This window comes from Cryptomeria japonica, chromosome 1, assembly GCF_030272615.1.
Source record: "Cryptomeria japonica chromosome 1, Sugi_1.0, whole genome shotgun sequence".
NCBI classification, from domain to species: domain Eukaryota; kingdom Viridiplantae; phylum Streptophyta; class Pinopsida; order Cupressales; family Cupressaceae; genus Cryptomeria; species Cryptomeria japonica.
The window spans coordinates 678,196,356-678,268,444 of NC_081405.1; the positions used below are offsets into that span (position 1 = coordinate 678,196,356).

At 37.1% G+C, this 72,089-nt stretch overlaps 1 protein-coding gene across 5 annotated transcripts; it reads right to left on the reverse strand.

Moving 5' to 3' along the window:
- Positions 1-24,211: 24,211 nt before the first annotated feature.
- Positions 24,212-59,836, reverse strand: LOC131030329 (putative glucose-6-phosphate 1-epimerase). 5 transcript variants are annotated; one of them, XM_057961068.2, is made up of 9 exons: positions 59,512-59,831; positions 58,493-58,634; positions 37,103-37,177; positions 26,752-26,808; positions 26,492-26,649; positions 26,150-26,281; positions 25,697-25,799; positions 25,451-25,550; positions 24,212-24,972 (listed from the first exon to the last, which is right to left on the reverse strand). In XM_057961068.2, the coding sequence occupies exons 2-9, from the start codon at positions 58,568-58,570 to the stop codon at positions 24,761-24,763; spliced, it is 915 nt and encodes a 304-aa protein (XP_057817051.1). In that variant the 5' UTR covers positions 58,571-58,634; positions 59,512-59,831; the 3' UTR covers positions 24,212-24,760. The 5 variants fall into 5 exon arrangements, with proteins under 5 accessions (XP_057817051.1, XP_057817052.1, XP_057817050.1 ...); XM_057961069.2 differs by having other exon boundaries at positions 58,493-58,728; XM_057961067.2 differs by having other exon boundaries at positions 58,493-58,639; positions 59,512-59,830.
- Positions 59,837-72,089: the final 12,253 nt, after the last annotated feature.

The following is a 72,089-nucleotide window of genomic DNA, read 5'->3' on the forward strand; positions in this document are numbered from 1 at the left end:
GGCTTCCCCTGCTACTACATATTTCGAATGCATCATTGTAACACATCTTTCTTTGGGGTCCATAAGCAATTTCCAGACTAATTTAGCTCCTAGTACCTTATTTTGAATCTGAAGATTACAAACACCAAGTCCATCTGAGGCTTTACGTTTGCAATTTTTTTTCCAAGCTATTAGGGCAATTCTATGCTTTTCCTCTGTGTTCTGCCAGAAGAAGTTTCTCATTTTGTGGATAATAAAGGAGTTCATTCCTGCAGAGAGAGCTAAAAAAGACATAAGATAGATGGGGATAACTGAGATAATTGCTTGAAGCATTATCAATCTTCCCACCCAAGAAAGCCACTTCCCCTTCCAAGAATTGATCCTTTGGTCCAATTTTATCTTGAGAGGATTCTACAAGTACGAATTCCTCAAGCCCCTATCTATGGGGATTCCCAAGTAAGTGCAGGGTAGGGAACCCTTTTTATAGTTAAAGATACTTAGAATTCTATTCTCCATTGGCACTGAAGTGGAAAAGAAAAAGATTTTTGATTTATCCCTATTAATCACTTGGCCTAAGGCCTTACCATATGAATTAGAAGCACTTGAAAATGGGAAGCTTCGAGGGGATTTGCAAATCCAAGCAGAAGATTATCATCCGCAAACTGTTGATGTGTGGCAATGAAATCAGTAGTAATCTTGATACCTTCCAATTCCTTAGAGGAGTGCTTACATTTTATAGCCCTACCCAAAGCTTCAGCCATTATAATAAAGAGAAATGGGGAAATTCGATCACCTTGATGAATGCCTTTGGAAGAGGAAAAGAAACCCTCCGGTTTACCATTAAGCAAAATAGAGAATCTGGCGTGGAAATGCATTCAAAGACCCAGTTAATCCACTGTTTACTAAAACCAAAGGCATGCATAATTTTGCATAAAAAGCGTCAGTCCACATTGTCATGTGCTTTAGAAATGTCTAATTTCACTATCATGTTTGGCCTTTTTGTGTTTTGAAGGGTGTGGATTGCCTCTTGAGCCACAATAACCTGATCGAACGCCCTGGTACAAAATCAGTCAGCTCTTCTGAAATGATGCTATCCATCAAAGGTTTTAGGCTATTCGTCATTGTCTTGGAAAGGATTTTGTAGATAGTGTTGCAGAGAGAAATCGGTCTAAAATCCTCTAAGGGAATTGCTTTATCCTTCTTGGGAATAAGGGCTATGAAAGCATTATTTATTTCTCTTAGAAGGTTTCCTAATCTTTTGGCATTGTTCAGAGCCTCTACTAGATCATTCCCAAGAATCTCCCAGCACTTCTTTTAAAAATCAATTAGAAATCCATCAGGCCCCGGAGCTTTGTTAGAGGGAAGTTAGTTGAGAGCAACTGGAACTTCCTCCACTGTGAAGCTGGCATTTAGCACTCTGTTTTGGTCTCCTGTGATCACTTTTGGAATCAAAGATAGCAACTTCCTTTGCTCAATTAGATCCGAGCCTGCTTCATAGTTGAGCAGTGAGGAGAAAAACCAGATAGTTTCATTTTTTATGATCATTGGATCAACAATAGAGCAGTTACCTTGAATTTCCAATCTAGAAAAAAAATTATTTGCCTTCGAATCCTCGTGACATTATGAAAGTATTTGGTGTTCCTATCCCCAGCTTGAAGCCATCCTTCTCTAGATTTTTGTTTCCAGAAAATTTCCTCTTTGGAAAGAATATCCTCATATTCAACCAACAGTTGCTTTTCCTCTAGAAATAGATTTTGTGTCATTCCATCATTAATGACCTTTTCATTCAAATCTTCAAGTTGGGCTTCCAAATTCTTTTTGGCAACAAAGGTATTCTTAAAGTGTGAGGCGTTCCAATTTAGCAGTTGTTTTTTAACATATTATAGCTTGGACACAAAACAAAACAGCTTAGATCCCTCAAAGTTAACTACTTTCCACCATTGATTATTCAACTTTAGAAAATTGGCATCCTTCATCCACATATTTTCAAATCTAAAAGGTGGCTTTGAGAAAGTGGAATCGCTATGAAAGGAAAGGAGCAGATAGTGGTCCGAACCAGAACAGGGGAGGACATAGCACTCCAAAGAGAATGGGAAGGAAGAGGTATTACCCAACCAAAAAAATTTGTCAATTTTCTCTGCTATGTTACTAAAACCTTGCCTCTGATTATTCCATGTAAAGGCACTTTCTCCTGATTCTATCTCAAAGAGACCATTTATGTCAATCCAATCATTGAAATCATGTTGGGATCTACCAAGTCTAGAGATACCTCCTCTTTTATCCTTAAAGCTTCTGATAGCGCTGAAGTCCCCTACATTGAGAAGATTTTCATCTTGGAGTTGAGAGATCACTCTATCTAGGTCTAACCATAGAGCTCGCCTAAGAACAGGGGATGGAGGCCCATAAACATTAAGCAATAGAAAAGAAACATTTGAATGTTGGAGCAAGACCTTCAGAAGCAACCAGTTTCTATTGGAAGCTACTCCCTCAATGTGGACACTGGAAGGTTTCCAAACTATCATCAAACCCCCAGACGCACCCTCTACAGACACTGCCACTTGTTTCCTAGTGGAGTATTGGTGGCCAAATCCTAAACCAAAGGATTCTGCTTGTAGACAATCTAATTTTGTTTCCTGAATCATTATTACTTTTGCGCTGGACAAAAGAATTCTTCTTTTGACCAAGCGTCGCTTGTTAGGAGCGTTGAGGCCCCTGACATTCCATGATAATATTTTCATCTTTGTTCAGGAAGGGGGGAACCCTTCCCTACTTTCCAAAGATTAGTGATTTTAGCCTATCCTTCAAGTTTTCCTTCCCTGGCTAGTTGCTCATTAGTGGATTTCCTTCATCTTTTAGGCGACAGAATACCAAACTCAGGCAAAGCTTTCCCATCAAACAGTTGTTTAAGACCTAGCTTCCTCGTTTCCTTGATTTTAGAATATAGGGCAGCAAGAGGAGTCTACATGATTTGCTCATGATCATCTTCTTCATCCAAAATTTGTGAAAGATGTTGAGTGTTAGAATCAAGATTCGGGTCAAGACAGGGAGCCTGCATGAGAGGGGAGTCCATGTAAGGGATAGGAAATTCTAAGGAGAGATTGAATACATTTTGATGCATAGGAGAAGTTGGGAAAGAGGAGACATTGGGGACTTCAGAGGCCAAACTCTAGGATTTCTAAGGAAGAGACATGGCAGGCCTCTTGAAAGCCTCGAAATTTTGAAAAGAAGAATCCTTGACACCATTCAACTCTTGGATAATATCTTCCTTGAGGATCTCTGCCTCTGAAAGGAGATTGCATAAAGCGACATCTTTGCTCTTATGAGAAACTGCAATCGAGTAGTTCCCTTCAGCCTTCATCCTTCTAATTCGGTTCCTTTTTTTTTTAGGCTTTCTTAGATTTGGGAATAAAAACATTGAAAGCTCCCAGATTTAAGATGGGTTTCTTACTTAAACCATGGAATCTCCTTGAGACGATTCTGTCATTCAGCTTTGACTTTGGAGAAAGAATGAGAGGAGGACCCGTTTCTAATGAATACTAAGAGGGGGGGGTGAATTAGTATACAAAAAAATACTAAACTCAAACCCTTAAAGAGTTTAGCAGTTGACCGGTACAACAGATTTACTAACAAACTGGTTAAGATAAAAGCAAACCAAACAACAAATAAAGCATTCACCCACAAGAGCACAATCACCGTAACACAAGAGGTTTTGACGTGGAAACCCAAATGGGAAAAACCACGGTGAGCTGAAACTCACAAGTAACTGTCTGCAGAATAGTAACCAGACCAGTTAAGGTCAAACCGGTTAAGGTCATACAATGTTCTTCACCAGAACAGATCCTGTTAGGAATCTAGATCTCTGTTAGGAGATAAGTCATGTTAGAGACTACCTTGTGAGAGGATTTCAAATTCACAGTTGTGAACCACCTTGTTAGAGGATTTACAAAGGCTATGCCAGGCCTACTCGGTTAAGGGTTTCAGACTTGTCGAAGATGTGAGTAATCAACAAGTGAGTGATCTATATACTAGCACAATATGCTTGGTTAGATCCTTGATAGCTCATTGTTAATGCACATTTAGCATTACTTCAGCCTTCAGTATCTCCACACTCTGTTTCTTTACATAGACCTAATCTTCTCTTCTATGATCGCACATACAACCTCATGCACTGCTAAAACCCTATCAACTTCTAAAACCCTAGACATGATGTCCTTATAAAGGAATCTGATTTCATGTCAGTCCAATAGGATTACATTGCAAGTTCCTAAGTTCGGTGCATCTAGACACATTTGGTAACACGACACAAAATCACCGCCAAAGTGTCGGTGGATGATAACTCATCATAGAAATACCGGTTGGTAACTCATCACAAAGTAATACCGGTTCATTACCGATTACTAATTACCGGTTTGTCAAAGTGAAGACTGGAAAAACGTTAACAACCACTTTGGGATCCTCGAACCGCTTGAGGTCTTCATACCGCTTTGTCACCGGTAAACATTTTCTACAAAACACCGATAGTCTAAAGACTCTAATTCATAATACCAGTTGGAACAATTATCGGTTGAGCATAACTCATACATAGGGAAGTGATCATAAAACAAGTGTGTGTCCATCAATGACAATCACAACATCATCAAAAATGCCAACAATCTCCCCCTTTGGCATTGATGGCAACACTTAGGAAAATTTTGACATCTAAGTGTTTTACAACAAAAATTGTCATAATCAAAATTACTCCCCCTAAGCATATACACTATCACATGAAAATACAATGTATACTACTCCCTTAAAGAAATAACATGAAAGTATACATAACATCCACCAAAATTTTAGATACTACTCCCCCTTTGCCAACAGCGACAAAGTACTACAAAATAACCCCTATTTCTCATTATCATTAAAATAAATAAATGTTTATGACAATAATGAGTGAAACTTATCAAAAACTGATTTAAAATCTTGCATAAAAGTCTTCATGGATAATGACCATGAATCAGGTAATGAGGTAGCCGCCTCACTTTTCGTCTACATCTATGATATCTGTTCTTCCATGGCATCAATTGTGCTCATCTCTTGAGTGATTGTTAATGCTTCCAGATTAAGAAAACACTTCTGAAGAATTTACAATCTAGGTAATAAAACTAGTTGAAGCTCCTGCAAATCTCTTGTTGGGTTGCTAATCTCCACTTCTATTCTGGCAGACTGAAGTTGATACCGGTGAACAGTTTGCCAATATGTTGTAAAAGAATCATAGGGCGTCTTAAAGGTGCTTATGTATGTCTGCAAATCAGATTGCAGTTTATCCTTTTGTGCAAGCACATCATCACAAAATAGATGGGGTTGGCTGATTTTGCTTAACAGTAGCTTGCCCTCATCCATAGCATCTCTTATGTTCTTCTGTTGTTTCAGAAGTTCAGACCAGAGCTCGTTCAGTTTCTTCACTAAGTCAGTGTTTAGTGCCTTTTGATGCTTCTTCAGTGCATTAGCTTCAGCAACCTCTTCTAGACATTGTACCTGGTCCTCCACAATTGTACATAGAAGTTTCAGTTTGCCCAGAGAGGAATCGGTACCAAGGAGGTTGGTACTAAGAATTAAACTGGTAAGAGTGTCAATCGCAGTTTGAATGACATCTTGTTCATTTTTCCTCCTTAATGTTTCCAGTCTCTTCTAAGCTAGCTTTATGCTTTGCAGCAGCTCCGATTCATCTGCAGATTGGAGGTCAATAGGACTGGTGATGTCACCCGGTTTGGCTTGACCACCGGTTGCCTTTGGGGTTTCCACTTGTGTGCTCTTTGCTGCTTCCTTCTTCTCTTCGGCTCTTTGCTTTTCCTCTTCTTCTTTCTTTTTCTTCTCTTCTTCCTTCTTCCTTTCTTCTTCCTTCTGCTTCTCCTCGTTTTGTTTCCTCTTCTCCTCTTCTTTCCGCTTCTCCTCTTTCTTCTTCTCCTCTTCCTTCCTTTTCTCTTCTTCTTTCCTTTTCTCTTCCTCTTTCTTCTTCTCCTCCTCTTTCTTCTTTTCTTCTTCTTTCCTCTTTTCCTCTTCTTTTCTCTTCTCTTCTGCTTGTTTCCTCTTCTCTTCCTCTTTCTCTTTGTCAGCTTTATCCTTCTCTTGTTTCTCCTTGTTTGTGTCTGGAGTGATATCATCACCATCCAGTGCATCCACATCAATAGTGTTCACCTGTTCTGTAGCTTGTTCTTCCTCATCATCAAATGCCTCAACCGGGTTTAAGGTTTCTGGTTCCTGTTCAGCCTTTCTATTGGCTTCAGCTACTTGGTGCATTTTCAGAGCGGCTTTGGCATGGAAGTGTGTATCTTTCACCACTTCAGAGACTTTGCCTTCCAGTAACAATAGTCTTCTTCTTCTCATGAAGAAGAGGCCTTTGTACCGGTTCACAATTTCAAACAATTCAGAGTTAGAAGCATCGGGGAAGTATTCTGCAAAACTCTTCTCTCTGATCTCCTGTTCTTTCTTGATGGCAATGCGCCATTTATTATCTAAAGAATTGTATAAAGAATCAAGTGTCTCAGATCTAATGTCTGATGGCGACCGGTCATAAACACATAAATAATTGATGATTTCCCGCTCTACTTCTTCTCTCTCACTATCGCTAAAATCATCAAAATATTCTTTCAAATCACTAAGCAATTTTTTTTTAATGTTCTTAATAGTCCTCTGACAGTGTGTCATCGGCCTATAAGAAGACATATCAATATTTACCAGTGCTGATGAGGCAAGTGTATTACCAGTAGTTTTTGCTTTCTTGCTTGTCTGCCTCGTCTTTTTAGGCTGTACTTCTGGTTCTGTATCCTCAGATTCAAGTGAGTTGCTCTTGGTCTTCCGCTTTCTTTCAAAAACTTTAGCAGGAGCAACTTCCAGTTTCTTTTTGGCTGGTGACCGCTTGGTCACTTTAGGGCTAGCTGAGGTAATCAGTGTCGATACCGCCGGTGCTGCCTTGCCCTTTTTCTCTTTAGGGTTCTCAACCAGAGGTGTTATCCTCTCTAAGTAGGTACCAGTGCGCTTTGCCTTAGCATCAAGCGGCGAGGCAAGCAGGGTAGAGGCATACCCGTCTAACATGTCATACATGACCTCATATCCCATAGGTTCTACTTCTTCCTATCTCGGCTCTACTACCTCCATTATGCACTCATCTACTTTAATGGTAAAGCAAATGTCCTCTTCATATTTCTTAACAATGTCTCCAAATATCCTCATCCTTTGGCTCATCTTCCGCCTAAATTCATCAAAATATTTATTCAAGACCTCAGGATATCTGGTTCCCACCGCTTGGAGACTTTCCCTAATTTGTTTGGTGACCAGTTGGTCAGCAGACCATTGAATATCACCGACTCCCGGGAAATAGCCTTAGAAGTAGAAAAATAGGCCGACCAACAGGTTTCCAAATTTGAACCTTAGGGCACTGTCCTGTTTGATGGACTTCAAGTTTTGTAGAAGTTGCTTCTGCATACAGATGCATAGATCAAATGAAGCATCTTCCTTGATCATTTTGTAGGCAACATTCACCGCAGCAGCAGAGACAGAGGTTATCCTGCTGGCATAAAATGTTCGGTATCCAATCACCATGCAAGCATACTTGACCAAGTGGTCTTTGATGGTGTTGACGGTCATTCCCCGTTGGTCGCTTAGAGAACCGGTGAGCTTAGTCATTTCATTCTTGATGATCTTCCTTAGGGCTGGTACCTCACCTCTGTTGCAGAAACCGGTGACGGCATGAACTGCTTCAGGAGTAATGTCATGCATCCTTTCGAGATACATCTTGTCGCCATGCACTCTGCTCGGAATGATGCAGATGTGCTCTTCAGTGAATTCTTCAAGGAAATAAACCGCATTGTGAAGTTTCTTTCTCTCCAAGATGTTGTATTCTGGTTTGATCTTCTTGTCATCCCCACAGAATAGACCTAGTTGAGAGTGAATCGCCAGAGATCCTAGGTCTTCCAGTTTGCAGTCAATGTACCCTGAAATATCCCCTTCAACAATGACTCCGGCGGGTATTTGAGACAGGGCATTGTATTTCATTTTTCTTTGGATAAATTCAGCAGAATCCATAGGTGCACTAGAACTGGAGTGCGATGCAAAAGCCATGATTAACTAATAAACAAGAATTTCAAGAAATACCTTCACAATTTCGAAATTTAGGGTTTGACAAATGCAACTCTCACCACACCACTTCGGTTGCTTGATTACCGCTTGGTGTTCTTCACTTGATTGATTGTAAATGTCTTCGAATACTTCTGCAAGATTTGAAGTCTCTATGGATCGCGAGTCGAATCGTCTTTTGTCGCTCTGCTCTTGAAAAATTCTTCGCTCGAAAATTGATAAGTGAAAATGACTTGAAAATCTCTTTTAAACGAATTCTTCACCTACCATAATAAATGCTCCATCGCTAGGGCATAAACCCTAATTTGTCTTTTACCGCTTCACGATCTTTTGTTGATTGATAGGTAACGTATATTGGTTAAGGTCTTTTACCGGTGTAAACCGGGGGTCAAAACATTTCACCGATTTGTTCCCCCTAAGCTTTTCTGAAGCTCAGTTTGTCAGTTCAACGACTTCCACACTAGGTGCACAAACCGGTTCATCTTGTGACATTTCTTCAGGTTTCTTTTTCCATGTTTTATTCATTCCTGCTTGAACGGTTTCAACATCAATCTTCCCTTCTGGAGTGACCGGAATGTCATCTGATAGGTTATTTCTCATTCTGCAGGTTCTGTCAGGGTGTCCCGATTTGTTGCAATGATAGCATACCATTCCAGGTGTTCTCCATGGTCCATTGTTCATTCTACCATTCTTCCTCCTGCATGTTGCAGTAGTGTGACCGCTACCATGGCAAATCAAACCGGTTGCCCTCCAACCGGTTGTCGCTTGATAGCCACCACCACCTGACTGATGGTCATACGCATTATACTAGTTTGGATTCCGGTTCACAAAGGATTCGGGAAAAAATCTTTGAGTCCTTTGAGGATATCTCCCGGTGTTGTGTATAATAGACCTGCATTCAAATGCTTTATGCCCAAACTTGCTGCATGCATAACAGTTACCATTGAATCTATTGTATCTAGGCTTATTGTTTAGAAAATAAGGAAAATTATTGTAGGCCTTATTTCTACACACATTAGCAGTATGTCCTTCCTTGAGACAATTAAAGCAAACAGGTTTAAACTTTTGCTTACATTTATCCTTTGGTGTCGGTTGTTTCTTTGATGCTCCATCTTTTGTTCCAGAGGTCTCACCTTCCTCATAATCAGAAAAACCAAGTCTAGTGGTATTCTTTACTGGTTTTGCTGATTCAAGCTTTTGTTCTAGCTTAACAGTGCTCTTATTGAATTTGGCAAGTATTTCCTTTGACTCAGTGAGTTCCCTGAAAATAGTAGCATTGGATTCCTTCAAGGTTGCATTTTCAGAAATAGCCATGTTTAGTTCACCTTGCATTTCTTCTTTTTCCACTTTACTCTCTTGGAGATGAGCAGTAAGGGCACTAATTTCTTGCTTCAACTTGGAGATCTCATGATCTTTGTCTTTTACCAGGTCTTCAGCTTTCCTCCGGTTCTCAAGCTCTTGACACATTCTGATAGTCAGTCCTTCCAGTTCCCTTCTCAAGTTAGCATTAGATTCATTCAGTTTTTCAACTTCTTCAACTAGGGCTTCCATGTCTGCTTCATTAGAAGAACTATTTTTAGTAAGCTCCATCAGTTTCTCAGCATGCTCTCTTCTCTTTGCTAGATAGGCTTTTATATTTGACTTTAAGTTCATCAAAGGCTTTCTCAGTCTGAGTGAGACGATGAGTAAGCTCCCTCACAGTGTATTCCCCCATATCTCCTTCCAAGTGGTTAAACTTATAGAAAAGTTGGCTCTGATACCAATTGATGAATACTAAGAGAGGGGGGGGTGAATTAGTATACCAAAAAATACTGAACTCAAACCCTTAAACAGTTTAGCAGTTAACCGGTACAACAAATTTACTAACAAACCGGTTAAGATAAAAGCAAACCAAACAACAAATAAAGCATTCACCCACAAGAGCACAATCACCATAACACAAGAGGTTTTGACGTGGAAACCCAAATGGGAAAAACCACGGTGAGCTGAAACTCACAAGTAACTATCTGCAGAATAGTAACCAGACCGGTTAAGGTCATACAATGTTCTTCACCAGAACAAATCATGTTAGGAATCTAGATCTTTGTTAGGAGATAAGTCATGTTAAAGACTACCTTGTGAAAGGATTTTAGATTCACAGTTGTGAACCACCTTGTTAGAGGATTTACAAAGGCTATGCCAGGCCTACCCGGTTAAGGGTTTCAGACCTGTCGAAGATGTGAGTAATCAACAAGTGAGTGATCTATGTACTAGCACAGTATGTTTGGTTAGATCCTTGATAGCTCATTGTTAATGCACATTTAGCATTACTTCAGTCTTCAGTATCTCCACACTTTGTTTCTTCACACAGACCTAATCTTCTCTTCTATGATCGCACATACAAAAACCTCATGCACTGCTAAAACCCTATCAACTTCTAAAACCCTAGACATGATGTCCTTATAAAGGAATCTGATTTCATGTCGGTCCAATAGGATTACATTGCAAGTTCCTAGGTTCAGTGCATCTAGACACATTTGGTAACACGACACAAAATCACCGCCAAAGTGTCGGTGGATGATAACTCATCACAGAGTAATACCGGTTCATTACCGATTACCGATTCATACATTTTACTAATTACCGGTTTGTCAAAATGAAGACTGGAAAAACGTTAACAACCGCTTTGGGATCCTCGAACCGCTTGAGGTCTTCATACCGCTTTGGGTCTTCATACCACTTTGTGACCGGTAAACATCTTCTGCAAAACACCGATAGTCTAAAGACTATAATTCATAATACCGGTTGGAACAATTACCGGTTGAGCATAACTCATACATAGGGAAGTGATCATAAAACAAGTGTGTGTCCATCAATGACAATCACAACATCATCAAAAATGCCAACAGTTTCTTCTGTTTTCCTTTCTAAATACTGGTTATCCTCATTTCTGTCATTCAACTTTGGCTTAGGAGAGAGAATTTGAGGAGCCACCTCTTCTGATTTCCCTACTAGATTTTGAGTGTCTCCAATAAGTTCTTGAGGAGTGATGCCATTTGAAACAAGATCAACTGTATTCTGGTTCTCCCCATTAAGCTTCAGAAGAGGAGTGCCATCTGAATCTATTTGCTCTCGTTGTTCCTGTATGGCCAAGTTTGGGACTTTAAGGGGTGTATCTGTTGATGTGTCTTTTGTACACGACCAAACACAGAATAAAATACCTAAAGGTACCTTATCCTCTCTTGAATAAAGCTTCTCTGAATGCTGAAGATCTCGCCGAAGGATAAATCAAAGTAGCTCCAAGTAACTGATTGTAGGTTCTCTACATGTGGATAAGCTCTTTGCGGTACAATGTGATTTTGTTGGAATCACAAGGGGACTTACTTTCGACGACCTAAACGTTTGATTTGCTTTGGATATTATTAGAACGTGGAATTTCACCGACACTTGATTTTGAAAAAAAGAAAAAAGGATAAGGGTTGGAATGGGATCTGTTTCTAACACTAAGAACGTAAGAGCAATGAATGACCTTTGATAAAATTCTAACTAAGTCTTGCTTTGACATCCTAGGATCATCTCCACAAGATTAGTGTGATCTTCTAAGGAAAGCTTTATGATGTTTAGATCACTGCTACAAGCATGGACACCATCAGGTTGATGCATATCAATGAAGAAACGATAATTGAAGTTAAGCTTAAGCTGAATGATTCCAGTTGACTACGCAAGGCAAGTTTGCAATCAACAAACCGCTAGTAGTATGGATATACGAATTTCATTGTTGATCATACAAATTTCTTTCATTCACCTAACAACATGAAATCAAATTTGAGAAGTATAGAGACCATGCAAATTGTTGAATCGACCCATAGAATTCACCATTTCTTGAATGAAGTTTACAAGTCTTTTGCAACAATATCTTGGCAACAATCTTTGCCTTATCTTTCTACTCTAACTATTTCCTATGCTCTGACTATTCACTATTAACCTTTACAAATGAGGAGCCACGGCTTTACATAGAGAACCCTTTATAGATTGGCGGCTCTGATTGACTTAGAATCAATGGCTAGTATTACAAGATAGAAACCCTAATCAGGGTTTGTTACAACAAACTCCTTTAGCCAATGAGAAAATTACATTCAATGAGTGTGGACCAATAGGAAGCAGGGGTAGGTACATCGAAGTTTGTGCCGCCTGCGATAAATTAGGTACATTGAATCTGATCATGCTGAGGTGGACCAATCCAACCGGAGGAATGATGACTGGGATGCCACCTCGTCTAACGCTTGTGACTTGGTTGATCTTTTTCTGTCTCTTGTGTGATGAATGATGTACTTCCTTTGCTTGATTAGGCTTCCTTATTGTCAAGTCTTCTTTCTCCAGTGGCATATCTCGCCCTGAAGTGTTGGCAAAGCCTCTCTTTGTCATCATGTGGTTCCTTAGTGTGGCGAAGTGAAGGTTTTGGCAACTTCTTGAACACCTGTAGTTTTCCAATGTTTCAAAACACCTTGAGTCCATCTTTGTGCTTTTGGAGTGTCCTTGATGAGGATGGACTGAAATAGGTCATCCTTGTCCAGGCTTGATCTTCATTTATCTGCAAAATAAACCAAAGGATGATTAACCACATATGACATATTCATTTCAACATAGCATTTTCCACCTTAAATCATTAATGAGAAGACATCAAAATGGAATTTCGCTCAATATCCTCTCCAGGGACAGGCCCTATAAAAATTTTGCAAAAGGGTCAGGAGCGAATTTTGCATTTTAGCTCAAATTTCATAATCTCCTTGCCTTGAACTTCTCTTGACCTTTGAATTGCTTTCTCCTGAAGATATCATTGATTTGACCCCCAAAAAGACCATAAAAAGGATTTCACTTTGGACCTGGGCCAAGGACATGACCTATTTAGAATTTCGCTCTAGACCCTTTGGAAGGGTCAGGAGCGAAATTTGCATTCTTAGCTCAAATTCTTCTCACTTTGTAACCATACTTGCTCAGATACATGTCTATGGATGCCCTCAGTCTCAACCAACACCAAGTTTGATGCAAAATTGGAGCAAAATGGAGTTTTTTAAGGATTTCGCTCTGGACCCTTTGGAAGGGTCGGGAGCGAAATTTGCATTTTAGGACAAATTCTATCATGTCTCTACTCCAAAATGCCTTCCAAGGCAAGCATACGCTATCCTTCTCTTCACCAAAGCCTAGGAATCCACAACTTGACCTTCATCATGAGCAAATTAGGTGAAATTGAGAATTTCGCTCTGGACCCTTTGGAAGGGTCAGGAGCGAAATTCTTGACTTGCTTGTTTTCCTTCACCAAGGTCTATTCTTTTCACTCTCTATACTTGGACTCTCATCTTTGGATCCCTCTCCCATACATGCAATACTTGCTTGACCCTCAAAATGGCTAGAAAAGAGAATTTCGCTAAAAATCATGGCCAGGACATGACCTATTTAAAATTTAGCCCTAGACCCTTTGGAAGGCTCAGCAGCGAAAACCTTGTCCTAGCTCAAAATCTTGGTCATTGGTGGCCACAATCCATTCCAAGGCATGCCTAGGGGTCCCTCCAAGCTCAATCTACCTTGATCCACACTTAGCTTGACACAAAAATGAAAGGAAAGGTGGATTTTAGGAATTTCACTCTGGACCCTTTGGAAGGGTCAGGAGCGAAATTCTACTTTTGAGCACATTTCTTCATTCTTTCAACTCCAAACCACCTCAAAAGGCAAGGACACATCACTCCACACCTATCTATGCCATAAAAACCAAGAACTTGACTTGTTTTGAAAGGGAAATAGGCGTCCTTCAAGAATTTCGCTCTAGACCCTTTGGAAGGGTCAGGTGCGAAATTTTAGTTTTAGCTCAATTCCTTCACGTTTGGTGATCACAAGCAACTCAAAGCCATGCCTAAGGACATCTCCAATCCTAATTCACCCTGACCCACACTTGGCTTGGCACAAAATTGAGAGAAAAGGGAGGTTTTGGGGAATTTCGCTCTGGACCCTTTGGAAGGGTCAGGAGTGAAATCCACACTCTAGGCTTGACTCTTCATCTTTTCAACTCCAATCTTCCTTGCAAGGCAAAAATACACCACTCCACTTGCATCCATACCATAAGAATCAATGTCTTGACCTCATCCAAGATGAAAATAAGAGTTTTCAAGAATTTCGCTCTAGACCCTTTGGAAGGGTTAGGAGCGAAATTTCTATTTTAGGCCAAAATCCTTCACTCCTTCACTTTTAGTCACTCCCTAAGGCAAAAACATGTCAATCCACTTCCCAACATGCCTTAGAAACTAAGAACTTGGTTTAAACAAGGAAAAAATTGAGGTCTATGGGGATTTTCGCTCTGGACCCTTTGAAGGGTCAGGAGCGAAATCCATGTTCTTGGTTGGTTTCCCACTTCCTTCATCCAATTCTCCTTCAAACTTGATAAAATTCAAGCTCCTTTCTTCTCACTTAAGTGAATCTACCATCAAATTAGCTCAAGACAAGGTCATTTTCATCATTTTAGGCAAGATAGGGGGTCAAACTGAGGATTTCGCTCTGGACCCTTTGAAAGGGTCAAGAGCGAAATTCTCCTTTTAGGTTGATTTCTACCACTTCATCGCCTCAAACCTCTTCTCAAAGGCAAATATACATCAAAGCCTCCTCAACCATGCCTCAAAAATCCAAAACTTGGCCATATCAAAGAGCAAAATAGAGGAAAAGTGAATTTCGCTGTGGACCCTTTGGAAGGGTCTGGAGCGAAATTTTCATTTTAGGCTCATTTTCACTTTGTTTCTCCCTTCTTTGGCTTGGATATAACTTATTAAGCCTCTCTTGATCATCCTCCAGTCCAAGTTAGCATTCACTTCAAGGTTTTGTGAAGAAAAAAGGGGCTCATATGAATTTCACTTTGGACCCTTTGGAAGGGTCAAGAGCGAAATTCCTCCTTATGCTCAAATTCTGACTTCATTTTCATATTTCTTCACTCCAAATAAGTGTTTTGCCCTCAATAATGCCTAGGAATGAGTTAGTTCTAAGTTTGGATCAAAGTAGAATGTCCTATAGAGGAATTCGCTCTGGACCTTTGGAAGGGTCAGGAGCGAAATTTGACATTTTGGTCTCTCCGTCAGGATTCATATATGGAATATTATATTCCATATATACTGTCGGGATGTTTGAGAGTGGTTTCGGACCTCCAAGAGTTTAAATGCAAAATCTAGTTTTTGGAGGATTCTTCAATTTTCCAAACACAGTCAAATTTCAAGATCAAGATGACATTCCAGACTTAGCCAAATTTTAGGACATTTGAAGATCAGGATGACATTCCAAACTTCGTCACTCCCCAATTTGACCTAACTCAGATCTTCAAAGATGATATTCACTCACCAAGCTTCATTGACCTCCTGAAACTTAAACAAGACATTGTTAGCAACAAGAGCAAAACTAGGCCTAAGGGAGACTTTCAAAGAAACCCTAACCTACAGCACATGCTGACTCCCCCTGGCTCAAGCAAAGCCTGCCATCCTAATGATCCCCCTGGCGACATTCAAAATGCAAAGGCTAACAGACAAAACCCTAAAAACCAAGAAAGCATAAAAAAGTAGGGGTCCCCATTTGCAATGGGACGATGTGTGAATACGTCACAACAGTAACCTGCAAACCACTACGATAGAAAAGCTCCTTTGGATGAAGAACCGAGCCCCTTGATCCTTGTATAGAGCTTCCATTTACTATCAGGTTTCTAAGAATATAGTTGCCAGGGACTACATCACCCAATCTTTTGACTGGTTGCTTCCATTTACTATCAGGTTTCTAAGAATATAGTTGCCAGGGACTACATCGCCCAATTTTTTGACTGGTTGCTTCCATCTTCCCACCTCAAAGACTATCTCCAGCTCTCCATAAGGCCCAACTCAAGGTCTATTTCTACATATATGTTGGCATTATCCCCTTTTTTCACATTTAAGAAATCCTCTTCAATACCCAGTAGATGTCCAAGAGCATCTCCAATCTTCAAAAGAGCCTCCGCACACCAGAATTCTGACAGGAGCCCAACGAGAGAAAGCTAGACCGAGAATTTTTTGATTCTATGATTAAGAGGATCACAACCAGGTGTCCATTAAATATAATGGAAGGTTGACCCGTGGAAAATAGAGGGCTACCATGGATGATACTTTCTTTTAGGGTAGAGTTTATGCATTCAATAAGAAAATAGTTATTTTGCAGGAGACGAATAGAGACCATACCAGAGAAGGTGCAAAGCCTCCAATCCATGATTTCTTGGCTCACCCCCACAAAGCCGCACCATATTGCAAAGAAGGCATTATCCTTAAGACGCCCAATCTTAGGGTTCAACGCAGTCGAGGGCAAAACAAAATGTTTACTACAAGGGCCTTTCCTCTTCCACTCTGTATTTGCAATTTTAAGGCCAAGGTTTGATGCAGGCAAAGGAGTCAAGGTCTTCCAACCCACCTTACCATTCTTTCTGAAGTCTCGCAAACCTTGCTTTCCAGAAAGTGTATTTTGACTGTTACCATTCTGCTGCCTTGCAGCTGCAAAGCTAGAAGAACCCAGTTTAGTTTGGATATCCGTCTGATGAAGATTGGTTGAGTCCTTCGGCTTTATTCTTTGAGCCCTGAAAGAATCCTTGCTCACCAGCGAAGAAACCCCCATTATCTCCAATGGATTTTCTATAATGCCAAAAATTACCTTGTGGCTGAAGAGGAATTATGTTCACCCCAGTAGCCACCCTACGGGCCCAAGAGGAAAAGTCATTCAAGCTCTTTTGACCTATTTGAGGAAAAGACCATCTGCGTTGAGTCTTGGGAAAGGAATTCTGGAAGCGGAAACCAGAGCCAAAACGTTCAACTTCAGCTCCCCAGCTGGGGATGATGGGAGAAGAACGAACAAAGCGAGAAAATTTAGGCCCAGCATTGGATCGGAGGCCATGAACAGGGGGAGGGCGTGAACGATCCATGGGCGGTGAAATTTATAAATGGCACAGAATGTTGCTGAAGCTAAAATGAACTACTACTGAGAAACTACAGCACTCTATTATTCCAATATATTATCCATAAATTCCAATACCATTTTTAAATTCCAATATATTATCCATAATTGTGTATCGAAATCGGACAACATAGTCTGTCATTTTGACATTGACACAATTTTGCTTATATTCAACCAGTTTAGCTTCGAGTGATTGCAAAAAAAAATTTAGTAAATGCTAATGCCCTACAAGGTACATTATATAATCTTCATTGGTGTTTGGTAGTTTATAATGGTGACTACCCAATAGTACCTCTACTTCTAAAGTCATTATGGCTGCATAAGTTGATGTGACGATAGTCTGCTCAAACTATTGTGAGCGGAAGCTGAAAAGGATCTAGTCATCAGGTTTAGCTGAGTTGATGTTTGTAAGAAAGTTAGTTAATTGTGTCAAATGTCACTGTGATTTAACAATCAAGCTGTCTTCTTGCAGCCTGCTGTGTTGTATTACTTTGTATTTTATTATTAGTATTTTAAATTAATAAAACTTTCTTCAATTGAAAAAAAAAGGAGGTTTTAAGGACTTACAATTGAAAGATACAAAACCTCAAATTAACACTAACAGAAAATCAAATGTGAAGTATAATTAAAAACAAGAAATCACCACAGCATCCATGGTATAGATTGTCAAGGAGTTGAGGATGGCTGAAATATTTGTTTGGTTGCAGTCAGAAAAACAAATTCCACCCCCTTCAATCTACAAATAAAATTCCACCTATCATCATTTTCCTTCCAATTTGTGTATGACATTATTCCTTAGCTCGTCTTCCTTTGCGCAGGGTCATTCTGGTAGTGACCTACATTTCTAACAAATTTTATGAGATTTGTAAAGATTTGTGTTAGTCTACTAGATCTAATACGATCACATCAAAGCAAAAACATTTAATTACGACTGAATGTTTTATCATAGATTAACTTGGTATGGAACAACTATAAATACGAGCACTAGTTGTTCCAACAACTTCAAGACTAAGGCACAAGCAAGCATAAAGGTTGACTGCAGGAGGAGGAAGAAGTCCTAAGTTACACATTTAAACAAAAGGCAACCATGAAAACTGAACAAGGAATTGATATTTTCCAAGAGGAAAAAGTCCTAAGTTTCATATTTTAACAGAAGGCGACCATGAAAACTGCACAAGGAATTGATATTTGCCAAGAGGAGGAAAAAGTCCTAGGTTCCACATTTTAACAAAAGGCAACCATGAAAACCAAGCAAGGAATTGACATTGATATTTGCCAACCTGTCAACCTAGAAGAAGATGAACCTCGAACTCATGTTACTCAAGTAACCAGTTGATGTGCGGTTTGGAATTTGGGTTCAACAGTTCAAAACAAAATTCCCGGGCTTGGTAAAGTCATACAACAAAATAAATAATGTTCAAATATACAAAATTGTCACAATTTGCAGAAAATATACAAATATAATCAAATTGCAATCAATAATATGTTGTTGATGTATTTTCAAGTTATACAACTCGCACAAAATATACAAAATTAATCACAGCATGCAATTGATAATATGTAGAATACGCTAGCATTTATCAACTGCTTCTTGTGATTAGTTTTGTACATTTTCTGCAAATTGCATATTTTACATCAACGTATTATCGATTGCATGTTATGATTAATTTTGTATATTTTCTATAATTTGTAAAATTTGTTCTTACCCAAAAAGCAAATACACTTAACAACATATTATGAATTCCATGTGGTTAATTTTGTATTTTTTTGCAAATTCTAGCAAATTTTAATATTTTTGAATATTTAAACATTATTTATTTATTTTATTACTATACCAGACCCAGGCAAAAAGATTGTCAACTGTTGTAATCAAATCCCAAACCCATATGTATAGTGTTTTTTCCTTATATTTCTTAAAGATGGACTATGGAGCTCCAGCTATGGCCAGGGCACATGGTGCCTCAACTAGGTTCATCTGGGTTGTACCCTAGATGGATGTGCTCTAGGTTCTCAGGCTGACCTAGGATTGAGATCAGGCACAAAGTGGTCAAAGGCTCCAAATACACACTATCATGTTTTTTCATAATATTTTTAAGAGGGGCTATGGCTCTCCAACTATGGTCAGGGTACAAGGTACCTTAACTGGCTCATCTTGGGTGTGTCTTAAATGGATGTGCTCTAGGTCTGTGGACTGAAATGGGATTTGAACCTGTTGATGTGTTTTTTATGCACATGCGAACACAGAATAAAATACCAAGGTATCTTATCCTCTCTTGAACAAAGTTATTCGAATGCTGAAGATTTGCCTAAGGATCAATCGAAATAACTCCAAGGTCTGATATGTAGGGTCTCTATGTGTGGATAAGCTCAATTTGGTCTGATGTGATTATGCTGGAATCACAAGGGGACTTACATTCGAATGCCTGAATGCTTGATTTGCTGGAACTTGATCATCTGATATTTCAATTGGGCAATGCTCTTTGTCCTAGACTAGCTTGAATTGAAAAAATGGCAAAAGACGAAGGGTTGAGAGAATCTATTCTAATCCTACGAATGTAGGAAGATGAGTGAATGATTAGATGAAATCCTACTGATTGGTGAATGGTGATTGGGATGCCACCTTAATTCGCTTGTAGATTTGGAAGATTTGATACTCGACATTACAAGCCTGCTCAAAATAGTGGTGATAGGAAGTATTCATCGTGGTCAACCTCCAATCCTTGCTTGTCTATCTTGCCTTAAGATAGTTGTATGATCTCCCCTTTTATATCTGCAAAACAAAGCAAGTAGAGTATCAAACTTATATGATATACAGCTTATATAATCTCTTAATATTGACATAATCTCTGATTTTGTACGATTTCTATCTAAATGCAATCAATAAGTTCACTGGGTAATTTGAATGTCCTAGGGCAAATATGGGTTGTCTAAAGATGAAGTCACTGGTTGATAGGCCTCTAAGCTGAGCAAATTCACTTTTCCTCAATACATCAGACCTGCATCCTCAATAATGAATTTTGCCTATATGCTGGATGAAATTCGCAAATATGCTGATGAAATTCTTTGTCCTGCTGGAGTAATTCGCTGACCTGCCACTTGAACTTCTCTTCTTTGGAATTTGAATAGGTTTTGGCATCAAGCATTTGTATTAAAGAAGTTCGCTTAGGAAAGGGAGGCAAGGTGTATGTCTCGAAGAAATTCACTCCCATCCTTAAGCAAGGTACCCTATTTGATGAAATTCGCTCTAGAAGGTGTGTGAGGTACATGGACTTGGAAATTCGCTCTAGACAGGCTGGCAAGGTACATGGACTTCAAATCAATTCATTTCATGTCTTTTGGGCGATTAAGGTAGGTGTTTCGCTCTATGTCCCTGCCAAGGACAAGACCTATATGCCAAAGTCGCTGTCTGTCCTTCCCAAGGACATGACCTAAAATAAAGTTCGCTCACTGACCTTTAAGAGGACAAGACCTAAATGAGATTTTTCACTCTCTGTCCTAGCAAGGACAGGGCCTATATTGAAATTTGCTGGCTGACCGGCCTAAGGATAGGCTCAAAATGTTCAAAATGTAGACTCAGTCTATGTTCTTTTCCAAGTTCGCTCAATAGCCAGCCTAAGGACAAGGTCAAGACTATAAACATTCTCGCCCAATGTCCTTTGGAAGGACAGCCTTCGAAAGATGGTTCGCTCTAAGACCGATTCAAGGACAAGTTCAAGGTAGGAAGTTGTTTGACAAGTTAGTCTTTCCATCAGGATTCATATATGGAATATAACATTTAAGTATAAAATTTTTCTTATACTTTAAGTTATATTCCATATATATTGTCAGGGTGTTTGAGAGTGGTTTCGGACCTCTAGGAGTTATAATGCAAAATCTAGGTTTTGGAAGATCCTTCAAATTTCCAGACTTAGTCAAATTTTGGGGCATTTCAAGATCGGGATGACATTCTAGACTCCTAAAGCGAGTTTGCTCCGACGTTGATGTAAAGGACAGGACCTAGGAGAACACCATGCATTCAACCAAGGTTTGATTTAACAACTTGAAGCCTGACCAGATAGTACACAAAACCCTAGGAATGATCTAAATAACCGCTAATCACCCAACTGACTTGATTTCCACTCCACCTTGAGGAGATCCACCTGACTTGATGACCTTTGAGAAACTCAAACCCTTCAATGCAAAGGCTAAGACACTAAAACGACCAACAACAAAACCAAAAGAGCTAACCCTAGAAAGCAAAAAGTGGGGGGTCCCCATTTGCGATGGGGCGATGTATGAATACCTCACAACAGAACCTAGTGTGGACTGGTCCAAATACAGATCCCTAGGCAGCAGAATCTAGTTTCATAGGCACTAATAGCAAGTAGCCTGAAAAAGATAAATCCTCTCCTTGAGAGCTCAATATGTTATGAAATCAACAATGGTGGAAAATTCAAGGGTGTGTTGAAAATTCAAGGGTCAAGTTTAAAAATTCAGGCTTGTCCAATTCTACACTCTCATTATATAATACAGTACATCTACCTTTTTCAAGAAAAAAACGTTTTCTGCAACCTCCAAAGAATGACTAAGAGAAAGTGGCAAATGCCTGTGGAGTTAATGAAAGCTGAAATTGAATGTCATTGAGTAGAAATTGACACCATTCTGGAGACTGCCCTGGAAATTCATGTAAAGAAACTTAGTCTGCTGATAGCTTTTACTGAATTAATAGGTCCCACTCCAATCTTTACTGTTGGTTTGCTATATAGTATCTTTTCAAATTCATACGTATTTGTCATCATTCATTTCATGCAGAGTGTATGTCTATTGATTAGCATAGAAGTTCACTCACATTTCTCTGGAAATTGATACATCTGTTCGATGCTCTATCAGTTTTTGGTGCTTATGCCAAGCGAATATTTCTGAAGCACGATACATGGTACAACTTGTGATCTTGATGGACTTTTGAGTAGAAACAAGTTAAAGTCTTCAATGCAATTTGTTATATACACTAGTATCTGATCATGAAAGCCTTTTACATTATGATGACAAAATTTTCAATAGACTATTGAATTGGTTATCCGGCAGTTACTTCCTACGTAAACACAATTACATGATTAACACCTCTGACTTCAAATACATTATCTTCATTGTTCCCTCCTAATTGAATTTAGACCAATATTTCAATAGCATGATTTGTTCTAACATCTACCACGGAAATGTCATTCCAGCAATCTAAAATTGTTGCTTAGAACATCTCCTAATACAGATTGACCCTGTAAGTCTCTAACTTCAATATAGGTTCTTATTTTAAGTACCATGCATTTCATTTTGCTCGAGTTTCTTTTGTCTTCAGTATGGTTGACTGCTCCTTTATCTGTCTATTGTAGACCACAACTAAAGATATTATTTTCTAAATAGGACTATTATACTTACCCTTATGGTTTCATTACTGATACCTTAATCAGTAGTCCATTTGCAACAATGAATATTCCCAAGAAATATGTTTCAATTTTTCAAATACTCATGGAGGAGAGGATCACACAGATGCTTTTGGAATAAAATATAAATTCTAGCATTCAATACACTTACAATTGACTACCATAACCTGACAAGAATTGGGGTGTCACTCCTTTCTTTCCCAATTCATTTTTTCCTCCAAAGTAAAAAAATCTAAACGTATTGTACTCACTGGTCGGATATCCTAGAGGCATTTGTTTGCATCAGCTCACGAAACCATATTTATTTCTATCAGTAATAAAAAGTTCAAAAGGTCTCTCCTACGTGCATATTTAATAAATAGGTCCTTTATGAACCAAAAATGTCTCTTTATATCTGACCCAAACTTGAACAACACTTCTGTTACAAGTTTATTGGCACCTAATAGGTTGTCTTCAACAGATTTTGGAATTGTTCCATCCAGTTGTGTAATCTTTAAAATTCAACAGCATCGAGTATGCATTAATCACCTATGACCAGAGCTTAATTGTATGTATAGATGTTTCCATCAAATTGCATCACACTGAGTTGAATTTCTTTCAAAAATCAATCATTTCTAACTTGCATTAATCACCTTCATGGACATATAGATGTTCTAACCATTCTCCTTCCAGATTAATTGGCTAGTCTTGAACGAATTCTTAGAGTTTGAAAAGTCACAGAAAATTCCTGTGTGTCTCCCTGTGGTACACAGGCAACATGGAGTAAATTATATCCCAATATTATGCTCCCCTCGTAGGTATTCAAGAGCAGTGAAAAAAAAGATGGCTTCCTAGTTCCTACAAGATGACTCAATTGGTTGGGTAGTTGAACTATACTATATTTGACATGAATCATGCCTGAAAATCTTTTTGCCCTTCTTTCTACTACAGAAATCCCAGAAATCATCAAAGCTTTATTTTTATGATAAAAGAGGATGCAATGTTAGGTCCAGAGTCCACTGCCCTTCTTTCTACTACAGAAATCCCAGAAATCATCAAAGCTTTATTTTTATGATAAAAGAGGATGCAATGTTATGTCCAGAGTCCACTGGCACACATTTTGGTAACTGTTCAAAAAACCACTATTGGAGAGAGTAACAAGCTTTAACTGAAAAACAAAGAACATTTGGATACTGCATACAATCTAAAACAATTGGCATACCTTCAATATTTAATATTAATGGAATGAGAAAACCCCGTGCAGATCAGCAATGAATGTGATTTAACTAAAAAGTCTATAGATCTTATTCATTCGAGGCTTCTATATTTTAAGATGAATTGAATTGTAAGCCACTGAAGTATATATGCAAGTAAAATTTTGAAGATGGTCATAAAATGAGTCCTAAGTTCCTAACCATTACATATCAACTGCATTCATAAATAAACATCCAAATCTTGAAATAAAAATATTTAGATGAAACCTGCATATCATCTCAAAGTCTGTATCAGGATTGTAATTCACAGGATAATAACAAAAGCAAAGATAAATACTAGTGAAGTAAATATGTAAGTAAAACTTTGGAGATGATCATAAAATGAGTCCTAACCATTACATATCAACCACACTCATAAATAAACATCTAAATATTGAAAAATAAACATTCAGATGAAACCTGCATTTCATCTCAAGGCCTGTATCAGGATTGTAAATCAAGGGTGATAACACAAGCAAAGATAAATACTAGTAAATCATAAGGCCGTGCATTTATTATTATAATAGACATACACATCAGAGAAATTCTCAGTTTTTCTACAATCTAATTGCTTCACATATATAAACTATGTGATAGGCAATTTGGCATTTCATATGCTGTCAAATGCACCCTGTGCTTTGCAAGACAAATCTAATTTATATTCATTCAAAACTTCAAATGATCTGCCAAGCCATGATGCACTAGGCATAAATGACAACTAGCTTTAGAGTTAATAAACTTGCGCAGCTGCTCAATTTCACCATTTGTCCACTGCAAAGTAGAGTACATTTACTATGCATACATTATTGGTAATCATTATACTATGCAGATGTATACTATTTCACAGACACTTTTACAACCTATAACAGAGCCCCACTGGGAAATTTTACATCCTATAATGGAGCTCTAGACACCTATAGCAAGTATATATTAGTGTATCACCCCCTGACATGGAACTCCATCTCACCAGCTGGATCATTTTTAAGAGATTTGGTCATTTGCTTACCACTTTCAGCCATCAGGGGCACAAGATCGAGTGTTTCAGCCATGAAGAACCCGTAATGGATCTAACTGTCCACTAAAGTAACTTGATGAAACCGTGGAGAGTTCCTGACGCCCTTTCCACTCCTCACATGGCTTCAAGACTATAGCATGCTCCACTGCTGCTGCTTCAATACAAACCATCTGTTTGTATTCTTCATCACCAAAATCAGGAATAGCTTTGGATTTCTTATCCCATGGGTTCCAAACAACTGCACACCACAAATAACTTAGGAATGCAATAATACTTGGACATTGCTGCATAGATACAATTCAACTGGCACAGACATACCTTCCTAAGGTATTGACCTAGAGGTGGAACATAAAGTAAATTGCAGGCAGAAAACTACATAAAATCAAACTGAAATTCTATTGTTACCCTTTGCTATTCTTTTGTTGAATGAGAGGAATAATGACCATGGTTTTGAATCCTTCTTGCCAAATAAACAAAATAAACAAGGGACGAGTGTCATTTATCTTTCAGATTCTTCACTTCACCTATGCTGGGGATGAGAATTGTCATTTTCTTCCATTGTTCCTCTGTTTAGGGATAAAATACATTTTTATTTTCTACCACTTTTATCTTTGACAACATTGCTCTAATAATTGAAAATCAACCCAGCAGTGGAATATTGGATGAGACAAGTCAAGTATTAAAGAAGATTCATTTGAAAGTAATGTAATGCCCACCTGCATCAGGCAACCCCTCTTTCCTTAATTCATAGGTTCTTTTCTTCTCATGATCAATGATGGCAATCTTAGTTGGAGTGCTCAAATACACACGATCGACCTGTGTAGTCATGAACCCAAAATGAGATTTGATGCTTGGAAACTATATGCTACATCCTTGCCTGAATCAAACAGCCAAACCTTGAAAGTGCAAGAAACCATGTTGCCAGATAAATAGAAAAAAGTCAGCATTGCAAATCGAAATACCTCGTCATCAAAAGTAATAGCATCAGCTTGCTCTGTAGATCGCTTCTTCTCATTTAAGTTGTCAAAATAGTCAAGAGTTTCCAGACCCTCTACTCGCACTTCACTGCACATGAAACAACTATGAATCCTCTGAATTGCTAATGCTATGGAAGAGAGATTCTCTATTGTGCTTTTCACTATTTCTATGTTCCTTCTCTACAAGTAAAATCAGAGCAGCCTGGTTAAGCATAAATTAAAAAATTCTGATCTTGTCTTGCCAGTAAATAATATTTGGAGGGCCATTGAGTATGCAAATTCAGTCATTTATGAGCAGACGACTTAATACTTCAGTATGCATTACTATCAGCAAGAGAAGGGCTTCTTGGCTGAAACATGGTTACTAATTCAAATACTTAAAATTGTGAAAATCTCTTTTTAAGGGTAATCCTCAACTGGTAATAATCTAAACCATACCTGATGTCTGACACTGATAAATAAGTATGCAAGGCAAATGTGAAGGAGAAAGGCTTGGTATCAGTGTTTCTCACACGAGGAATTAACACCAACTTTCCAGGGCCTAAGCACACCCGTAGCCGCAGTTCAAAACTGCAAAAATTATTTAAGTTATCCAGAGTTAGATTTTGGAGGATATACCAACTGAACCATAAAGCTCTGCATGAAAACTAAATATGAGAAGCAAAAACAAGCTAACACAAATCACTATAACATAATATGAAGTTAAGAGTAACATGCAGATCCATGTGCAATCAAAATAGATCAAACCCAAATCCATGCAATTGACATTAAGATGCCTACCTGCGGGGCCATATCTTCATATCTTCATCTGTGGGCTTTAAAATGAGGTCAACGGTTGATTTGTTATTTGCAAGTGGCAGTGGTGAAGGACTACTATCAACTGCCCACGTCCTATTCCTTGCAAAGCCATGCTGCTCCAATGACCCAAAACTACCCAACTACAAAATACATTTCAAATCTTCATGCCAACATTCTCTCAAATCCAGCTTATACCCTTCAAAACAACCAATTGAATAATTGGATAGGTTGATTGAGCTCACCTGAGGGAAGCAAATAGGTATACCTCCTCTTATTGCTTTTGGTGGCTTGAAAAGTGCCTGCAACCCAAAAGCACAGGTTTCACTTACAGTAGACTTAATAAAGTTGGCTTCTTTATATGTTACAATCATAACTAATGTTAACAGAAATATCAGATACTAGCATAAAATCCTTTAGAATCATATAGATAATAGAAGCAATGCCAAAAACATTATATGTGGTTCACTGAGAGGGTTGGCAGCAGCAGCAACAACAACAACGATAAAATAAATAACCATCACCATAAAAATATATAGAGGCATAAAAATTACCTTCTCTTCAAATGTTGTGAAAAATTCTACAAAGAACGTTTATTGATACAATCAAGGTGAGCATATCCAATCAAATAGCTACCTCATGAGATTGTTTGCTTGGGGATTTCACCTTCTTGGTGACAACATATCATCCACCTCATTCACAAATCAGGGGATATCTCAAACTCAAATAACCACCCTGCAGGGATTTCTGATGGATAACCTAGGCAACTTTCCTTTTGTTTCTTCAAGCAAAGATAATTTGTTAAATAGAGTTAGTTCTGCCGTCAAGGTGTAACTAATTCAAGCCTAACAGATGTAAATATTCAATTTCATGCTTTATACAATTTTGAAGAATCACTCGATTCTGCTTTTGCCACTTAACATGGATAAAGAGTGATATGTGCAATGCTGAAATAGTTCCATCAAAGTAGCTGGAAACTCCTGTGTCCCTCCCTAGGAATGCGTATCCCCATGTCCGATACAGCTCAGATACATGTCAGATACTGTACCCATGCATGCCCAAAAAATCTTGATTTCCAACCATGCCAAATACTATTTAATTTGATTTTTTCAAAATTTGACGTAAATGTTCTTAAATTTAATTTTCTAAAAAAAAAATAGTATAAACAAAACCTACATCAAATGAGAATTATCTTCCAATGCAACTCTACTATTTTTTGCATATTGTATATTATTAAATCAACTTATAATTATTTATGTAGCAACTATGTGTCTATATTGCTTTTGAAGTAATGAAAATCTCCTCTAATAACTTATAAAATTGTGTTAAATATATGTGTGTGTGTTTTTATGAATGTAGTATCCAGCCGTATCCATATTGGGGGTCTTAAAAATGACCATATCCGTATCCGATACCGTATCTGTATTTGTATTCGTATCCGTGTCCATACAACTTTAAGTTCCATATCAACCCCTTCGCTTTACACTTTAATACTCATGCTATATGAAGATATGATCAAAGTATAGTTCGATGAAAACACAAGCTTTGGGGTTTGATCACAGATGTGGTTCGGTATACTTGCAGAAGCACGAAAGGGTGTGAGCTTCGGAGGAGATCTTTCTTCAGGCTTTCAGTGATAGCCAAGCACACATTGACAAGGAGAAGGCCATATTAGTTGAATGATTAGTGTCTTTCAAAATAAATCACAAGATTGCAAACTTTCCTTGCATGAGCCTCAGTTTAATTAATCAGAACTAGAGAGGGTGAGATATCCAGAGGCCAGGCCAAGAAGAGTTTGCAAGCTCTTTGCCCTTGTCCCTACAGGTATAAAATCAAAAATCTTCATCTTCTACCCTAGCAACTAGCCCTTGATAATGGCTTTGCATGTTTACAATTTCTGTTGTTGCTGAATTTTTCCTTTGCTCTTTGTCATATGTTCTTAGGGGCTTGTGAGTTGTATATAAGCACATATGCTTGCAATAATTTACTTCCCCTTTTATGGCTCTTGACAAAATACATAGACTCTCTTGAGATTTAAGGTGTCTCAAGTTCTCAACCTTTGCAAGTTTTTGGAATTATTTATTTAGCATTTAGCATTTTGATTATTTTCCTAAAAGATATTTGAACATTGTTGTATTTTAGTTGTTTTATATTTGTGCTCTAGCATGATGGGGTGTTGGATTTTTGAGGTGGCACTCTTTGCCATGTGTCATCATTTTGTAGTGTATTGTAAAAAGTCATCAAGAGGTTGTTTATAGTAGATAGGGAGTGCCCATTTAGGTGGGATCTTATAACAAATAAGAGCATGATTATAGTAAGCCACTAATTGTGAATCGGGAATCTTGACTAGAATTATGACAGTCTATGACATCTGCCATGAGGATCTTTCTAAAGCAGGTAAATGCCATAAGTTGGGTGCCTAAGTTGGCAAGTTGACTATGACAACTTATGATAACATCTTCCAAATGTAAGGAATATACTAATATTAGTTTGGAAGCCCAAACTTAGCCTAGGTGTTGGAATTTGTGCCATAAAAATGTGGATGTCATACTTGTGTCAGTACATGGTTTGCCAAAACCATATGTGGTTTCTTCATTGTGTTTGCCTATTTATTCAGATGCTTGGGTGGAGATGGTTTGAGGAGTTTTTTATGCAAGGTTATGCTATCAATTTTCTTCAGAGGAGCCACATGGATATTGGAAGATGCATGTTAGGTATTTTCCCTTACAATTGGTAATCAGAACTACAATGGATCCATGTGGCATATGATGGTTCCATGGTGTTTGAGGTTCTAGGCATTTCTTCGTTTGCGATTTCTTATAATGGCAAGCTTGAGGGAATTTGTAGAAACTAGAAAGGAATCAGCTGATTACTAATCCTTGTTTGAGTGTTACTATTGTAGTTGACCTTGTTTTTCAGGGTACAACAGCCATTTGAAGGATAGAGAAGATGAAGCATTTTGGAGTTGGTCATGTGGTTGCATGTAATATCATAGTGACCTAGAGCTCCTATTCGACAATATGTAACCACCCTCTTACATGATGGCTGTGTTCTTCATTATGTGGTCATGTGCAGCAGCATATTCATGTTGGATGTATGTTCTTGGCTCCTTGGTCACATGAAGAAACTTGGGTTGTCTTGACTATGGTTTGATGTGTTTATGTTGGCTGCATGCTTTTAGCCCCTAGCATTGGAAGGCATTGTTATATTAGTTCCAAATGCATGTGAGCTATTAAGTTGGTCATTAAATGATTTGAAAGTTTCTAGAACAGCCTAGCTCCTTTGTATACATGTACATGGTGATGGTTGTGGAGTTGGCATATTTGGTGGCCTCAAGTTCTTGGACAACCTCTTCTTTCTATTGGCTGGTTGTACTTGCATGTTTCAGATTTATGTTGACTTGATTTGAGGGTTTTGGAGATTTTCAATTCAAAATCTATAGTTATGCTCATCTATGATATTCCATTGTTCTGGTTTAACCAAAGTTTGAAAACTCAGACTCAGTGCAGACTCGGCAACCCAAAATAGGACTCGGCAAAAAACTCAGCCAGGACTCGGAAAAAAAAAACGTAGTTTTACAAAAAACAAAAAGAAATTAATGCATTTAGAGAACATAAAACTTAAAAGCCTATTTTGACTCTCATAATTCAAGCATTGCACATGTGATATGACCTTTAAACACTTAATATTTGAAATTTCATAATTCATACTCAATAACTAGTGGGGATTTGGGAATGGAGACCCTAATGGGTTCGAGGGGCATCAATGATAAGCTGCACAAGGTGTTACATATCAGAAAAACCCAACAATAGAAGGGGTGCAGGCCACAAGTGGGATTTGGGGGCTATACCCCTGAAAAAGTATTTTTTCTATGATTGAAAATGGACGAGTTTGAACCAAAATATGAAGAAATGGACACCTGCAGACCTATTTTGGGCACCAAACAGCAGAATGAAATTTAAAAAAACCAAACAAATGACTTTTTAGCCATCCGGGCATTTCTAGGTAGGCGTGAGAGACCTAGGCTGAGACTCGCAAGTCCGACCCTTGGACTCGAGCGAGTCCTTTGCAAAAGCTCGGGCGTTTTTTGGGGCGACTCGATAGGATGTGGCTTCTGAGTCCGTGGCGAGTCAACTCAGTGAAAGAACAGACTCGTGAGTCCCATGAGTCCTAGCAAGTCCTAGCCAAGTTTTCAACTATGGGTTTAGCTATTTTGATGATTTTCAAATTTGTCGATCGTCCAAATGATATATGGATTTGGATTTGCATGTATGTCCATGACATGGACAGTTTTGATACATTTAACATGGTTGATTAAAACTTGTGGTTTTATAGATTCACAATAGGCTATTTTTCATATTATGAATCCCCTGGGGGTGGCGTTGTGACGCTTTCACAAATCACCCCATTGCAAATGGGGATCCCCACTTTTCGCTTTTTAACATAGTCATTTTTCTTAATTTGCTTTGCTTGGCTGTAATTTGAGTCTGTAGCCTTTGATTATGAGAAGTTTAGGTTTGGTCAGCCCGAGATGGAGTAAGTTTTGAGAGTGCAGGTTTGTCCTTAGGGCATGTTTGAGTCAAGTAATGATGTTTGATGATGAAATCATTGAGTCTTGTTAATATTGCAAAGTTGTCACTCAAGTGTCGAGTGGAAAATATACTTGCGATTCCGTTAGGAATTGCAAGTCTCTCTTGTGGATCTTGCTCTACAATGTCAAGGATCAACATTAGAATGTGAAGAGCAACAAATGAGATTGTCAAAATGCTGAGTGATGTAGTGATGTAGTGTCAAGATTAGCAGGCTTTAGTGTTGCATTTGAGGCTAAGTGATTGAGCAAATTAGGAATTTTCACACAGGGGAATTTGAATCAATGAAAATACTTCTTAAAGTCTGACCTTGGTGTGTAAATTGTAGCATTGATCAAAGTCTGATCGTGCACAAAATGGGGAAATTGCAAAACTTTTGAGAAGTTCGATCATGATTTTGTGCAAAGTCTTCATAAACCCCGACCTTAGGCAAGAAGATTGCAAGTCTTCATGAAAATCCGACTAGCCTTTGCAAATTGTATATTTTTTTCAAACTCCAATCTAGGGTGGAAGGCATTGCAAAATATTTTGGAACTCCACCTTTGTGTTTGATTGCCTGGCTAACTTGAGGCTTGCGAATCATGATAAAACTCCGCCTTGCAAATAGTGTCAATCTTCATGAAAGTCTGCCTTTGTGGATTGCAATATTGTTTATCTTTAGCAAAGTCCACCTTCACTTGGAGGAATGCAAAACTAAACAAAAGTCTGCCCTCTCTTGATGTATTGCAAAATGTTTTGAAACTCCTACTTGGCTTGAGTATAATGCAAAATTGTTTCAACTCTGACTTGGGTCATACACAATATGAAATCAGTTGAAACTCTGAACCGATTTCATTGCAAAAGCTTGGGAAACTTCAATCTGATTTCATTGTATATCTTGTTAAAAGTCTGACCTGGACTTTGCATTAGTGCAAATCAGCAGTAAAGTCCGACCTCATGTAGATGTAACAATGCACAACTGACCCTAAACCCCGCCACTAATGAGGTTCAATGCAAGAATGGTAAAAACTCCGCTTTGGCATGATTGCAAATGTCAAATAAATTCTGACCTAGCATTATGCAAATTCAATCTAAACTTCAACAATGCAGAGTCTTAGCAAATTCCGATCAGCTAAGGGCATTTGTGCAAAATTAAATCAAAGTCCTACTTGCATTGTGTAGTGCATTCAACAATTCCGACCCTCATTGTAAAACTTAAAAGAACCCCGACCTAGGGTGTTTGAGATTGCAAAACTTTAAGAAACTCCACCTAGAGCAATGAAGAGTGCAAAACATTTTATAACTCTGATCTTGCATCATTGCAGGTCATGATCAAAGTCCGACTTCATTGCAAAAATGTTATAAGGTCCAACCTTAAGAATGTAAAATCTCATTAAAGTCCGATCTTATCAAGGGGGAAAATACAAAAGTCTTGCAAACTCCAACCTGCCATGTTGCAGGGCTTCTCAATTTCGCCAGTGATACAAGTAAAAATGTTGATGAGGCTTATGCGCTCTAGTATCATTGTGTGCAGACCTAGGGCAGAAATTCAGGTAAAAAATCAGACCCTAGGCAAAACTCAGAAATCAGGTAAATAACATAGGGATCAGGCCTGAAATGTATGTTAATCAGACTCTAAATTCTGACCTAAAACTCAGACCAGATCTGACATAAGGCGCTAAATCAGACCTGCAATATAAAAATCAGACCTAGAATGTGATGGCAGAGCAGAATGTTTAAGGCATGAATTGAATAACTTGGTAATGGTGCAGCCCACATTTATACCTTTCAAAGAGTAAATAATTCAATTGGAATGATCAGCCAACCTGGTTAAAGAAAAAGGAGAAAAAACAAATTAATTGTTGCAAACTGCTGACCTATGTTCATGAAATGGGCACTTTAAATTGTGCATAAGCATACTCCAAATGCACCCTAGCCTGTGCATATGAGCCTTTCAAACCCACTCGGGTAAAATAGCCCTAAGTTGGCCTTATTTTGAGGAAAAATGCAAACATTTAAAGGATAAAATCAGTAATTTTCTACATTGCCGACCCCAATCTGTGCAAACCTTCTTGTCATTTGTGCCTAAATCTGTGCATGAGAGGTGTCCAAACCCACTCAGCAAGAGAAGAGCACCTTAAGTCAGCTAGAAGGAAGGTAAATTCATGAATTAATAAACAATTATTGGGGCTGGCCGACCTATGGAGGTGAAATGAAGGCAAAGGTAAAAAGGAAGCATATAAAACAAAGATCAAATGCTCATCAAATTCAATTTGCAACCAATCAAGAGGAGAAGAATTAGGGAGCAGGTCTGTGAATTAGGGTATAAAATCAGATTAAATTTATTTTTGATGCATTATTTGTTTTTCATTTCATTCACGATATGTTATTTCTTGCTTTCAGGATGTGAGGACTTCATTACAAGGAAAAGAACACCTTAGCCCAGCACGTAGAGCATGCCAACATCATGCTTCAATGCAAGGATGAAGACACTTGATGAAAGGAGGCTTCAAGGCATGAAAGAGGACATTGGCATCATGGAGGGTTTCCACATCAATATCAACACCAAGATTCACGAGTTTGAGATGGCAACATGAGGAGCTAAACCTATTCAAAGCTTTCAACAATGCAATACAAAGGAAGGAGCATCTCAAGGCGCAAGGACAATGTCAAATGATGATCAAGATATTATGAGGAAGAAACAAGGAAGAAACGTAAGACTATCTTGAATTTCTTTCGAAAAGCCAAGAATAGCAATCAGTAGAATAAGGAGAAATCAATAAGGATTGCTTTACAATGAAGGGATCTACAACACGATAGGCCATATGTAAGACATCAATCACCAATGATCAAGGTATTCAAGTCAGAGTTACAAAGGTGATCAAGGTTGGATACATCAAGAATAAGTGGGTTATACATCAAGCCTAGGCATTACAAAGTCTATATCAAACATCATCACCAAGGTGAATTACCCCACGAAGAGGTAGATTTTTGAATCTCAAAGAGGATTTCATCAAAGCAAGCCATTCAAGTCAAGTATATGCACCATGAAGTTGAAGCAAGCATCATCGGTATGGAGATGCAACAAAAGGAGGACCAAGCATCATCAAACATATACTTCATTAAGCACATGGTCACATAAAAGGATCAAGAACTATCAGGAAGATGGAAGGACACAAACGTGATCAAGTAGATAGTTTCAGAAGAGTTAATCAAAGCTAAGGACTTTGATCATCTAGATGATACAATTTGGGAATATGTCCCACCACCTTCATTATGTTGAGAAAACCAGATAATGTTGAGTATCAAGAGATATTGCTCAATCACATAAGCTTTGTGATGATCGACTTGGCAAGTTGAGTTGGCATCCAATCATCGTCAACCTAATCAAGTGAAGCCACATTGACATGTCCAAGTTCATCGTACTTGATTCATCTAATGAATGAGCTAGTGACACATGGCAATGCATCAAAGTTTGTTCAAGCATACCTAGCCTATTTCCTCATTGTTAGAATTCAAGGTGGACATGTGTCCTATTCAATGTAATTATTTAATTGGCCAGAATGGAATTTGTTATAACAAACCCTAATAAGGGTTTCACTGTATTATCGCGGTTGTTGATTTGAGAGTCAATCTGGGTCATTCATTATAATGGGGGTCTATAAAAGGACTAGCCTTTTCATTTGTCAAGGTTAATAGTTGCTAGTCAACAATTAATAGTTCATAGATAACAATTAGATAGCAAGTATAGTAGAGTAGGAGGAGAAAAGAAGGAATTGTTGCCAAGACTTGTTGATTTTAATACATGATCTTCATTGAAGCATGGTGGATTTCTACATGTTGCATGGCTTTTGTTACTTCTCAAGTTTAGATAAAGTTCATTGATTGTAATGGAGAAATGTGATGATTTCTTGATGGAATTCCTGTTCATACTATTTGTAATTTGTTGGTTGTAAGTTGCAATGTACGGTGAGTCTGAACTTCATTAAGCATAAGTTCAATTGTGAATGTTCACTTGAATTGTGCCAGTTTTCGGTATTTGAATGAATGTTCATGATATGAAAACCCTTCGTTATTCCTTAGAAGATTGCATTAGTTTTGTGTAGTTGTTTCTGCATGGCAAAGCAAAGCTTGATTATGGAATCTGTCTATCAAATCATCATCCTTTATTGTCACTGTTCTTAGGATTAGATTAGATCTCTAAACCCTTTATCCCTTTTGTCTTTTATTTTCCAAGCAAGTTAGTGTAGAGTCCAAGTTCCGGTAGAGTTCAAGAAAAACGTAAGCCCCCTTGCGATTCCAGCAAAATCACACCATATTCACTAAGTCTATCCCATGCAATTAAGTTGCATAGTTTGTATTGTAAACCTTGGAGTTGCTTTGATTGATCACTTTGTTTAGCATTAAAAGTTTCTTTGTTCAAGAGATGATAGAATACCTTGGTGTTTTATTGTGTGTTCGCGGTACATTAAAAAACATCAATAGGTGGTTCTAGATGAAAGATAGTCGTCGGTTTGCATGTATGTTTAGTGCATGAGTCAAGGAGGTTGTTTGCAACTTTCTCGTTGAGGAGATGTTGGTATGCAATCATTAGTCCCTCATCATCTCTACAATATTTTCTTGATGAGTTCCTTGACTAGTGGAATTGTTTGGCAAATCGGATTTGGAGTTGATTTGGTGTCTTTGTCTTGAGATCTACATGGTATTTCTTTGTATCTCAATTTGCAAGTTATCGATGTGATGATGAGTTTTCCATGCGTCATTGTTTTGGATCTACAAGTTATGCAGTTGTATGGATTTAATCCACCCATTGGCTATAGTGAGATGACTTGAATGTTGACTGTCTATATCCACAAATCTATGGTCATTTGTGCATTGGTATGTTGCACTGTGATGGGAGGAAGGAATATTAGAGTACCTAGATAGTTATATATAGGGACTTGTAGTGTGTTGTTTAATTTGATGTCATGGACAGCTTCATAACACAATTCAATGGGAGCATTCGATAATGATGATTGGGTGGTTTATCTTCTTGACTTGGGGATATTGGTTCCACTTTATTCTCTGGAGTTGCTAGCATTGTGATTGGGAGTATTGGTAGTATTCCTTATTCAGCTATTCACAACCATTATGACAACTTATGATTGATTAACCAACTACTACAGGAAAGCAGCAACATAATTGTGATTAACTATTTGAAAGAACTATTTGTTCAAACAAAGCACGAGCCATAAGACAAACTTTGGCAAGGCAATTGTGTATTTGTTTGCTCTTCTAGCTATTCAACTGAATATTTCCTATTCTAGGATAAATATGGTAGTTGTAGAGAGAACTTGAGGCAATCTGATGCTATTGCCCACCAATTGAACAAGCAATACCTGCATTCTAAAGTCATTTGGAAAGGAAAAAGTCCTACAGATGCAAGATGACACGATGGCTAATGTTGCATCAAGGCTTATTTGACAAAGTGCAGTTAAATGAGTTCAACACTGGGGAAGTGCAGTTAAATGAGTTCAATACTGGGGATGGTTTTTGTATTATGTGTCATTATCATATATTCAGAAAGCATTAAGTAACTTAGGGTTTTGGGATAGTTTTAAGTGAACCTCCGTTTCCTCTTTATTGCCACTCTTAGTGTGGGCCACTATTAAGGGATTCTTGAATGGTCATGGAAGGTATACAATTTAGTTTGCAGCAATGAAATTCCCTTGGAGGGCATGATGCCAAGCGTTTTTTTTGGGAGTTACCTCCCCACTTGATGGGGAAGTTGCAGCTTTTTAGACAAGACTTGGCTTTGATTGTGAAAGTTATGCTTGCATGATTATGAAAGGATATAAGTTTTACACGTAGGATCTAGATGCTTTCTTTCCTTACCTATGCAGGGAGAGATTTTCCTTCAAATCATGCCCAGCTGAGGTAAACCTCTTTGGAATAATAATAATAAGCATTTCTTTAACAAAGTAAATTATATATAAGAGCAGTATATGAATGGATTTACAAAAGTGTCATGCAGAATGTAGATCTATACCTTGTTACTTAAAAACAGAAGTTCTTCTCCGTGTTCATTTTTCCATGATATAACTTGACCGCCATAGAGCAGGACCTGAAAGGAAATTTTATCAATGCAAGCATTACATTACAGGAGTACATGACATAAACTATATCCAACAACATGAAACATCTCTCCCCTACCAAATAGGGGACAAAGTGATTCTTTTTCAAGGGCTCGTAGAGAACGTTTATCAACATTAAAATATTGAAGCCACAAAATGAATGAATTGCCAAATCATTTAACCAGAAGACAGCTCAAAGAATAAATCAACTGGTTCACCACATTTATCCCTGCCTATTTAGGGAAAAGAATACACGTGTTATAATTATCATCACAAAAAAAATAGAATTTAGGTATGCATATTTTGTAATCATCGTTAAGAACACAATATGTAGTTCAATAATATTCATGTGATGTGTGAATTGCAAGATATTTTTAAAATTTTATTCTTATTTAATGTTATTGTTTGATCAAACAAGTTTTATAGAGAGAGGACTGACAGAGAAGTAAAGGGTTTTAAACAATGGTTGGTGTTACCTATTCCAGTTTGTTTTAAATGGCAACAGAGCCAAATTTGAAAAGTTTGCTACGATTGAAATCGGCATACAGTTGTGGGACCTTTGCTGGGATAAAGGTGTCACAACCTTGCAATCCTAATGTTAATGTCTTAATCTTTTGTATGTATTGTTATTTTGTCTTTTGTGCTTTTTGTCTCTACTTGGGAATGTTAGCATCCCATTTGGAGTGGCATAGATTTCATCTTTTAATGGATTTTGTCCTCACATGAGGATGTAGGCATCCCACTTTTGTCTTTACTTGTTTGGACATGTGTCGACATCTTGGGAGGTTCAAGTAGGTAAGAGCATCTTGACTAGTCTTCCCGACTCTTATGATGTGTAAGAGCATGTAAGAGGGATGTTACATTGAAATCTTGGCCAGCCTTATGATAGTGTTGAACACTTGTCGTGAAACATCTAATGATAGGAGAATGGGGAAAAATTGGATGCCCAAGTCTGCGTAGTCAAATATTCAGTTATGACACTATTGCAACATGCAAAGAATATGCTAATAATAGCTGGGGGCATCTCAGACCAAGGGGGCATTGGGATTTGAATCCAACCAATTTGGGCATCATACCTCCTTGTGGCTTGTTAATGTTTCCAAAACCATCCCATTGTTTCACCTTTTTACTCTTTTATACATTTGTGCTTCGACTAGGAGATTGGATAGGTTGTTTTTCAAGTTGGTGTATAATGAAGTGCTGCAGGAATTCAAAGGGATAAAGTGTATTGATATAATTCATTGTCGAAGGATTGATACAGCTTGGATCTTTCTAGGTTGTTTTTCTGCACAGGTTTCTCCATGTATATCTTATGTTATGATTTGCATCCTCTTTGTAGCTATTTCCATTTCCATTTGACTTATCACGATTAATAAACTTGGTTGCATCAAGTTGTCAACATACTTTCATTCTTGAGTTATATCTTGTTTTCTACATTTGGTATTAGCGCCACGGTTGACTTTATTAAAAAGAGGGATCAAGTGTGTGATTGGGTTTTATGCTGCAATGGAAGAGTGTCATGTTGACTTATAGTTTCAAGTTCTAGGTAATAATGATCATGGAAAGCTCATCTCAGTTGGAGATCAAAAAGTTAAATGGTACAAGTTTTAAGCTTTGGACTAAAGATGGAGGATCTCTTGGAAGAAAAGGATCTATAGATGGCCATGCAAAATGAGAAGAAACCAAACAATCTATCAAATGAAGAATGGGCAAAAGTAAATTAAAAAGCATGCGGAATTATTTGTTTGTATTTATCTGATTATATTTTATTGAACGTTTGTAGTGAGACTACAACATATAAGTTGTAGAACAGAAAAGGAGAGATTTACCAAACTAGGAATCTCATTAATAAGTTATTTATGAAAATAAAATTGTAATCTCTTAAGATAAAGGATGAGGACCCAGTTGCAAAATATTTAAATGCTTTTAATCTAATCTTAGGTAAATTATAGTCAAACGATGTGAAGATAGAAGAAGAGGATAAGTGCATTTTATCCTTATGTTCATTACCTGAATCTTGGGATAATCTGATCCTTGCAATCAATGGTTTTTTATAAATGATCCAAAAATGGAAGCCCTCATTGCCACCTTGTTTACACAGGAAATGAGAAGAAAGATTTTGGAGGGGTTTAAAGATGCATTGCATGTGGGGGAAGATCTAAAGAGAGTCGTAAGGACAAGAAGAAAAGTGATAAGGATAAGTCTAAGAATAGATCTAAGTTTAAGGGGAGGTCCAAGACACTTGGTACAAGTAGATTGAGGTGTTGGAACTATGGCAAACAAGGGCATCTCAAAAGGGAATGTAGGAATATGGAAAAAGTAATGATGATTCCTGTCACATCCCCTCCTGTTTACTCTTATTTTGGTACTTAGTTGTGTTGATGCCGTAGACAGATACTGGTTTCCGAAACAATGATTTTGATGCCCTACAAGATTTTGGTTTTGCTAACAGTGGTTTTCGGTTAAACAATGATGCCCTAAATGGTATTGAATGCTAGAAACAATGGTTTAGCCTAAATGATGCCTTAGTTGAAAATTGCTTTATTTCTTATTTTTGAATATTATATATATGAAATGTTGTGATGTTTCATTTACATTAGTAACGAAGAGACTCTTCTTTTGATTTAATGAATATATACATTAATGTTGGAATGTCGAGATGTCGAACTAACTACTCTAGTGTGGACAAGTGGATGCAGGAACGACTTGGCCTCCAAGAAGAAGGGGGGAAAAAGATATCACTGGGAAAGAGGGAAGCGAAATGGTTATGGTCAATGATTGTATGGTATACAAAGACTGGTATGTACTACCTATTGTCAGCTAGTGTGACCTTGTCAACCTAGGTTTCCCTATTAGGACCATGGGAAAAATGTTCATTAGTGTCTCCAACTTACTCTATGTTCGTTTGTCTAGCCTTTGTACTGGCGTTACATTATCATTAAAATGTACCTTTATATATTTTATTAATTAATACCTTTATTTAGACATGTTTTCGACTTGAGAAGTAGACTCCGAATATATATACGTTTAAAATATATATATATATATATATATATATATCTTGATCAATTTGTTAAATGATTCTAATAAAGGTATATTATTTATTAAATTTAAATTGATTTTAAAAAGGGAATATTTATTTATTTTAATTATTAATTTAATGTAATTATAAAAAATATATATATAATAACTTGGTTGTTTTAATTTCTCTGACCTTATATTCGCTTCTCATAAAAAAATTTATTTATTTTATTAAAACTTTAGCCCGATTGGTGTCATAATGATTTCTTTTTAAAAAAAAGGAGGTTATTCGATACTTCATATGTGTGATTTTTCATTCTTTCGAAGGATAAAATATATTGGTTTTTGGGGTCATAGCTTTAAAATAAAAAATTCCTCCACAACCGAGATTTCTTTCCAAAAATCATGATGGGTGATGGCAGAGATTTAGAGCATCTCCTCCATAAAATATTAGGGTGGCGGAGCATTATAGGGAGTGGGGGGAAGACGATTTAGTACAGGAAAAAAAATTTGGATCCTAGAATTCAGCGGAAGGAGAGTTATTGCTAAGTGAACAGCAGCTTGTTGTGGAAGGAAGGATATTCTATCTCTTGGTAGCTCAAGGTAACCAGAACAATCTACCGTAGCAGCCAGGTCATTCATAGCAGGTTGAGCTGTTACTATCTTCATCACATTTTTCAGGCACGTGAACTCTCTCATTAATCTTTTGTTTCAACAAGGAAGCTTATATACCTGCTGCATAGAAAATTTGTCTATGTCTGTGAAAAGTTCTTCAGTTATAGTGTTGTGTTTCCAGAAAACTTTGCTAGATAATTTTCCTTTAGCAACTCAACAAAAAGCCCGCCCTTTCGTTCTTTCTTTCTTTCCTATTCTGTGTTGCTGTTACTGAAGGAGTCATTTTGTAATTCAAGTACTGGTTTTCTTAATATATATTTACTGTTCGGTAGGGTCCTCAGTCTCAGCAAGAAAATTAATGAGATTATAATTAATACGTGGTAAATTTAAATAAGGGCTTACACTCAGTCAGAAGAAGATAAACTAGTAAGGGTGAGATAAGAATGTTTACCTCACAAGTACAATAAGAAAATCCTTGTGAATTCCCTGTTTTCTAATTCTTGCTAATAAATCTAAGAGTGCAAGTCGGATAGGGTGGAACTGGACCACATGAGAACATGTAGACAAATCCTTGGCCAAGGTGCACTAGCTGCATGTAGCGCTTGTCAGTTCTAAGATTCCAGATACAATCTTAGTCAGGAAATTATACCAGTTAGCAGGTAGCTATAGGGTGTAATTGATTATGACTGTAGGTTCTTACACCAATTCCAGCATGACTTGACATAACCATTTCTTTTCCCTTGCGGAGGGCCGGGCCACTTCAGTTGGAAGTGAGCAAGGGGGATCAGAAATGATCTATGGTTGGGTGGATAAACGCCCAAGTGATATCTTTTTCCCCTCTATGATTCAAAAAGAATTTAAGGATGAGCATGTTTACTAGATGCTAAATGAAAAGTACATTCTAAACCTTTCATCTTTTCCTTTTAATAGAAATTAGTTACATACTTATTTAAGTTTATGTTTCCAATGAACTAATGTTTATTTTATTCAACGAAGAGTATTTCCTTCTTGTACTGAAATCTGTTAAAAAAAATGCATATGATAATGGCATCAGCATTTCATGTTCAATTATTTCCTTTTTGAAAAAAAAAAAGAAAAAAAAAAGTTAAACTAGCCATTTCTTGCTTTCATGTTAGTTAATGTTCATAAACTAGCCGTTATTTGTTTTTGTTTTTGAGTATGTTACAATTCCTCTACAGATAACTCTTCTAATGATTAAGCTATTGATGCTTTTGTGATTTCTGCTAGAATGAACTTTAATGCCTCTTGGTTGATAGATTTAGGTGTATCCTAACACGACTCCTCACAAAAGAGTGGTATTCAGCATATATATCTAATGACAGTGGGCAAGTTTTCCTCAAGAACAACACACAAAAGATTGTGGGTCGAGGGGAGGTAAAATTAATTTTCAATGATGGATGTGTAAAAACATTCAAGGATGTATTATATATCCTACTTAAGCTAAAATTTCAGTTTCTGTATCTAAATGAATGATTCAAGGGTGCATGTCACTTTCAAGAAGAGTGGTTGTAGGTTGAGTAGAGAGCACTTGGTGTTGGCTAGAGGCACTCATTGTGACACCATGTTCAAGATAGAAGCATCTTCTTTATATAAGTGTATTAATATAACCAATAATTCTATATATTGTAAATTATGTCAATACAAGATGGTTCACATAGGTGAAAGGGTCTCAAAACTCTCATAAATAAGGTTGGTTGATAGTTTCGCTACTAACATTTCCAATTTTGATTTTTGTGAATAGTGTATAGCATGTTAGGGTTAGGCAAATTGGAGGAATAAATGATATTAAATATAATGCAAAATAAAAAGAGGCAAAAATAACAATTCACAACAATACACATATTTAACATAGTTCACCCGATACGAGCTACATCCACAAAGAATTAGTTGTGCACTTTCTTTTATTATCTAACGAAGAGCAAATTACAATCTAATGATATTCACATTCCACAACCATTTCTTTATCAGGCCTTTTTGGCAATTTATGAAGGTCAATTTACATACCAAAACAATAGCCAACTCCTTTATTAAATAATGGAAAAAATAATTGCTTTGGGGGCACTACCCACAAACCCCTATTGTGGGCTACACCCCTGGGCCACCACTAGGGGGCATCCTACGCCCCACAAGAGAGGCTCTACCCCACTTGCACTCCCCCATTAATTGATTTGGAGGAAAAATGCAGCTAACAAAGTCACCGGACTTAAATCCCAACAACATGATCAGTTGCCACATACCAACATGGCAAACAATATAGAGTTTTATTCAAATCAAGTAGCACTAAACCTAAACAAAGTTTGGTGGTTATTCATAGTGTTGTATTTAGTTCAATGGATGTGCCTTCAATTGGAAAGTCTCACTGCAATGTTTCATTTATCAATGTTTTCTTTAAATATACATGGGTTTACTTTCTAAAACATAAGCTTCTTGTATTTTCTACATTCAAATAGTTTAAAGCACTTGTTGAGAAATAGACAAATATGATAATAAAGGTTTGATGAACGGATCATGGTGGTAAGTTTTGTCTTATTTTCCACATTTTGCTTGAGAGCACATTAAAATCTCAAGTTGCTCCTTCTCCAACTACAGAGACAGTTGTTGTACCTTCATTGATTGACACTCCTATTCCTGTTAAGCAAGATAATTCAGTTATTTGTCTTCTTGATTGGGATTCCTATTTGACAAACATTGCTTCATTGTCTGTGGAGTCTCACATTTCAGATTTGGGAGAAACATTTGAGAGTTTATCTCTCCTATTTGATGATAATTGTGATGCACCTATTGTCAATCTTATTTGTCTTTGGAGCTTGTTCAAGATTAGTTTTTAGTGGTTCCTTGTTTGTCACCTTCTATTGTGATTGAGTATGCACCTGCTTGGTTTGTGGCATCATCTTCCAAGGTCTTGGCAACACATGATCAAATTTTAGAGACATCATCATCCTACATTTGGATTTCGCTTCCTACAAATTCTTATCCAAAATAGGAAGTATTCTTGCATTTGTACTTGGTTTATCTTCTCCCCAAGGGGAGAATTGTTGTTTGCGGAAATTGGACTATGTTTTGTCTTCAAGAACTCACCATTTCTGCAAGACATTATACATTATGAGGGTATGTAGTCTCTCTCTTTCCTTCCTATGGAGGGATACTTGATTGTATATACATGATGTATGTTGTTCTTGGGGGGTATCATTGAGTCCTCAATGCATCATCTTGTAATTTTATTTTCCGTCTTTTGGAGACAAGTTTTCTCCCACTGGGTTTTCTCCTTTTCTTCGTTTCTGAGTGTTGCATTGGTTTGTACATGAGTACCTAATCAGTCCTAGTTGTCGGGACTCATTCATGCATGCATTTTGCATTCATCATTAGCTCTTTAACTTATGCCTAAGTTAATCTTAAGGGGGGTTGTTGGAGTAATTAGGACATTTAATTATTTATTGATTAGGTCTTTTAATTACTTTTTTACTTAAGCTAAAGTTAGGTGCTTTTTATCATCTAGAGTTTGCTTTTCTAGCATTGGTTCTAGCATGTAGTTGAGCTTAATTTAGCTCATATTTTGCATCGCTTTAGTTCTCCTAATTTTAGCATTAAGGTTTGCACCTAGCATTTCATTCATCCTTTATAAGGATTCATTCATTCATTGTAATTGTATCTCCAATCATTCAATGTGCAATAATACAAAATTCTTTGGTTTTATAGATCATACAATCTTTGCTTGATCTCTTTTGTGTGACAAGTGTTTTGCTTGCAAATGATTCTTGGCTCTTGTAGTTGATCATCAACTTCTATAGTTATTTTGTGAGATCTATCAAGTTTTGGGCCACTCAATCAAAGAATGTCCGTATAATTAGAAAACCAATAGTACACATGTATTCTTCGCACAAGGCAAACAGTCTACTCCAAGTACAACACCAAAACCACAACATAATAATGCATCCCAGGATGGCATCGAAACAAAAGATCTAATAATGATAGATTCAATAACAAAAACAATGGAAATACAATAGGATTTAAAAGAGCATCTTATTCTACAATGCAAACAATGTAATGAGTGGGGGCACTTCGCCAAAGCCTACCAAGGTAATCAAAACAAAGTTGAGCTCTTGTACAAATGGTGCAAACCAAGAGACCATGAAGATACTAACTACCTAAAACAAAAAGGGACTATCAACATGATTAATATAAAGCAACAAAACAATGAGGTTCTAGCAATCACAAAAGCACAAACTAAAAAGGCATTATATTTGAACCCACATATAGAGAAAAAAAGACGATGTGAGGCAAAAGATGGAATGGGGCAAGCAATGGCAAAAGAACAATGTTGCTCTAGCGAGAATACAAGTACTTCCACAAGAATCCATTCAAATCAAAATATCACAAGGCAAGTATTGCGAACTACTATACCCATCACGATGGCAACTCTTTGGCAAAGCATGCCTCATTTAAGGACTACAATTACTACTACAATAGAGAATAACCCCCATTGCATAGTGACCAAGCAATATACCTGTTGTGACCATTTCACACATCGCCCCATTTAAATGGGGACCCCCTCTTTTTGCTTTTGTTTTGCCTGTTCTTCTCTCTGTTTTTAGGGTTTTGTGTGAGTGAGTGAGTTGTCTGGGCTAGGGTTAAGCCGTAGGGGTTTCTCTTGGATTTTTTCAAGCCGAGTCCAGTCAAATTTTGAAGGTTATTAAGCATCCTCCCGAAGATTGCGATTTTTGAAATAAGATGAGCCTGTCAGGAAGTCAGATATGTCTCAGGTTAGGTCCAGTCAGGGTTTTTTGAGGGAAAATTCAAATTTTGTCTAAGTGTTAGCATTTTGAAGATGGAATTGTATATTCTTGCCTAGGTAAGTTTTGATCAAATTTTGGAGGCAGAATGATGCCTGAAACAGAGAAATCGCTCCTGTCCTTCACTGGAGGCTCAGGGCAAATTTCATTCTAAGTGCAAATTCTTGTTTGCGAAGGCTTGCTAACTGGTTCCTGGCCTTAAAGATGACCTAATTATGCCTTGTGAAATGATTGAAGATCTAAATTGTGGATATTTTAGCTTAGAAAGGTGAAATCGCCCCTGTCCCTCTCCCAGGGACCAAGGCGAAAGTGTTTTTTAGTGCATTTTGGTCTCTGACTTTTTTTAATTTGTTTTGTGCAGGGTCTCCAGGAGAGCTAATTGGACGTGACTTGACGATTTTAAGGATTTTGAAGGTTTAAAAATGATGAAATTTGAAGGTTTAGGAAGAATTCGCCCCTATCCTTCCCTGAAGGACCAGAGCGATTCTCTTTATGCATACCTTTTTTGGACCTTTTTCGGACTTGAACTCTTGTTCATAGCTTGTAAGAGGGTGATATCTTCCCCAGCAAAGGATTTTCGAGATGAAAAGTGAAACGATTTGGCCTAGAGGGCAAAATTCGCCCCTGTCCCTCACTGAAGGACCGGAGCTTGAATTTCAAAATTGCATTTTCCTTGCAAGATCAAAGTGATTTTACGATTTGAGGAGGCCAAGGTAAGTGTGTTTTGTCCGTTGACTATAACTTGAGTGGGCCACAAGGGAGGGAATCAACCCAAAAGACAACAATCGCCCCTATCCCTCACTGAAGAACCAGAGCGATTTCCTAACAAGGCAAAATCTCTTGAAAAGGTAAGGCAAGTTTCGTATTTGAAATGAATGAAAGAGGGCGTAATTGGTCCATTGAAGATAATTTCGAAGGATAGCAAAGCACAGATAAGTTCATAATTGCAAAATCGCTCCTGTCCCTCTTCAGGGGACCAGGGCGAAAGATCTAAAAGACTACCTCTTCTCTCCAAATTGGGACGAACCTAGGCCAAGGCACAAGTTTGGAATGATACTTAAAATGTTTTAGGGTGGAATGGACTTGCCAGGACCACAAACTTCGATGGCAATTGGCTAAAGCGCTCCTGTCCCTCACCAAGGGACCAGGGCGAAATCCCCACATATGCCTATTTGCCTAACATTTTGAAATGCTATTTTTTGTTTTCAAGACTCAAGAGCGAGTGGGGAATGATACTTTATGCTTGGAAGACAATTGGAGGTTGATGTGATCGAGAGTTTGTGCAATGAACTAAAAGGCGCTCTTGTCCCTCTCCAAGGGACCAGGGCGATTCTTATAAAATCAACAAATTTTCCTCCAGAATCACGCCAAGACAAGGTGGTGCAAGATGAGATATACCATTTTAAAAATGGTGAACAAGGAGTTGCTTCCAAAAATTGACAATCCTAGGCTCAAATGCAAAATCGCTCCTGTCCTTCACTGGAGGACCAGGGCGAAAATCTTGGGAGAGCCTATTTTGCCTTGAGGAAACGAGTTAAGCATGCATAGAATGAACAATGGAGATCATTGCTTCCCCCCCAACTTGAATTGGCAATTCAAAAGATAAAGATCAAGGACAAAAAGTGAGAAATCGCTCCTGTCCTTCACCAAGGGACCAAGGCGAAAATATCCTAAGGCATGTTCCTTCTAAAAGCCAAGTGAATTAAATTCGAGACTCTTATAAAAAATACCATTTTGGGCACCTAGGATGAAGTTTTGAACATGGAAACAAAAGATGCAAGGCTTAAAGTACAAGAGCGCTCCTGTCCCTCTCCAAGGGACTAGAGCGAAGTTATCAACATTCATTATTTTTTGCCTTATTTTAACAAATCGCACTAGATGCCAAGTTCGCTAAGAAACTTCGAAATATTTTAAAAATTTTAATTAAATTGGCATTTAATGAAAAGCGCATAGCATTTAATAATTAATTTTGAGCCTTGGAAAATCGTTTTTTTTTTTTTATTATTAATTGAGGCATTCGAAATTAATTATTATTAAATTAAAATTTAAAAGAAGAGCGCTTGAGATATCATTTTCATTAGTTAATTAAGTCGGCCTCCTTCTTTTTGTTTATTTTGGCCTATTTTTCACCAAGTCGACCTATGGGAAAATGAAGTGGTGAGCGCCTATATAATAGGGGTGTGTTGAGTGATTTTAATCAATCATTCATTCATTGTATCAAGTGCGATTTGGAGAAGCTAGGGAGAAGTGCGAAATCTGGTCTAGCTGGAGTGAACTTTGTTGGAGGCTAGAAGTGGTGGAATTGATGCTCGTGAGGACTAGAAGAAGGCGCATTTTGCTAAAGGAAGGACTTCAATCTACATTTTGCCTAGCGAATTCTCCCTATTTTTGCATCGTTTTTTAGAATTAATTCTCAAGTGGAGGTATGGCGAGATCATCCTTGTCCCAATATTAAAATTTTGAATTTTGAACTTCAAGTTTTTTCGAAATTGCATAGTTAATTAGGAAATGATAACTCAAAGATTTATCATGAAGTTTCCTAATTAAAAGCTTAAATCTTCCTTTCCAATCTATATTCCTACGTTGCAAAATATATTGCTCATTATGAAATGTTGTGTAGGTGTCAGGATGGCGACCCCAAAGGCAGGAGCATCCACTAGTCGTCCAGCTCTCATGAAGGAAGATCAAAGGAATGAAGAATTGGAGACCAAGATCGTGTCAAAGTGGAGCAACATTGGAGATACCAACTTAGGGAACTTCAGTGTGAAGAAGTTTCGAGAGGTCCCTTATATTGGAAAACCATCACCTGTCGCAAAGAGAATAATTGAAAGTGGCATCATCAAGGCGGCAGGTTTCCCTCCAGCAGTCCAGTGCCATGAGCTGATGATCGAGTGTGCCCGTCGTTATGACCCACAATCAAGATCAATCGTGTCCAGAGAAGGGAACACTTTGGCTTACCTTTCAGAAGAGGCTATAAGTGAGGCTCTCCATCTTCCAGAACATAAAGATATGATTTACAAAAGCCTAGAAGGAGCTAGGTCCATGTATGAAGATGATCCAGACACTTGCTTGAGCATTATCAATAAGAATTGGTTACTCAAAAGTCGTCCTCGCCTGAGCAAGATTCCCAACACACCACATAGGATCGACTTCCAGGAGGAGTACAGAGATTTAATAACTTTGCTCAATCGAGTTACAGGGGCTCCTCAGGCCTTCTATTTTGAGAAGTGGATGTTCTACTTCATCCAAGTGATAGTTCAAGGAAAAGGAACAATTCATTGGGCTAGAATTATTAGCCATTGCTTGGACGTGCAGTTAAGGAGACTGAAGGCTACCAAGTCCTTCCGAATAAGTTCATACATCATATATGCCTTGATCCGGAGTTTCGAATATGCAGGACTACCTCACAGAGGAGTGATCGGAAGAGGACCCGGAGAAGTCAGGGTTTGTGAATCTTATGTTCATTTGCATCACCCACCAAGAAGTGACTACAAGTTAGTCAATGATACCTTTACGATGAATATCACCAGGATATTGCAAGGCGGGATTCACAATCGGTTATCTCAAGATGCACAAGAGCTTGTAAAGAGGTATGGTGCTTGGTTCATCCAATTTCAAAAGTTTACATATATTAGAGTTCATGGGTGTCCTTCACCTCCCTATATGTTGCCAAGATATCCGACAGATAGGATGGTGCTACTTGAGGTGACTAGGCAGTTGGCGGCTTATGCGAAGGCATTCAGACACAGGCATGGAAATGGAATTCCTGTGCTAATCATACTAGGGAATTCAGTTGAGGTATGTCCTAATGCTCTAGCCTTGGATGATGCAGAAAGGGAGTTGGCCTTATATTCATTTTCATTCTTTGCTTTGAGGGAGAATTTTGATCCTTATGGGTATATAGAAGAAACAGTTGGTAGAAAGTACAAGCACGAATGTCAGGTAGAAGACTTTTGGATGAATCTCTCAAGTGATCTAGAAGTAAAAAGAAAGATGCATTCCAGATTGCCTTTAGATTTCATCAGGAAATGCAAAGTTTACAGAGTGGCAGATCAAGCTCAAGACAGTGGCAGACATCTCCAATCATCTTATGACCGAGAAGACAAAGCAGTGAGGATAGATTGGAACGAGCCTGAGGTTTTGGACTTAAAAGCTTTGATGGCTCCAGTTTTGTCATATACTCACAAATGGGTAGATATACAACATCAAAAGTTGAGAGATCTGAATGTACCAATAACTTTTACTTTGGAGGAAAAGCCAGGAGAGGGAGGAGCAAGTGCAAGTGAAGGCAATCCTCATCCTAGAAGTGCAAGTGAAGGCAATCCTCATCCTAGAAGCGTAAGTGGAGGCAATCTTCATCCTAGAGGCGCGAAGAGGAAAGAAAGACCTGAGAAAAGGGAACCCTCCAAGAGGAAGCAAGAGGCCAATCGAGATCGCTCATCCGGTACATCTTCTCGACATGAAAAAAGGACAAGTTAGGATGTAGGACAAGAGAAGAGGGTACCTGAAGTCGAGGAATCTATGGAATCGATGGTACAGAATGATAAACACGAAGAAGGGCAGGCATCTCAACGTTCATCAAGTCAATCTCCTCAAGTTAATGAGCTACATGAAGACAAGAATAATGATGAAGTGACATCTCCTCTCCGAGAAGAAGAACCATTGCCTAAAGAGATACAAGTTAGAGGGACAAGATCCGCCATTCCAGATTGGTTGAAAGAGAGACTTACAAGGGTGATCGTGATCGAGGATGAAGATAATGTGATTGACTTAGAGAGCCTTGTAGGAAATTCTCAGGGAGTAACAGAAAGGAGGAAGGCCACCAAGATGTCCAAGATGATCAGAGATGAGACAGGGTCCAGGAAGTTGCAGATAGCTACACCAGCAGTGGACAAGTATGAAGGTGAGATCCTGGCAGAGGAGTATGATGTAGAAACCTTTGAACTTGGTCCACTCACCGCTGAGCAGACACTGGATGAGGCAACCGATTCATTTGAGGCACTTAAAGACAAGCTTAAAGAAGAAATGGAAAGAATAGAAAGCTTGAGCGAGAGGTCGGTGCTTGGAGAGGCTACTTTAGCCATCTCAATCAGCCTTTGGGACGTCAGGATGCAGCAATGTCTCCCGTGCAAGCACTTCCCCTTGAATCGGTTGGCGAGGCAGAAAGAGTTAAGAGCTTGGTTCAGCTTATGAGCTCTTGGATTGACAAATCCCATACCGTAGCCGTCGAATTCGCAACAAGAATGATGCAGACCACCCATCGAGCTATCCAGGTCCTTGAGATCATTCACAACCTAATGATAACAGTAGCCGCCTTTGCCCACACTAGAGATGTTATCATTCCTGTTCTACAAGTAATCAGGCAAACACCAAGGAAGATCCTAGTGCAGGAAAAGATAATGGATGGAGGAGCTCATAATTTACTCCAGTGGTCAACTCTACTCCAGATGAAGGAAGTTCTTTTCGAAGACATCAGCACCAAATGCAATCAAGTTGAGGAGGTCATCCATCCAATTCAGGACAAGGTGTTTGAGGTGTTATGTTCTATTCTTGGCAGAAGGATTGAAGATGAGACAGATGTGAATCTTCAAGAGTTGGAAGAAAGGGTCAAGGTCATCTTTTGCAAAGATGAGAGTGTTATCACAGATGAGCAAAGGGATCAAATGTTCGCTACTATGCTCCTGATTGAGAAAATCAAGGAACTCGAACCTGGATGGGATGTAGCTCTTCTCAAGGCCTTCGATCAAGTTATCCACTTGGAAGAACGAATGAGGAATCTTCCCGAGATTCCTATTGCTGAGATTGAAGGAATTGTGTCCAAATTCATTGCATATGCTAAGAAAGAGCATTGGAAAAGGAACAAGGTTCTAGAAGAGAGGTTGTTATAGATGATGTGGCACCTTAATTATCATTGGTCTATGTTTCCTAGATTTTTGTGCCAATTAAATATTTGGCTATGCATTTAATATTGTTCAATAAAAGGGGAACTTTTTGTAATAAACCCTAATTAGGGTTTAGGTGTTAGAATCTCAGCCGTTGATCTTCTTTTGATCTGGGTCGTTCATTGTAATTGAGGATGCTATATATACCCTCACTCATTTTCATTTTTGTAATGATAGAAGTAGAGATTAAGAGGAGAAATAGATATTAGAGTCAGATAGTTAGAAGTTATTTTGTAGCAAGATTGAGCATTGAAGAGAGAATTTCAAGCAATTGTTGTCTATTTTGGCTTTGAGATCAATAAAATATTGAAGTTATGGTGTTTTATTGCAATTCTTGTGGCTACTTTCATGGTTGCTTACTTTCTTGAATCATTCTTGGTTGAAGTAGTATTTAAATTTGAAGGACTAAGTGTTGAGCTTGATCTTTGGTGAGATTCACGTTCCAAACCACTAGCTTCTTGCTGATTGTAAGGATGCCTTGTGTGGTCAACTGGAGATATTTGGATTGCTTAAACCTTCAATCATTATTGAACCATTGATATGTACCTTCATGGTAGTGTCTATGATTCTTGATGAATTGAAAAAAATCATTAGTCACCTTAGAAGATCGCATCAATTTCAGTAGAGTTGTTATTCCTTGGCAATACTGAAATTGGTAGAATCTTACCAAGTCTAGCCTACATTGAATCATTCTTAGGATTAGATTAGAATTCATCTCTTGCAAACCTTACCTTTTGATCTTTTGAGAACTTGTTAGTTTTAGGAAATCCTGTTCCTACAATTCGGAAACGTAAGGCCCCTTGATGAAACAGCATTCACAACAACCACTGGTGCTTATCCACACGTAGAGACCCTACATCAAAGAACCTTGGAGTCATCCTGATTGATCCTTTTTTGCGACATCTTCAGCAATCAGAGGCTTTATTCAAGAGAGGATAAGGTACCCTTGGGTATTTTATTCTGTGTTTGATTGTGTACAAAACACACGTCAACAATACCCCATGCTACTAACAACTAACATGACAAAAAGACCTGATGCAGTACACAAGGAAATCCTTGTAAAGACTCTAACAAACACAATCATTAATAGAAAATCAAGAGTGAACATACTTCTCAAAGATGCATGGAAGAGACTCAAGAAACCCACCACCGAGCCACCAACCTTCCAATTGGTAGTTGACAATCAACAAGTAATCAATGTGTTAGGGGTCCTACAGGCCCAGAAAATACGAATAGGAACCCGGTTCATTTATCTTGAATTTCCTTGTTATTTCCCTACATAAAAAGGCATATGATGCATTATTAGGGCAGGAAGGGTTGATAGCAACCAAAGCCAACCAGAACTAGAAGAAGAATACAATATCTATTGAGAACAAGGGAAGAAAGTATGTAATAGATATAAGAAATCAAGTAGTGAGTGAGGAAGCAGCTCCCTTTGTTTCAAACTTGGACTCAAGGGAAATGTGGGCGGAAGAAGAAAAAGGGCCCATGGAGCCGAATGAAGGAGTCTTTGATCTGCAACATTGCTCTACAAATGTAACAAGCTCCCTCAACGGACAATTTCACTGGGAGCTAGAAGGCTAAGTTATTCCAACCAGATTGTAAGATGATACAAATCATGGAAACTAGGGAGGATGAGAAAGACAAGTGAAAGATGCAAGAAGATCGTTTGACACCAACAAATCATACATTTTTGGTTTAGCATAATAATTTTTATTTGTGTAGTTGACAAGCTTAGCACAATGTACATTCTAATGGCGTGTAAAAAGACTATTACAAGAAAAGAAGCAGCTGAATTATTCTTTAAGAACATATGGAAACATTTTTGGGCTACCTAAGTCCATTATTTTTTATAATGATAAACGGCTTCTAGGTAATTTCGGTCTACATTTTGGAGTATGATGAACACAAAGTTAAAGAAATTATAGTCATTCACCCACAAACAAATGACTGCACAGGTGGTCCATAGAATGAATCACTTCCATACATTTAACACTCATACAAGAAACTTAGAGAGCATTGCATTTTTTACTAAAATATCACCATTTCAAGCACATTTGGTATATTTGCCTTCCAATCCACTTGATGTAGCCTTTGATAAGCAAGATGAATAAGTAGGGAAAGATGATAAGCTAACTAAAGCATCAAAATCTGTTGAGAGGATTAGGAAAGAACAACAAATGCGTAAACAAACACATGATCAACATAGAAAGGAACACAAACTCAAAGCGAGAAACACAATTTGGCTTTCTTAGTAAGGACAAACTCCAAAGACAAGCAAAAAAACATATGCCATTAAGTTATGGACCCTTTCACAATTTTCAAGGACATAGGTGAAAATACATTCAAACTTGATCTTCTTCACAAAAAACATATGCCATTAAGTTATGAACCCTTTTACAATTTTCAAGGACATAGATGAAAATACATTCAAACTTGATCTTCCTCCTTTTGTGAAGATACATTCAATTGTAAATTGTGAATATTTGCAATTGTTTGAGCCCTCTATGCTTGATGAAGATGAAGAACAAGTACTAACCTCTTTAGAAAACTTGGGGGTGGAAGGAAGGACCATACTCCATGAGGATGTGGCACAAAAAAAAGAAAACATGCAAATAATGAAATAGAGTTCCTGAGACTTGGAAGATTGGACTCAAAGATTAGAATGTAATCGAAGCCAAGTGGTATTCTAAGGAGAGTGAAAAATTACCATTTCCTCATTTGTTGTCTCATTAAGTTTTTGTGGGGCCAAAAGCCTTCCCAAGAAAGGAGATGTGATCCAAAAGGATCTAGAAAATACATGTAATATGAAACAAGAATAGAAAATAGGTTTGAGGTACAATGACAAGTGTTTAACAATATTACAAACCATACTAGACACGGATAACAACACACCCAAAAAGACAACAACACAAGTGCACTAGTTTCCACAACCTTACCAACAGTAAAATTCACAATGTGAACCAAAAAACATTTCAACATCTAGTGATTGTTGATCTACACCCAAAACCCAGGAATACTTAATTGTACATTGGAAAATCTATAAATACAGTTTGTATGGAAGCATTGCAATCGTCAATAGTTGGAGAATTTGAAAATTGTTGTATGTTCTATTCTTGTCAGAGAAATAAGGAGGTAAAATTGCCCGCTTACTGCATCTATCTCTTTGCAAAGTAATAAAGGAGAGTAGCAGGGCACATTGCCATTAGCAAAACTGATTTTTCCTCCACATTGGAGATTTTCATGTTTGTTTACGTTTGAAGCATACTAATTCCTTCTCTTAACAATCTGAACTTTTCATTTGCAAAGCAAGTGGGAGAGTATTAAATATTTAATTGATTTCTAAATTCCAAAGTAGTGGTTATAGATCACATTTATTTTGAGATGGTCTTAATTTTATTTTGGGATGCCTACACTAAATTTAAGATGAATGGTGAACTTACTGAGTTCTCTGATCTCAAAAAGTGTATTAAGTGGGGTTGTCCTATTGCCCCTTCCATGTTCGATATTTCTGTTGAAGCTTTACCTTTCTTCTTAGAAATTCATCTCTTGGTCCCCCTTTGAGAGGCATTGTGTTTACTAATCAAGATAAGTTAGTCAAAGCTCAATTTGCAGATGATACTTCTCTCTTCTTGGTGCTTGAATAGAATACTTTCATATAGTTGAACAGTAGACTTAGACCTAGTTACATGGTGCTTCCAATTATGAAATGGATGTTCATTAATATGTATTGTGAGGTTAGGATGATAAACTAGTAGATTAGGTAGTTTGGATGCACTAAAACAAGGGTCATCCTGATAATCTTATTCATTACCAAGGTATCTCCTTTGCTCTCAGACTTTGCTTTAAGGATTGTGGCAGTGGATTTTTGAGCTATTTATTAAAAAGGTCACTAAATGGTAGGGAAATAAGTTATCCAAAGGTACAATGTATCATATTTATTATAATATTTTTGTCCTCCTCCAATATTTATTATGCTTCTTGTTGTTTGTTTAGCAACATTCATGTTGAAAAAGTGCATAAGAATGATTAGAGATAAAATATGATCTGATGGTAGAGGGATGAAGATGAAACATGAAGTTGCTTGGGAGATATGCAACAAACCTAGGGGGTTGATGATCTTGATTTAAAGAACCTCAAGTTGCAAGATATTCCCCCTTTGCAATTAAACATATTTTGGGATCCTTTAATAGTAGTACACCCTGGAAAGCTTTGTTCATATAGTGAATGGTGTTCAAAAGGGCAGATACAAGTGGAAGAGGTTGCATGGATTGCATCATATTTATTTGTTGTTAGGTTATATCTCGGCTAAACATGCAGGCTCCAAGGTTGTCTGCTCATTATTGAGGGTCTGAGATTCAGTAAATTGTTTTTTGATTGGGAGACAACACTTCCTTGGTTTCATATTGGATGTGTATATATCTATTTGGTGAAATTTCTCTTACAGAAAAAAGGTTGCTGCAAATATTGGAATGTGCTTTGCTAGATCAGTGTTTGCTAAAGGCAGAAATTGTAAGTGGATTTCCTCAAATGAACTAAAAGCTGTCAAACATTTGGTATGAAACACAACACATAACTTATTGTACTCTCCTGTTTGTACCTTAAGATTTCCTGCTTCTATGCTACAAGTGAACTTTGATGCTAAGATTTGGGGCAAAGTTAAGTGGATTAAGGATCTTTTGCGAATATTTTGTAATGGTAAATGGATCTATCTTGAAACCAACTAAAAGTTATCTACCACATTCTTGAAACACAACACAAAGTTTATTCATTCTCTCTAAGGCGTTCAGGCACCATCCAAGATAGGAATGAACTTCGATATTGACATTTGGAGAAATATTAAGTGGATCAAAGGGCAAATATTAAGTGGATCAAAGGGCCTCCTTTATTGGAAATTTCTTCTAAACAACTTGCACAGAAGTTTATGAGAAACTTGCATTCGCCCAGAACATCTTTGGTGGCTTTAATCAGGAGTGATTTGTTGTTGATTCTCATGAAGACGATTAGATAAGTTAGTTGTCATGTGGATTACTTGTACTGAATATATTCAAATTTATTTTCAATGGTTGATACTAGATAAAAAGCTTCTTGTAGAACTGTCCTTGCTAAATGTTATATCTTAGTAGGCCTCTGCTCTTTATAGAACACGGTGGCTTGTTCTTTCTACTAAATTATGTGGTTCCTATGGAATGAAAGAAAATGCAATGTGTATTCCAAGGCAAAAGAAGGCTACCCACTGAATTCATCAGTGAAGTCACCATTCTTGGTGTGGTTGTGCAAGTTGAGGTGTAGATGAAGATTAGATATAGATTCCAGAAATCGAATTGAGAAAGGTTCCTAGGAATTGTCACCTTCATATCTACAGAGAACACCTAGCTAAATTATGAAATTTCCCAAGAATTGATATAATGCCCAAGTGGATATGAGATGTTTCAGATGATGAAGTAGATATGGATGCTAAAGGTTGGCATGTCCTGCAAAACAATTATTTTGAACAAGCTGATCCAGGGCACAAACAAAGATGAGCTTAATGGGAAAGCATAGAGTAGCCATGGTGAATGAGCAGATGAACAAACAAGTTTTATGGGAAAGGGTGCTGATCATGTTGAGGGTGTTGTGAATAATACTGGGATGTTATCCAAGCCTCTTAGGCTACAGCAGAAGGATTAGAAAGAAGGAATTTGAAGGCCCAAGAATAGTTCAAAAATGATTGTCTTCAAATTCTACTGGGTTTTGAGCTTCTGCTAGTGAAAAAACATTTTATGTATCCTATGGAGGAGCCCAAAAAAATTAAAAAATAAAACAACCCTTCTGTCCCTAACTTGTAACATAATTCTATCTGAAAGTCCCTAAATTAAACGACAAAAATATGGAAATGTGGATGAATCATTATCAAATCAGAAGAGAATTCTTTCCTCGAATAATATTTTAATATATTTTTTATATTTATAACTGTTTATAAATTATTTCCTATAATTTTAAAATCAATTCCTAAAAAAGTAACTTGATACCTCTAAACATTCAACGAGCATAGTATTAAGGATATCTAAATCTATTGAGAGTGCAATTATTTATTTTGACTAACCTCAGCTCTTCTTTCCTTCCCGACAACCTTGTGTTCAACAGATCACTTTGTATACATACAAATATTTTTTTTAAAACAATCCAGATGCCAATGGAAACGAAAACTCAATTAACACTGGAAAAAAAATAACTGAAGTGATAATAAACCAATTTAAGTGAATGAACCTTTAGAAAAATTATTTTCTAAGTTGACCGTCCAAATACAATGGTCATATATGCTAGTCAATGGGTACGAGAGATACTTAATATGCAACCAAAAAAATGATAATTATAGCCTAAATATGAAAATGTACGGAAAACGGGAATCTTGATGCGTTGCAACACATTTATGAAGCGCAATATTCAGCACACAGTTATTAAATTGAGCAGTCAATTTCACATATTTAACCATACCGACTCTCAAACTAAAGGTAACTAATTTAACATTCCAGACTTTCAATTAAAACTGAAATAGTTCTCCTTATTGCTGAAGTTTTAGCATTACAGAGGAATTCCTAAGAAATTAAGGCGTGCATTATATTGACTTCAAAGTAATTCTCAAAATTCTGAAATCTTCTTCTTGCAGATGAATCAAAGAATTACCGTTAGAGTTCCCATAATAGTAAGAAACAGCCGAGATATTAAGCCATGCATTGCATTGACCCATAATTCAAATTAATTGGTAAACATAAAAAATTCTTCTGGATATACCTGTGTAAGAGAATTCGTCTTAGACATTATTTCTTTTAAGCAGTTGTATCCAGAAAAAATCTATATATCTACGTATAACCCAACCTAAATCAAAAAACTTTCGAACTATACTTCCCAAAGATTTCATGAACGAGAAACATACCTGAGCAGAGGATCCCCTTGGCTCCGTCAAAATTATCTTCTCCAGTCCGCTGGAATCCCGGACAACATTAACCGTCATTTTATCCCTTGTTGGAAAGGGAATTTTCAAGCTAAACCCCCTCGGAGCTATGGCTGCGAAATTTCTTCCCTAACAAATAGACAAGCTTGGTGAAGAACTATATCATACAGATCTCCATAGTAATATCGAAGCCAAAAAAATCTCAAGCAAAGACACCGCTACATGCAGAAAACGACATGTCAATCAAACCCTACAAGCTCTCGCCCGAAACGTGTCGAAGCTCATTCTTTAGCTCAACTTAAGTCAGATTAGTTGCAGAAACATCCAAAAATAAATAAAAACCGCAAAAATTTCTCTACTATATCCAAAATAGCGGCATAAATTTCAAAAGAAGTGACGTAGAGTAGAATCTACAGTACGTTTAAGTAATTCAGCACGGGAACAAAATAAGACGAAATTTTTCTGTCAAGCTTACAGTGCATAAAATTACCCTCAATTTTATCCCAGTCAGTCATACTTTCAACGAATTGAACAGAAGATCACAGTTTTTGCAGCAAATATTTGACAAAAGCTCAGCCAAGAAACGAAACCAAAGGAACAAAAAGCAACTATAACTTACGCAACCGCATCGGAATTAATCAAATCCGTTATCAAATTCGACAAAAATGATAGCTGTTGCTGCAAGATTTTAAGTAAAGGAATAAAACCAGAACAAAATTTACTGATAAGATCAAACGAAGAAAAAGCGAGTAAAACCACCCGAAATTTACCCGCTTTAAACACATCTTTTAGCAATTTCTAATGAAAATGACAATTCCTGCAGCAAATTTGAACCATAGAGACGTAGAATCTACCGTGCATTCAATACGCAGCAAAGAAACAAAAAAAATGCCAGAGTTTGCTGAGATTTGACCACGTAGCTCGAGCATCCATCAAAATTTCCTCCAACTTAAAGAAATCTAGTCAAGACATCCAAATTTAGTAAAGAGAGTTCAAAATACCTCAAATGAAGTTTATACGGCTTGGATTGCTAAGCCGCTGCAGAACGCCTCCAGTTTCGACCTCAGAACCTCAAATTTCTCAAAAGTGCGTCAAAACTCTACCAAATTTAACGCCGCGAGCGAGGAGATGAAGGGCAAAAGCGAGGCAAAATGCTGCATCGATCCACCTGAACACAAGAGCTGTAGGATATCTTGTACAAGATCAGGGGATCGATCCAACGGACTAGAATGGGGAGAATAAACTTTTAATAAAGGCTTCTGCGCAGACGGAATGCAAGTTGTGGACTTAAGTAAAATAGAACGGAACAGGACGGGACGGGTAAAGCCTGGGGAACCCGGGGGGCCGTTGAAACGGGAATTTCAAAAAGAGGAAATATTGGGGGCATTTTCAGTATTTCGGGATTAGCTACGTAAAGTATTGTTTCCGTCATACGTATTTCATTACTACTTTTGCCCAACTTTAAAACCATAGTTACTATTTTAATCTTTAATTAATTCAATAGGTGGTGTCTTTAATAGTCTATTTTTTTTTTTCTTAAATTATCAAATTATCAAAATTTAAAATATTGAATTTAAATTAAAATGTATTTATAAGTGTAAAAATCTATTTTGAGCATAATGAATAGTAATAAAATTGTGAAGGGTTCATAATGTTCGAAAATTTATACTTAAATAAATAATAAGCAAACCAGGACAATCATATATTAGTATTACAAGTATACTCAATGTTTGAGACCAAAGGTTGTAATTTTAAGTTGTTGAACAATTTAGATAAAATTAATCAAAAAAATTATTGTAAAATTTTTAATTTTTATTTTGTATGTAGTTTGTGGATTTGATCGTGTGAGAAATTTTTAATCATCAAATCCAAACATTGCATACAAGATTTTAATGGATTGTGGAAATCTTATAGCTTTGAACAATGGAGAATTGTTAAAGGAGGGTGAGAAATAAATAATTTATAGCTTAGTTAGCATAGAAGGAAGAACATTCAAAATAATGTGAATGTACAATATTATATAATAGATATGTTGAAATGTGAAATAAACATGTACCAATAATGAGCATTTGAATCATGTGTGTATTAAGGAAGGTGGAAATACTATCATTTAGAGTTTTGTGGAGAATACAATATATAATGTTTATGTGTGTGTGTGTGTGTACATACACACACACACACACACATATATATGACGGAAATATGTAAATGAAGTAGAAGTGATTATAAATAAAATGTACAAAATATTTGTAGATTAGTTTACAATGTTAACTTCACTTAAACAATAATGACTTTAAAAATTTAATAATATTCTTAACTTTAAAAAATTTATTAAAAGATATCTTAAATATATCTAAAGAAATGCCAATAGATATCAATTGGAACTATTTTATTTATATTAAAATTATTTTATTTCACTTTAAATCATAATTACTACATACAAAAATATTTAAATTATATTGTATCTGCATTGTTTTTATTCCATAATTGACATCTAATTTTTTAATATTTAATTTTTAAACTTTTTATCATTGTTCAAACAATCATCAAAAACAAATATTTATAAAATATATTATATATAAAGAGTATTGTAATTATAAAATGGTAGATTTTATTAAATATCTTTATTTTTATTTTATATTTATATTTATATATCTATCTAAAACTTATAATTTATATGAAGGTATTATTTATTTTATATGATGCTTATTTTGAAAATATTAAATTTATAATTAATATTAATATTTTGACATGTGAGTGGTTGTCAAATTTAAGTTAAAAGATAAAAGTTAATTAACTTAATTAACTTTAATAACTTAATTTTAATAAACGTTATAACTTTAATAACTTAGTCCTGTATTAAATAAATTTAATAAGTTAAGTTGAATAAATTTAATAACATTAATAACTTTATTTAAAAATATTTAATAACTTTAATATCTCTCAACGCTTTTTATATAAGTTATTAAATATGTATTTGTAACTTAATTTTAATAAACGTTATAACTTTAATAACTTAGTCATTTATTAAATAAATTTAATAAATTAAGTTGAATAAATTTAATAACATTATTTAAATACATTTAATAGCTTTAATATCTCTCAACGCTTTTTATATAAGTTATTAAATATGTATTTGGTGGAGCATATTTAGTTATTGTGAAAACAGTGAATACATTTAAACTTTAGTATATTTTAAAAATACAAATCTAAAAACTACATTTGAAATTATAAAAAGTCCATTGCAATATAATTCTAATTTCAAACTCCAAAGTATAAAATTTTACAAAAAATTATGAAGTACTATGTCCACCATACATTCATACAATCTATCAACATGTTAATAATGGTACATAATTTCTAACTTGTTGGTTTCAATAAGAAGGTGTGGGTCAAACTCTAGCAATTCAATGGTTCAAATTATTCTTCCTTCAATATTATATAGTGACGCTTTCTCTCGCACAATTAATATGAATCCATTATTTAATTTATATTAAAAGCAGCAAAAACAAGGGTGTTGGCCCTTTACACTAACAACTCATTGGCAGCATTAACAACTTACAACACACTAACCATGAACATACTTACAACATATATCAAAAATAGCAAAGAGTCTTAACAAGGTAGTAAAACGATATATAAAGTCTTAACAGCATAAATCAAAAGGCCTAGAAAGCTAAAGCCAACCAACCAATGGCTATTTGAGCACATGGCTCTAGTCGTCAATACAAAACTTGAAAATTTCCTTGTAGTTTCCTTCATTGTCAACATCTTTATCCATGACTTTTTTCTACATCAAACATGGGGAAGTGGTGGAGTTATGCATCACCCTCATAACGAACTTGGAGACATTGATCATCTTCTACTCTACCTTCATCGCCTTCATCCTTAGGGCCTCTAATTCCTTTGTAGTAGTTCTACAATTGGCACAATTGCGCGCACTCTCCCCTTGTTGATTGTCAACCTCTTCTAGCATGACATCTTGGGTCAAGTCCAAGGATTCATTTTTTCTACTTTGTTCAGTTATCACTGGTCAGTTTGTCTAAACTCTCCGCCTTTCCCACATGCCATCCTCTACTTCATCTTCATCCTTAATAGCATCCTCATTGTCAACTGGATCCTCATAGTCAACCAGGTTTTTGCCATCTATTTTGCTCACCATACGACCAACCAACCTATTTAAGCATTTGTGATTAGTGCTTCCACTCTTATTATCAAAAAAAATTGCAGAAACATCCCCCTTATTTTTTTAAATATTTCCCTAAACTTTCCAGAGACATTAGCAGAAAAAATAGAAGAGAGAGCACATCATGGTTATGAAAATGATTGAGCAAAGGAAGATGGTAATAGTAATACACTTTGAATCTTGCTTCTAAGGTAAAAAAAAAAATATTAATATTAAACAAACCTCACTCCATGGGTCTGGCAATTTGGCATGAGCAAATCCTCCATGGAGCTTAACTGATTCCTCGTCATACCTGAAGAATTAGGCTAAGCTTTCACTGTCTGTAACCCTTCTCTGCTTCTTCCATTTTCTCCCCCTAGTGGAGAGACTTATCGCTTTCCCAATGACTTCCTCACTGACCTCAAATGATACACCTCCCATGGTAACCTTCATTTCTACCCAAGACTTAGCAAACTAGACAGATAGGTTTTCAACGTAACTATTTATGTATTCAATAAAAGGGGCCACCCCTCCCTCTCTATAGATATGCTAAACTGTGGGGTTCCCTTTGAACTCGGTGTGAGTATTGAGTTCAATCCTTACCATGTCCCCACCCATAGTGAAAGTTGTCATAGTAACACAAAGAACCCAAACCAAAGACTTAGCCCTTTCTTTTTCTAACTATCTAAAATTAGCTAGTAAAACAAACTTTTGCACCCTAAAAATAAATGCCTTAGTTAAATGTTTGTCAATGGTGATGTAATAATTGAAAAGCATCTACCATAAATCCCAAACATGCCAACCCCTTCCCTTTGGACCAAATGAAAGATTATAGTGGGATTTCCTATCATTTGAAATATCAACACTTAAGGTAATTATTAAAAAATATTAATTTTGTTCTTAATAATTATTTCAACTACCTAGCTGCATGAAAAATGATGACTTCTCATTTTTATTAAGTTTCCATCTGGACTGGCCACATGAGCAACCCATGCACAGAGTGGTCACCTAATCATCACAACCCCTTCCCTATAAAGGTGACCACACCCTTTCATCCTATTTGGCTTGCAGTAACGTGGTTTGGGTTTCCACATCATCTCGATAGTCATCACCCACCTAACAATTAGCATAGTGTATCCAGGGTGACACCTTTCTTTCCAAGTGGGCTACAAGTATGGCGTCCATGTCAACCCAATAGCTTCCACCCCCTGTTGTCATGCTTATTGCCAAGAGGGCCCCACCTTTTCTTCTGCTTGGTCCTATTGTACTCCTAGTTATTTTTCCACTTCAGGTTATTCAACAACATAATCTCCATGTCCATCACCTATTTGCCAACCCTGTTAGAAGCCTCATTATCATGTCTAGTCATCAAGCAATTTAATTCCATCATTATTTCTCATCCTTTGCTCTAGAAAAAGTGAGCAAAGAATGGCACCTAGAATCCAAACCTCCTAGTTTTTTATCATTCAACATGTTGATTGCATTTACTCTCATGTAGTCTTTAAACATTGGTGGGTGGACACTCCCTTGATCTCCAACATTTGAGGTTTCCAATCCCCAGGCCTAGAGAAACCATGACATCCACAACTCTATTTCCTTCCATGAATGTTTTTTATTTCAAAAATATTGAGCCCTAAGAGCATTTTGTGAATATCTAAATGATAATCCCATAAATGGTCCATCCTGCCATGTTATCACCTTTGATAGTATCCATAATGAGCTTTGAATTACCCTTAATATCCAAAACTTGTATGTCAATTGAGAGGGAAACCTTTAACCCCCAAAGAAGTGTCATTCCCTTTGCCTGGTTACTAGTACCATCCTCCTGACTACCCATGTAACCTACCACCAAGGCACCTATGTTGGATCGAATTGCACCTCCTATAGCAGCCAAGTCCAACCTAGTCACCCCATCAAAGTTTAGCTTGTGCAATCTGGACTGAGGGGGTGCCAATGTGTATTCATTATCTCAATCCTTTCAGAGTTGTTGAACCTAGCATAAGAGTTGGGAAGGTTCCAATTCTTGGCCATTTTATCATCAAAAGGCGAGGGAGAGTAAGAGGAGCACTTCCATCTACAAAAAAATGTATTCTCTTTCAGGAATCTAGAAAAGCTAATAAACATCTCTTCCATAGTTCATTCCTCCTCTCTAAAGATATTATTATTTTTTTCCTTCCATATACTCCAGCATAGGTGTGACAAGATTTGTCTCTAGAGTTCCCCCACCAGAGGCTATTGAGATGGGCACACCCAATCCAGAGTAAGGGTTAGGGGGGTGCATATTCATAGACCAACACACATCCAATTTTTGCAAAATTTGACTCCATAAATGATGAGAAAATTAACAGTATATAAGGAAACGGGGGATGGATTCTTCCTCTTTCTTGCAAAGGATACATCTATTAAGGAGTTGAAATCCCCTCTCCATGAGATTATCCTAAGCGAGAATATTATTATGCATCATTGTCCACCAAAATAAGTTGATCTTAGGGAGGACTTGAGGGTTTCAGAATTTCCTCCATAATCTCGTATGGGTACCCTCCTTTATTAGTAGATTGTAAGCCGAAAGCCGATTTAACTGAGAAGTCACCTTTCAGGTTTTTGGTCCAAATAAACTTATCATCCCTTGTGAAGAGTGAAATTATAATGGTTGTTGTAGCATGGAAGTTGACTAAAGTAAATGTGATTGATTCCAACAACATTATGCTATGTCTTTCCATTTGTTTTGTGGTGAAATTTAGTTTATTACCTAAGAACTGAATAAAGCCTAAGCCCCTTCCTCGATAACTCTAAAAATGGGATGATTAATCAGGGGCATATCCCCCAACCATTTGTCCTCAGAGAAGCTGATTGTTAGCCCATCACCAATTTGCCACTTTAGGCCCATTAAGGTCATATTTCTACTTTTGATGATATTATTCCAAATTTGAGACCCACGAAGGTGACTGGAGGTGGAAAAGGCTCTATAAATTTTTCCAGAGTTGAGGTACTTAGCACTCATAAAACTACTTCATTCCATTTTATGCAAAGAAAGATTTCATCCCATTTTGTATAAAAGGGCTTTATTGAGGAACTTAAATCTTTGTAATCCTATTCCTCCAAACTTCTTAGGACAACATACCCTAACCCATTTGACCAGGGCCATTCACTTCCTTTCCTCAGTCCTCATCCACAAGAAGTTTCTTTGGATTCTCTAAAGTTTCTTAGCAATAGACCTTGGGATTTTAAAGAGGGAAATAGAGTAAATAGGGATCCCCAATAGGGAGGAAACCAAGAGTTGTAATTTCCACACGCTGCTTAACAACTTACCTTTTCACCTTGCTAGCTCCCGTTGAAGTCTTTTCGACACAAAGTTTTGGAATGACTATGTTACTTCCTTGATATTTATGGGTAGGCCCAAGTAGACCCTTAGGAGGGTCGCACTATGACAACCTAAAATGTGTCTCATTTTGCTCTAAAGTTCATCCCCTGTGTGAAATAAGTATATGTTGCTCTTCTCATAATTTATGTGTTGCTCTGAAACTTAGCCAAATTGGTTCTTAAATAGTTTCCACCTTTTGGCCTCAATAAGCGAAGCTACACCAAATAAGATTGTATCATCCACAAATTGCTACAAAATCGAAGGTGGGATAGTTGAAGTTGCCTTAACACCTTGCAAAAATCCATTTTCCACTATATTCAAGAAGTTCCTACCCAAAACTTCAACCACCATTATAAAAAGGTAAGGGGAAAGAGCTTTCCCTTGCTTAAGCCCATTTTCAACATCAAAGAAGCCCCTGGGAGCTCCATTGACCATAACAAAGTATTTCATAGTGGTTACATTTTCCTTGATCAGATCTGATAGATTGTTTTGGAACCCCATCTTCCTTAGGACTTTGAAAAGAAAATACCATCTCACCTTTTCATAATCCTTGGAAATGTGAAGCTTAAGGACCATTCAAGGAAGGTAACATCTATGCATCAAATGAATGATTTCATGTGTTGAAACCGCAACATCAAGGATTTGTATATTGGGAACAATCCCTTTCTAATTCCTGTTAATCAATTTATCAAGCTTTGGTTCAATTCTTTTGACCAAGCCTTTAGAAAAGATCTTATAGTTTATGTTACACAAACTGATAGGTTTAAAACCAAAAATTCACAAGGGGTCTGAGGCTTTGGGAATCAAATCAATATAGGAATTATTCAATTTTTTTAAGATCTTACCAGAATAGAAGAGCTCCTTAGTTACCATTGTTATTTCATACCCACAATATCCCAAAATTCATGGAAGAAAGTTGAGGGAAAGCCATATATTCCTAGTGCCTTAAAAACACCCATAGAGAATGTAGCAAACTTGACTTCCTCCTTGGTAATAGGTGTCATGACTTGAGCATTGTCATCCTAACTCAAAGTCATAGGCACACATTATAACAATTGATCTTCTAAAGAAAGGTTTTGATCAATTCTCTCATCTCTATACACATTATAAAAGTACTTAGAAGCCATGTCCCCCAGTTGAAGGTCATCCAAAATAATATTATTCAAATCATCCACCAAGGAACGGATGGTGATTCTCTTCCTATGTTTTAGAGTTGATTTGTGGAAGAAAACAAATTTCCTGTCACCTTCTTTCATCCATTAAACCCGAGACTTCTATTTCCAATAAATTTCTTCCCTCTTCAATTTCTCTTTCCACTATCCTCTTAGAGATTCCTCCTCCTTGGGTGAGATTTTAGACCAAACACCATTAGCAATTTGTAGCCATATCACTGTTAATTTGATGTAAATCTCCTTTTTATTTTTAAAAATATCTCCATATGTGAATTTGTTCCAACCTTTGACTTTGTTCCTTATGATATTCAATCTCTGAGACATCATGTACATAGAAATACCTTGGATAGGGGCATTCCACCAACTTTGAATACTATTTTTAAAGTCCAGGTGTGAGGACCACATAATTTTATAATGGAAGGGGATGGGTCCCCTTGCCAATTTGTCTGCCCATTACAATGTTGGCATTCTACACTCTTATGAGAATAGTTGATGTTATCATTGATGGAAACCAACTGGCAATCATCTGTCAACCCACCGATAGTTACCGACACCAGCAACAGACTTCTACATACACCGGCAAGCACTTCACCGGCAGCGGGAATAATGCATACATGGAATAAACTTTGTTTATTGTTTTATATTGTAATTATCTTTTGTAAAAGTCAGCATGGCATATTGTAAAAGACTCATATATATGTATGAGATCTTATAAGTCATTTTGAAGAGAGAGAGAGAGAGAGAGAGAGAGAGAGAGAGAGAGAGAGAGAGAGAGAGAGAGAGAGAGAGAGAGAGAGAGAGAGAGAGAGAGAGAGAGAGTAGATGATATTTTGTATAAGGTGATATAGTTGATAGCAAAAGTTTTGGTAATATACTGAGCTTAAACCGGTACTGAACTTGGCATAGTTGATGCTGATCTGAAGCAGTACATTGTATTGGATTTTGATAATCCATTTTCTAAGTCAGTGAGACTTCTGTTTTGTAGTTGAGCAGTGAGCTCTAGGCTGCTAGCCTTCCTGCATGTGTAGGCCCCTCATTGTAAATAATATTTATTCATTGTCTAGTGAGTGAATATCGTGGGTCACAAATCCCACCAAGGTTTTTCCCACACTGGGTTTCCTCGTTAAATATCTTGTGTTATGGTGTGTTCTCTATGTTGTCTCTGTTATTCTTATTTGCTGCATTAATTCTTATTTACCGGTACACTGTTTTAGGGACTGTCATTGATTCTAACAATTGGTATCAGAGCTTGGTCCTCTATTTTCAAAAGCCCAACAACTTGAGGAAGATTATGACACCGATACAGATGGAGAACTTAAGAAAACAATTGGAAGGAGCTCTTGTAGATTATGATGTAGAGAAATTGAAGAATATCAAACTTGAAGATGATCTAAGGACTGCACAGGAATTCATTAAAAGACTTCAGGAGAACTTTTCTATAGCACAAAATAAAAGAAAAGAACTTCATGAGAAGATGCAGAAAGATGATGAGGAAAAAGAAACTCTTAATGAACTTGCAAACAAGTTGAGACAAGAAAATAGTAATATGAGGAATGAAATGCAAGATATGACTATGAGGTTATATAAAGACATTGAAGACAGGAAGAAGAATGAAGAAAACTTGACTGGGAGACTCAATGATGCTGGAAATGAAAATCTAAGACTTAGTCATGAAAATGATATGTTAAAGACAGATCTGATTCACATGCAACATGATAAAACTGAGCTTATGAGACAAAAGGAAATTCTAGAAAATGAGTTGGCTACTGCAAATCAACACAAAGAGAAATTCAAGAAAAGTTCAGAGGATCTTGATGACATGCTGAAAAGTCAAAAACCTAATGGAGATACAAATGGACTTGGATTTGAAGTTGGAGAAAGTTCTGGTACTGCAAACAATCTAGAACAGAACAAACCGATAAGACAACCTAGTGCTTATAATTTTAATGGCAAATGTTTTAACTGCAACAAATATGGTCATAGAGCAAATTAATGCAGATTTAGAAACAATCAAAATATTAATGCACCCACCGGTCAATGTTCCAAATGCAACAAAGTTGGTCACAATTCAGAAAATTGCAAAATGAATGTGAAATGCTATGTTTGTGGAAGATATGGACACTTATCTAATCAATGCAGAACACAAACCAACGTAGGATATAGAAAGGCTATTCAGAGGAATAATGTGACTTGTTATGCTTGTAACAAAATTGGATATATTGCCAAATTTTGTAGAAGGGAGACTTCACCAGCAAACAATAAAGGATCCAGTTTGAAGGCAAAGAAAAGGTAGATGAGGTAAAGAAAGAATTTTCAAAACAATGGATTAGGAAGAGAGATCAAAATGTTGATGAAACTATCTCTATACCAGTAGAACAGAGTAATCTTTCACCGGCAAGAGATTCTTCATCCAATTGAGAAATAACCCTTTGGGGGTATTGTAGTAAGTTGAAAATCATGTTGATTACCCTCGATCGATGTTGAGAAGATAGATTTCTTCTTTACCAATAGATGTGTTAAGTTTTCACTTAACCAACAAGCATTTAATGCGGTTGGTAAGAGAAATATCATTATAAATCAGCTAATTTCCCTCATTTTTGGACTCACCGAGCATTCAAATTAGCAAAGAGCACAAAAACAAAGCGAAGGCATTCAAGACAAAGGTGCAGAGTGATTTCTTCAAGCATTCAGAATATTTTTAGGCAACTAAACATATTTTTCAATGGCTTCTTCTTCTGCTCCTGAGTTTATTCGGAACCCTACCATTGTGGAAAATGTGAAACGCCCTAGGCCCGTATTTAAGATAATTCCCGAGATTTCCAAGCAAGATGACTCTGTAGGGGCATTTTTAAAAAATCCTAAAGGTTTAGCATTTGCAGAAGACCCTAGGATTTATATACATTGCAATATAGAAGAACTAGGTTCTGAAGAATTGATGAAAATGTTTACTAAGGTAATTTGTGATGAAAATGGTGCTATTAATCCCGAACACAAGATTGTAGAAACTCTAGGTTTTGTGGAAATACTAAACATTCCTCAATTTCCAAAGGAAGTAGTAAGAATTATTTGAGTAGAGCACATGGAGAATTCTTATGGTTGGATTATGTCTGCAAAATAACCTGGCAAGCAATTAGGGCAATAACTGGTTTACCCTCAACCGGCAACAGACCTAATAAAACAAAGAAGATTCCTAAAAACAAAGTGATGACACTAACCGGAGCAACATTTGACAATAGATCACTAAGAGTGAATGATATCAAGGACATCAATGTGAGATTTGTAAGTATGGTGTTAGGATACAAGACCACACATGCTAACAAGATAAATTCAGTTTCTAGTATTTGTATAAACTGTGCTTATGAGATGGTTAACAACAATGCAATGATAGATGTGTGTGAATGGCTAAAAGATGAACTCATTGACAATTTGAAAAATATTAAAGGAGATAAGAAAGGGACATTCCGCTTTAGAAATATTTTGGTATGTTTGATTTTGTATTTCACTAAGGAAATCCCCGGTACTGGGAACTGCTAGAGACAACAACATAATTGAATACTTCAAAACTTTGGAAAACTAGAGGAAGGCTACCACGGAGTGTAGTGGAAAAATATGACAAAGAGATCCATTTTGTTATCAAGAGAGACGAGCCATGGATGGAAGTTGTACTCCCTAAGACTATCTAGGTGACTGAAATGGGATATGAGGTAGATCTTAACATTCTGGAAACATATGCAAAAGCTTTACTGGATGCACCGAGAGAACCATCAGAACAGGTTTTTGGTAGTGTTGAGACTATTGAAAGTGATGTAAATACATTGAAGCAAAGAAAGAAAAGAGAAAAATATATTAGAGATGCTTCCAAGTAAGTGAAGGAAATCAAGGAAAATGTAATGAACATCAATGGCATATCGGCTAGTGAGCTTGAAGAACTTCAACCAGAGGCACACATTTCACCGGTTGGCACATCTTTTGGAACTGGCAATGACAAGGCAGCTGAGTTTGAAAGAGTTGATAGGAGGAAGAGAAAACCTTCACCAATACCCTCTCCTTTACCTAAGAGAACAAGGACTTTGAGGAAGAAACAATAGGCAGTAAGGGGACCACCAAAGAAACTAACATCGGAGAAGAAACAACAAGATGTTGCTCCTTCTTTGAATGATTTATTGAATGAGATAATTGATGATGGAAATTTGGCTAATGTACACCAACTGTATAACACATTTAATGATTCTGATAGGGAAAGCATTAAGAACAGTATTATTTTACATCTGGACATATATAAAAAGGTTTTAATTGAAGTTGTGGACGACTTACCCAATGAACTATATAGGAGATTGGAAGCAAAAAGGATTGCAGTGATGGAATTTGATAAGAAACTGAAAGTTGAAAAACTTCTAGTTGTACATGCTATAAATTCAAAAGAGGAAATTGATGAATTGATTTCTGAAGCTAACCGATTTGTTTTTGCCAGTGGACACCGACAAGTAAGTTTAATGGAAGGAAGAGTAAAAGAGATTGGAGATGAGACTGCTGATAATTGGGATATATTTTTTTGTGGAGAAGGAAAAACAGGAGGAAATGAACCAACCGAAGAAGACATTTAAAGTGTATCAGAAGGATAAGGACAAGGGCAAAGGAAAAGTTGGTGGTATTCCAAACATCAAGATTACTAACAACCTACCGCCACCTTTGGATACTGCATCAGTACACACAGATGATCCACCGGTTATTGACACTGAAGATGTTACACATGATGACACAAATCCTGAATATGAGATACTTTTCACCATGAATGTGTATACTCGGGAAGTAAATATTGTTGTAGACAAGGATAGTGTAGAGGTTAAGGAAGACAATGTTGACAGTGGCAACATGGCTGAG

Coding starts and splice junctions, on each gene's coding strand:
- LOC131030329 (XM_057961068.2), bottom strand. CDS start 58,570: ATGACGGTTAATGTTGTCCGGGATTCCAGCGGACTGGAGAAGATAATT. Junction 26,650..26,751: donor TACCTATTTGCTTCCCTCAG/GTGAGCTCAATC, acceptor TGTATTTTGTAG/TTGGGTAGTTTTGGGTCATT. Junction 24,973..25,450: donor AGAGGGGTTGCCTGATGCAG/GTGGGCATTACA, acceptor TGTGGTGTGCAG/TTGTTTGGAACCCATGGGAT.